Here is a 72,089-nt window from a genome sequence, read left to right as displayed (position 1 = left end):
ATAAATACTTACACAGTTTAAATCATTTAACACCTGTATAAAACTCCAATTTCCATGCCCATCTCAAATAGACAAATAACATATAAACACATAGCACATATTTCATAGCAAATACTTCATATTTATGTGTTAGAAGAAAGTAACTACACACCCACACATATAAACAACAATATACTTAATACACTCAAACCATACTTGTATTATTATCGTGTTTATGAAAGGTAGTATACACTCACTTGATCAGAAGATGATCGGACAGCACTACGACTTGCAAAAGTAGAAATCCTCAGCAGATCGGACAGCGTTCTTTATATGCACGGAAACCTTGTGACATATACTACAACTTGGTTAAGATTAATCCTTCTATATAATCTTCCATCAAAAAGTCATTTTTGACGCCTATCGTCTCTAAATTGACTAGCCCTGATGTACGGGCGTTACAATTATCTCCCCCTTAGGATGATTACGTCCTGGAATCATCAACGAAATAGGACTTGCATAATGATTCCACACTTTATCTCTTCATCCTAGGGAATAACCGTAAATTCTATGTTTCCTCGAAAGAGTATTTAACTCTATGGCTTTCTTGACCGCAGACGATGCCCAATCTTGCATCTGCTTATCGTACTATGTTGTACTTTCAATCGTAACCTTCAAGTTACCAAATAAGTCCTCATTGTGGACTCCTTCTTCTTCTCAGGATAAATACTTTCCTTTATCTATTGTAACAAACCGATGGGTCGTGCTCTATTGAGCTCTCATCGCACGATGCGACGCTTAGACTCGGTCTCTAATAAAGTTAAATTCCAGAATGGAATATACCTTCCTTCATATTCTAATGTGATTTAATCACATTTCAGCATGTAGCATTTCTACCTGCAAACTTCTTTTAACAACGAGCGCGACACTATCAATCGCATTAACTTCAACCTTCTAACTTAATTCAGATGTTACATCTAACTTGGTTCCATGAACCACGTAACAAACTCCTCGTAGTCGGACTCAATTTAAACATGACCACTAGGGTCGGAACAAGAACCATCTTACTAGTCATTACCGAAACAATGGTAATGACATACCAGAATAAAATGGAATCGATCACTAGCTTCTTGGTAACCTTGTGACTTTCCCTGATCCAAGTGTGAGTCTTGTGCTTCCGGTAGTATATGCATCTACTACCTTTCACACCTACTCATACTCGCCCCAAGTATTGTCCCGCAGTCGACCAAGTCACCATACAAGAAAATCACATAATCATTCAACACATCAGATAGCAAAACTAGGGTTTATATTAATTCTTGAAACTATTACACAAAAGTTCAAGTTCACCCTATACTATGCCTCTAACAGGCTATGCTTCCTGATACAGACTTTATATATTAATATGAAGTCTTCATCTTTTAATCCTCCCATCCTTTTTTGCTTCGTTGAGGAACATGTTGAATGCCCTTGGCTGTGGAGGTATGTTTTTCTGTGGGCAGTCTTTAGAAATATGACCTTTTCGTTACACCTATAGCACACTTTCTTGAGGGGTGCGCACTTATTGGCGTATTGCCCTGTCTTCCCACATTTGTAACAAGTCATCTCCTCGCTACATTTCCCGAAGTGTTTCTTCTTACACTTCTCACACCACTTAGCTTTATCTCTTCCCCCAGATTTCGAGAATTTACTTTCTTTGTCGATTATTGAAGATCCTTCACGCTTCCTTTTCTCTCCAACTTCAGCTCTTTCCAGACCCTTTTCTTTTATTTGGGTCTCAACATTCTTGGCTGCCCAGATGGCGGCTTTCAGAGTGGTTGCTTGTTTGAATATCGGACCAAAGTCCGCTGGTAATCCATTGGCAAACTTGTTGACCTTGGAAAGTTCAGTTGGAATTAGGTGTGGAATAAGCTTCATTTTCTCCGTAAAGCTCGTAGCGTATTCAGTAACGCTCAATTTTCCTTTCTTCAGATTCTGGAACTCATTGTTGATTTCCAGAAGATCTTGCTCAGAGCAGTATTGCAATTTCAGTTGCACCATGAATTCTTCCCAAGACATCTTGCTAGCTTCCCCCTTAGGCATCGAACCAGCCAGTAACTTCCACCAGCTCAATACTCCAGATTTTAACAGAGGGATTGCAAGAGCGGTCTTCTGTCTGTTGCTACACTCGCAACTTTCAAACATCGTCTCCATTTCGGAGATCCAGTCCATGACTTGCACCGGTGTCGGGCTCCCAGAAAGACATGGTGGTTTGGATGCCATGAAATCCTTGTACTTGCATCCACGTCCCTCATTTCCTCTATCCTGGTTGTTTTGGCGAACTATTGGTGGGTTGGCTTGACCAACGGTCCCACTTTAGTTTCCTCCTTCAGACTGACCTCCATTTACTTCGGGCTCTTCAACTTGAATTGACAATTCCTCGCGATTCTGCCTGATCAGACGTCTGGTTTCTTCCATCTGATTATTCAACATTGCCTGGATCATCACTTGAACTCCGGCCATTGTCATTGGTTCAGGCGCTGCTGCTACAACAGGTATTTGTTCAATTACTGGTATTTGATTCCTGTTTTCATCAGCATTTCCAACTCCACTCCTCGTTCTCACCATTTTTGATCTATACACCGAATAAGGTGAAATTAGATCCTTAGTCACGATAGATATTCAAATCATCCTTATCACTCCGAAACGTTTACATGTTAGTTCTAATATCGTAGACGCACGCTTAGAATCCTAAACACATAAGGTTTCCAGATCCGGTCGGCAACAGACCATAGATCCGAACAATTAACATCATATATGGCAAACATATAACAATTAGCACATAATAGCATTTTAGGCAATTTTCCTAAAATAAAATAGTGCCTGTGTCAATTTAGGTGTACTACCTAAAATATAATGGACACACTCAACTCACAATCATTGCTTTGCATTTTAAGTTTAAGTCTAGAAATAAATCCCTATTCCTAGTTCGCTTAAACTAATGCTCTGATACCAACTGTGACATCCCCAATTTCACGGCCAGAAAAGACCGATTTGTTTATGCTTTGTTTTATAAATCAGAGGGATCGTTTAAAGAAAACGGTTGCGGAATTTGTTCCCAAAATAAAATATGATAACCATTTATCAAAACATTTCTCGAAAAGAATGTATTTTCATTAAATAATAAAACCTCGGGATGTCATGTTCGTTACAGACCAAAAGCATAAACAATATAAAATAGATCTTACATTAGTTATTTATAACTACTGATCTATAATCCCAAAATCTCTCGTCAAGTCCACCAACTTATACCCTTGTGCCATTACCTGTAATGAAAAGAAAACTAAGTGGGTCAGGCTTGGGAGCCTGGTGAGCATATAGGGTTTTCAACCCACAATAATATAATCATTATATTTAATCAGCAAACAATCAACCCAATTACCCATCCCCATTATCTTCTTAAGGTTTTACCCTAAGAACCAACTATCCTTCATTCATTCATTCGTAAGAAATTTGGCATGAATTCCATTACTGCCAAAGCTTACTTATCAAGTACTAAATCCATAGTTATCTGGTGCTAACTCCATAGTCACCAAGGTTCACTTAACAAGCCCTAACTCCATAGTCGCCAAGGTTTACTCAACAAGCGCTAACTCCATAGTCGCCAAAGTTTACTCAACGTGCGCTAACTCCATAGTCGCCAAGGTTCATCAAATAGGCACGAAGTCACATCGTCGCCAAGGTTTATACAATAGGCGCTAACTCCATAGTCACCAACAATTTCCATCTACCTATGTTCTACCCAACAATTTTGTAGATATAAATACTTACACAGTTTAAATCATTTAACACCTGTATAAAACTCCAATTTCCATGCCCATCTCAAATAGACAAATAACATATAAACACATAGCACATATTTCATAGCAAATACTTCATATTTATGTGTTAGAAGAAAGTAACTACACACCCACACATATAAACAACAATATACTTAATACACTCAAACCATACTTGTATTATTATCGTGTTTATGAAAGGTAGTATACACTCACTTGATCAGAAGATGATCGGACAGCACTACGACTTGCAAAAGTAGAAATCCTCAGCAGATCGGACAGCGTTCTTTATATGCACGGAAACCTTGTGACATATACTACAACTTGGTTAAGATTAATCCTTCTATATAATCTTCCATCAAAAAGTCATTTTTGACGCCTATCGTCTCTAAATTGACTAGCCCTGATGTACGGGCGTTACAATTATCTCCCCCTTAGGATGATTACGTCCTGGAATCATCAACGAAATAGGACTTGCATAATGATTCCACACTTTATCTCTTCATCCTAGGTAATAACCGTAAATTCTATGTTTCCTCGAAAGAGTATTTAACTCTATGGCTTTCTTGACCGCAGACGATGCCCAATCTTGCATCTGCTTATCGTACTATGTTGTACTTTCAATCGTAACCTTCAAGTTACCAAATAAGTCCTCATTGTGGACTCCTTCTTCTCAGGATAAATACTTTCCTTTATCTATTGTAACAAACCGATGGGTCGTGCTCTATTGAGCTCTCATCGCACGATGCGACGCTTAGACTCGGTCTCTAATAAAGTTAAATTCCAGAATGGAATATACCTTCCTTCATATTCTAATGTGATTTAATCACATTTCAGCATGTAGCATTTCTACCTGCAAACTTCTTTTAACAACGAGCGCGACACTATCAATCGCATTAACTTCAACCTTCTAACTTAATTCAGATGTTACATCTAACTTGGTTCCATGAACCACGTAACAAACTCCTCGTAGTCGGACTCAATTTAAACATGACCACTAGGGTCGGAACAAGAACCATCTTACTAGTCATTACCGAAACAATGGTAATGACATACCAGAATAAAATGGAATCGATCACTAGCTTCTTGGTAACCTTGTGACTTTCCCTGATCCAAGTGTGAGTCTTGTGCTTCCGGTAGTATATGCATCTACTACCTTTCACACCTACTCATACTCGTCCCAAGTATTGTCCCGCAGTCGACCAAGTCACCATACAAGAAAATCACATAATCATTCAACACATCAGATAGCAAAACTAGGGTTTATATTAATTCTTGAAACTATTACACAAAAGTTCAAGTTCACCCTATACTATGCCTCTAACAGGCTATGCTTCCTGATACAGACTTTATATATTAATATGAAGTCTTCATCTTTTAATCCTCCCATCCTTTTTTGCTTCGTTGAGGAACATGTTGAATGCCCTTGGCTGTGGAGGTATGTTTTTCTGTGGGCAGTCTTTAGAAATATGACCTTTTCGTTACACCTATAGCACACTTTCTTGAGGGGTGCGCACTTATTGGCGTAGTGCCCTGTCTTCCCATATTTGTAACAAGTCATCTCCTCGCTACATTTCCCGAAGTGTTTCTTCTTACACTTCTCACACCACTTAGCTTTATCTCTTCCCCCAGATTTCGAGAATTTACTTTCTTTGTCGATTATTGAAGATCCTTCACGCTTCCTTTTCTCTCCAACTTCAGCTCTTTCCAGACCCTTTTCTTTTATTTGGGTCTCAACATTCTTGGCTGCCCAGATGGCGGCTTTCAGAGTGGTTGCTTGTTTGAATATCGGACCAAAGTCCGCTGGTAATCCATTGGCAAACTTGTTGACCTTGGAAAGTTCAGTTGGAATTAGGTGTGGAATAAGCTTCATTTTCTCCGTAAAGCTCGTAGCGTATTCAGTAACGCTCAATTTTCCTTTCTTCAGATTCTGGAACTCATTGTTGATTTCCAGAAGATCTTGCTCAGAGCAGTATTGCAATTTCAGTTGCACCATGAATTCTTCCCAAGACATCTTGCTAGCTTCCCCCTTAGGCATCGAACCAGCCAGTAACTTCCACCAGCTCAATACTCCAGATTTTAACAGAGGGATTGCAAGAGCGGTCTTCTGTCTGTTGCTACACTCGCAACTTTCAAACATCGTCTCCATTTCGGAGATCCAGTCCATGACTTGCACCGGTGTCGGGCTCCCAGAAAGACATGGTGGTTTGGATGCCATGAAATCCTTGTACTTGCATCCACGTCCCTCATTTCCTCTATCCTGGTTGTTTTGGCGAACTATTGGTGGGTTGGCTTGACCAACGGTCCCACTTTAGTTTCCTCCTTCAGACTGACCTCCATTTACTTCGGGCTCTTCAACTTGAATTGACAATTCCTCGCGATTCTGCCTGATCAGACGTCTGGTTTCTTCCATCTGATTATTCAACATTGCCTGGATCATCACTTGAACTCCGGCCATTGTCATTGGTTCAGGCGCTGCTGCTACAACAGGTATTTGTTCAATTACTGGTATTTGATTCCTGTTTTCATCAGCATTTCCAACTCCACTCCTCGTTCTCACCATTTTTGATCTATACACCGAATAAGGTGAAATTAGATCCTTAGTCACGATAGATATTCAAATCATCCTTATCACTCCGAAACGTTTACATGTTAGTTCTAATATCGTAGACGCACGCTTAGAATCCTAAACACATAAGGTTTCCAGATCCGGTCGGCAACAGACCATAGATCCGAACAATTAACATCATATATGGCAAACATATAACAATTAGCACATAATAGCATTTTAGGCAATTTTCCTAAAATAAAATAATGCCTGTGTCAATTTAGGTGTACTACCTAAAATATAATGGACACACTCAACTCACAATCATTGCTTTGCATTTTAAGTTTAAGTCTAGAAATAAATCCCTATTCCTAGTTCGCTTAAACTAATGCTCTGATACCAACTGTGACATCCCCAATTTCACGGCCAGAAAAGACCGATTTGTTTATGCTTTGTTTTATAAATCAGAGGGATCGTTTAAAGAAAACGGTTGCGGAATTTGTTCCCAAAATAAAATATGATAACCATTTATCAAAACATTTCTCGAAAAGAATGTATTTTCATTAAATAATAAAACCTCGGGATGTCATGTTCGTTACAGACCAAAAGCATAAACAATATAAAATTGATCTTACATTAGTTATTTATAACTACTGATCTATAATCCCAAAATCTCTCGTCAAGTCCACCAACTTATACCCTTGTGCCATTACCTGTAATGAAAAGAAAACTAAGTGGGTCAGGCTTGGGAGCCTGGTGAGCATATAGGGTTTTCAACCCACAATAATATAATCATTATATTTAATCAGCAAACAATCAACCCAATTACCCATCCCCATTATCTTCTTAAGGTTTTACCCTAAGAACCAACTATCCTTCATTCATTCATTCGTAAGAAATTTGGCATGAATTCCATTACTGCCAAAGCTTACTTATCAAGTACTAAATCCATAGTTATCTGGTGCTAACTCCATAGTCACCAAGGTTCACTTAACAAGCCCTAACTCCATAGTCGCCAAGGTTTACTCAACAAGCGCTAACTCCATAGTCGCCAAAGTTTACTCAACGTGCGCTAACTCCATAGTCGCCAAGGTTCATCAAATAGGCACGAAGTCACATCGTCGCCAAGGTTTATACAATAGGCGCTAACTCCATAGTCACCAACAATTTCCATCTACCTATGTTCTACCCAACAATTTTGTAGATATAAATACTTACACAGTTTAAATCATTTAACACCTGTATAAAACTCCAATTTCCATGCCCATCTCAAATAGACAAATAACATATAAACACATAGCACATATTTCATAGCAAATACTTCATATTTATGTGTTAGAAGAAAGTAACTACACACCCACACATATAAACAACAATATACTTAATACACTCAAACCATACTTGTATTATTATCGTGTTTATGAAAGGTAGTATACACTCACTTGATCAGAAGATGATCGGACAGCACTACGACTTGCAAAAGTAGAAATCCTCAGCAGATCGGACAGCGTTCTTTATATGCACGGAAACCTTGTGACATATACTACAACTTGGTTAAGATTAATCCTTCTATATAATCTTCCATCAAAAAGTCATTTTTGACGCCTATCGTCTCTAAATTGACTAGCCCTGATGTACGGGCGTTACAATTATCTCCCCCTTAGGATGATTACGTCCTGGAATCATCAACGAAATAGGACTTGCATAATGATTCCACACTTTATCTCTTCATCCTAGGTAATAACCGTAAATTCTATGTTTCCTCGAAAGAGTATTTAACTCTATGGCTTTCTTGACCGCAGACGATGCCCAATCTTGCATCTGCTTATCGTACTATGTTGTACTTTCAATCGTAACCTTCAAGTTACCAAATAAGTCCTCATTGTGGACTCCTTCTTCTTCTCAGGATAAATACTTTCCTTTATCTATTGTAACAAACCGATGGGTCGTGCTCTATTGAGCTCTCATCGCACGATGCGACGCTTAGACTCGGTCTCTAATAAAGTTAAATTCCAGAATGGAATATACCTTCCTTCATATTCTAATGTGATTTAATCACATTTCAGCATGTAGCATTTCTACCTGCAAACTTCTTTTAACAACGAGCGCGACACTATCAATCGCATTAACTTCAACCTTCTAACTTAATTCAGATGTTACATCTAACTTGGTTCCATGAACCACGTAACAAACTCCTCGTAGTCGGACTCAATTTAAACATGACCACTAGGGTCGGAACAAGAACCATCTTACTAGTCATTACCGAAACAATGGTAATGACATACCAGAATAAAATGGAATCGATCACTAGCTTCTTGGTAACCTTGTGACTTTCCCTGATCCAAGTGTGAGTCTTGTGCTTCCGGTAGTATATGCATCTACTACCTTTCACACCTACTCATACTCGTCCCAAGTATTGTCCCGCAGTCGACCAAGTCACCATACAAGAAAATCACATAATCATTCAACACATCAGATAGCAAAACTAGGGTTTATATTAATTCTTGAAACTATTACACAAAAGTTCAAGTTCACCCTATACTATGCCTCTAACAGGCTATGCTTCCTGATACAGACTTTATATATTAATATGAAGTCTTCATCTTTTAATCCTCCCATCCTTTTTTGCTTCGTTGAGGAACATGTTGAATGCCCTTGGCTGTGGAGGTATGTTTTTCTGTGGGCAGTCTTTAGAAATATGACCTTTTCGTTACACCTATAACACACTTTCTTGAGGGGTGCGCACTTATTGGCGTAGTGCCCTGTCTTCCCACATTTGTAACAAGTCATCTCCTCGCTACATTTCCCGAAGTGTTTCTTCTTACACTTCTCACACCACTTAGCTTTATCTCTTCCCCCAGATTTCGAGAATTTACTTTCTTTGTCGATTATTGAAGATCCTTCACGCTTCCTTTTCTCTCCAACTTCAGCTCTTTCCAGACCCTTTTCTTTTATTTGGGTCTCAACATTCTTGGCTGCCCAGATGGCGGCTTTCAGAGTGGTTGCTTGTTTGAATATCGGACCAAAGTCCGCTGGTAATCCATTGGCAAACTTGTTGACCTTGGAAAGTTCAGTTGGAATTAGGTGTGGAATAAGCTTCATTTTCTCCGTAAAGCTCGTAGCGTATTCAGTAACGCTCAATTTTCCTTTCTTCAGATTCTGGAACTCATTGTTGATTTCCAGAAGATCTTGCTCAGAGCAGTATTGCAATTTCAGTTGCACCATGAATTCTTCCCAAGACATCTTGCTAGCTTCCCCCTTAGGCATCGAACCAGCCAGTAACTTCCACCAGCTCAATACTCCAGATTTTAACAGAGGGATTGCAAGAGCGGTCTTCTGTCTGTTGCTACACTCGCAACTTTCAAACATCGTCTCCATTTCGGAGATCCAGTCCATGACTTGCACCGGTGTCGGGCTCCCAGAAAGACATGGTGGTTTGGATGCCATGAAATCCTTGTACTTGCATCCACGTCCCTCATTTCCTCTATCCTGGTTGTTTTGGCGAACTATTGGTGGGTTGGCTTGACCAACGGTCCCACTTTAGTTTCCTCCTTCAGACTGACCTCCATTTACTTCGGGCTCTTCAACTTGAATTGACAATTCCTCGCGATTCTGCCTGATCAGACGTCTGGTTTCTTCCATCTGATTATTCAACATTGCCTGGATCATCACTTGAACTCCGGCCATTGTCATTGGTTCAGGCGCTGCTGCTACAACAGGTATTTGTTCAATTACTGGTATTTGATTCCTGTTTTCATCAGCATTTCCAACTCCACTCCTCGTTCTCACCATTTTTGATCTATACACCGAATAAGGTGAAATTAGATCCTTAGTCACGATAGATATTCAAATCATCCTTATCACTCCGAAACGTTTACATGTTAGTTCTAATATCGTAGACGCACGCTTAGAATCCTAAACACATAAGGTTTCCAGATCCGGTCGGCAACAGACCATAGATCCGAACAATTAACATCATATATGGCAAACATATAACAATTAGCACATAATAGCATTTTAGGCAATTTTCCTAAAATAAAATAATGCCTGTGTCAATTTAGGTGTACTACCTAAAATATAATGGACACACTCAACTCACAATCATTGCTTTGCATTTTAAGTTTAAGTCTAGAAATAAATCCCTATTCCTAGTTCGCTTAAACTAATGCTCTGATACCAACTGTGACATCCCCAATTTCACGGCCAGAAAAGACCGATTTGTTTATGCTTTGTTTTATAAATCAGAGGGATCGTTTAAAGAAAACGGTTGCGGAATTTGTTCCCAAAATAAAATATGATAACCATTTATCAAAACATTTCTCGAAAAGAATGTATTTTCATTAAATAATAAAACCTCGGGATGTCATGTTCGTTACAGACCAAAAGCATAAACAATATAAAATTGATCTTACATTAGTTATTTATAACTACTGATCTATAATCCCAAAATCTCTCGTCAAGTCCACCAACTTATACCCTTGTGCCATTACCTGTAATGAAAAGAAAACTAAGTGGGTCAGGCTTGGGAGCCTGGTGAGCATATAGGGTTTTCAACCCACAATAATATAATCATTATATTTAATCAGCAAACAATCAACCCAATTACCCATCCCCATTATCTTCTTAAGGTTTTACCCTAAGAACCAACTATCCTTCATTCATTCATTCGTAAGAAATTTGGCATGAATTCCATTACTGCCAAAGCTTACTTATCAAGTACTAAATCCATAGTTATCTGGTGCTAACTCCATAGTCACCAAGGTTCACTTAACAAGCCCTAACTCCATAGTCGCCAAGGTTTACTCAACAAGCGCTAACTCCATAGTCGCCAAAGTTTACTCAACGTGCGCTAACTCCATAGTCGCCAAGGTTCATCAAATAGGCACGAAGTCACATCGTCGCCAAGGTTTATACAATAGGCGCTAACTCCATAGTCACCAACAATTTCCATCTACCTATGTTCTACCCAACAATTTTGTAGATATAAATACTTACACAGTTTAAATCATTTAACACCTGTATAAAACTCCAATTTCCATGCCCATCTCAAATAGACAAATAACATATAAACACATAGCACATATTTCATAGCAAATACTTCATATTTATGTGTTAGAAGAAAGTAACTACACACCCACACATATAAACAACAATATACTTAATACACTCAAACCATACTTGTATTATTATCGTGTTTATGAAAGGTAGTATACACTCACTTGATCAGAAGATGATCGGACAGCACTACGACTTGCAAAAGTAGAAATCCTCAGCAGATCTGGAAGATCTCTACAAAAATCGAACTTCTCGCGAGCAGAGCTTCGACTCGGGAACCGCACTTCTCGGGATCTTCGGGATCTCGGGACTTGCCTCGGGGCTCGAGAATAATACCGGGGCTTCGGGGTATTTCTGGCACGCAAAACGATGCAAAACGGGAGAGAGAAGAGAGGAAATTAGCAAAATAGCCGGCTGCCCTCGCATCCTATTTATAGGAGGCTGGAGCCTCGGAGTACGCGGGGCGTACTGGCCTCCGAAGTCGTCATTGCATGCGTCATCCGAAGTGTCGACACTCTTCGGAGTACGCGGGGCGTACGTCGGATCGGACCGGTGACTCGTCTTCGGATAATGCCGGATTAAAAGATTAAAAATAAATAAAATTTATTTAATAAACTTCGGAAATTCATATCTTCTTCATACGAACTCCGTTTTCGACGTTCTTTATATCCACGCGAAGGTGAGACTACGCTCTACAACTTTCGTTTAGACTCCGTCGTCTAATCTCGACTTTATTTTTATTATTTATTTTTAATAGGCCGCGACAGAAAAACTTCGTTATAAATTCATAACTTCTTCGTTTGACGTCCATTCTCGGCTAACTTTTCGTCGTTTCGCTACTAACAACAAGATCTCCGATTCTCGTTTAGATCGCTAAGGCTAAATATCGCTCCAACGTAAATTCACTTTTTACGTCGCGCTGTGTCGTGCCGGTTCTGTCGCGAAACTTCGACAGGTCATAACTTCTTCGTTATAACTCGGATTTTGGCGTTCTTTATATGCACGGAAACCTTGTGACATATACTACAACTTGGTTAAGATTAATCCTTCTAGATAATCTTCCATCAAAAAGTCATTTTTGACGCCTATCGTCTCTAAATTGACTAGCCCTGATGTACGGGCGTTACAGGCAGTGGCAGAGTTGATAGAGGCTTCATGAGCCTTAGTAAACGTATCAACAATCCCATGAATAGTAGCCTCTGAGATAGTAGATTTTGAGGAAGAAGAAGAGGAAGCAATAAGAGAATCGATTTTCTCATGAAGCTCCTTGAGATGCTTCTTGGTTACTGGAGCATCATCGTCATCATCACTTTGCATTTGATACGGACTGTAATAGACCGAGTCAAACGTCATGTTCACTCCTCCAAGAAAAGGTTCTTCATTATCTGCTGAGTGAGCAAGAGATGAGGGTGAGGGTGAGGGTGGAGGCTTGGTTGTGGAAGTGGGTTCGGGTACGGATGTATGTTCGGTAGTGGGAGTGGTTTCGGGTGCTGTAGTAGGAGCTCCCGTATCAGATATGTTGGTTCTAACTCCAGCGGTGGTTGTTGTGGTAGCTTCAGTGAAAATGGGAGGTGGTACAGGGATAGAAGTGGGTGGTATTTAAGTAGTGGAGGTTATGGGGGAATGGAAATAGAGATGGATATTGGGGGAGAAGAGACAGGTCTAGTGGAAACAGGTACCTCAGGGGTAGACGAACATGGAGGAGTATTACCTCGTAGGGACTCTTCTGAGTCTGAACTCTCTTCCTTAGATTCACTAGAGGAGGAGGCAAGAATAAGCTTTCGCCTGGGTTGAGTCTTCCTCTTCTTTGGTGGAGGAGACTGAGCTGCTTTGGAAGGTTTGCGTTTCTTCGGAGAAGGACCTTTCGCTCCTTTGACAACCTTCTTGTCTTTTCCCTTGTCATGTTTCTTTCCCCTGGGAGTAGGCCTATCAGCATCATGGATTGATTGAATCATGTCACGAGTGAACTCTCTGGGACCAGAGCAACGAAACTCCTTGTAACTTTTGATGATGCAGTTGTCGCTCGGAACACCCCCATACATGGACTCATGGATTGAGCCAACAAACTGAAATTTAGAGGAATCAGAGACGATTATCTTTGTAGTGTGGAAAGTTCCTATCGAGGAGAGTGGAGAATCAGCAACAATAGGAACGTGATACTTGTCCATCACCCACTTTGTGACCAGCGTCCAGAATCTGGCATAGGAGATCTCTGAATGGTGAGAAGTAGACGCTAGACTTTGAATCAGTTGTTGTCATAAAACCGACCCATAATCAAGATTGATGTCGTGGTACAACCCATAAAGAATGGTCATAAATAGACGACTCGCCCCGTCTGAACCTGCACTTCGTTCCGATAGCCCCTTGAACAAAACGGTAAAGAAGCCGTTCCACTGAGGAGGTAAGCAAGATTTCTTGAATTTTGTGACCGTAGTCAGAATTTCAGTGTAACCTATGTTATAAAACATGGAGAACAACTGTCCCACTTGGATGGATTCAGGGTTAATCCTAGACTCATCAGATTCAAACCCTAAAAGCGAACATAATCGCTGTTTGGAGATGGAGGCCTTGTGATCAAGAATGTCGAAGAAGATTCGATCGATAGACTTGTCATAGTGGGTTGTGGAGAAGATTTGCGATAGACACTCCATTGGAACAGGTTCGACTTTGGTGAGAGCTGGAACCAGTGGCGAATACTTGAGACATTCCACGATTGGAAACATGAATACATCGTAACCTTGTGGAGTGAGATCGATAATCAGGCTTTGTTGAGGACGGATTGACAGAATATGAGAAGTAGCATGAACTGAAGATGAGTTCGCCATTGAAGAGAAGAATTTGGGAAAGATGATGAACAGTAGGAGAAACAAATCTTTTCTTGCTCTCTTAATATTTGGTGCAGTAAAGAGGTAAATTACGGTAGAAGTTACCTTTTATACCGTGGTGAGAAGAGAGAGAAAAATTTGTTCCCAAATCTTCAAGGGAAATGCGAAGAGTTTCCTTAGGTTTTTGACGCATGACAGTTTAGAGCCCCGATGATTACGCAGGAGGGAGAAAGACTGTCCCGTTTCACACGCCTTCCCATCAGGCTCCGTTTGAAATGTTAAAAACGGTTCCGCTTCACACGCCTTCCCATCAAGCGCCGTTTGAAATATCAAAGCGATTAGACTTTCGACTGAGTCAGCAACTAGAGTGAGCTGTCGTCATAGAGCAAAATAATCATGTGTAACATTGTGAGCCACATCTCTTTTATAACCGCAAATCCCATAGCTAAAAATGGCTTGTAAGTAATGAAACCAGATTTATGGAAAATCAAAAAGATTTTCGTGCATAGAGTGTAAAAGAAAAAGAAATAAAGCAATACATATGTGGGAAATTGTGATGTCAATAAAGACACGAAACAATGGATCCCGGGCACGAATCTCTTCCTTCAAAGTCAAGAGAGACCTTAAAGTGTTTGTGTGGTTTCCCGTTGAATTACGATCAGACACTTATTAAGAAGTGTTGAAAGGCATCTTTTAATAAGGCTAATTTGGGAGGCTTTCGCTTCAGTGCAGAATTCCTGATCTTGACATAAGACAGAAATCGACTGAAGTACTTGTGAGACCAATGTAGTCTGTTGAACAAGTAGGTGTGAAGAGAATTTAAGTGGCATGTTTGAGAATACTTTTAGGTGAAATCTCAAAAAAAAAATGAAACTGGATTCCAAGGGAAGAAATGTTATGGGATTTAACAATTTCATAAGAATCACACAAAGAGAAAATACAGAGATTTCAAGGTACAGTCCCATGGGTGAATTCGTTAATTCAGTAGTGAAAACTAGAGCAAATTTAATTGTTCACCGTCAATGCATAGTAGGTATTGAATTGTGGGTTTCACTTAGTACGTAGTGGCACGAAGCTAAGATCACAAACACAGAAATTGTGTAACCATAAACCTCAGTGGTAATTTCTGAGAGTCTCAAGGGTTACGTGTATGAAGCGAATAGGGTGGAGAAAAGTATTGGAGATGGTGTAAAGAAACCAAAGTACCTATGCTGTTAAAATAAGGAACAAGCAGAAAACTCTTATATCATGTGAGAAGAGAGTAAGGTAGCTCATGATTAGAATAAATATAAAAGCCTAATTGGGAAGACAAGGTTTGTATATAACAAGTCAGTAAGGCTATTATTCAGAATCAGGTGAGGCTTTGGAAAACATACAGCAGCATGCTTCTAGGGACACTTAACTATTAAAAAATGTGAGAACAATAATTGCCCCATCGATTATCCACAAATAAAAATAAAAAAAAATAACGAACACAAACAAAAAAATGTTTTTGGAGTTTTTGATTTAAAGAGAAAAACAAACAAAAATATTTTTGGAGTTTTTGATTTAAAAAAAATAAAACAAACAAAAACAACAACAAAAAAATTTGGAACCGAACCCGAAATAGACCGAACGCTCGGTTCATTTCGGTTGCAAAACAAAAAAATTGAAAAACAAAAAGACTTGGAAAATAAGAGAGACATAATGTACAAATAAGAGTACAAAAAGTTTACAACCAAAGAAACTACCTTTAAGTGATAAGCGAAGACAAGAGAATAGGACTGAACCCGAGCGCTCGGTTCATTTCGGCACTCACGTGAACCGAACCCGAACGTTCGGTTCATTTCGCTTCCAACTTTTAGTTTTGAGAAGTAGTTTTTGGTACTGAATCCGATTCCATCATACCTAGCCCTTGTAGAATTTTATTTAAACTTGCTTCAGGAAGAGCTTTGGTGAAGATGTCAGCCAGTTGATCAGTAGTTCGAACAAAATGAATCTCTACGTTTCCGTCTTCTACGTGATCTTTAATGAAGTGATACCTCATTGCAATGTGTTTGGTTTTGGAATGTTGCACTGGGTTATGACAGATCCTAATTGCACTTTCTGAGTCACAATATAGTGGGATCTTTTTCATCTTGAGTCCATAATCCCGGAGTTAGCTTTGGATCCAAATCACTTGAGATGTGCAAGAAGCGGCTGCAATATATTCTGCTTCGGCTGTAGACAGTGAAACACATGTTTGTTTCTTAGATTGCCAGCTCACCAACTTTCCGTTGAGGAATTGACATCCTCCTGTAGTGCTTTTCCTGTCTAAGCCACATCCTCTAAGGTCTGCATATGAGTAGGCTTGAACAAAGAACCTGAGTTTGATGGATACCAGAGACCATGGGAGGTGGTTCGCTTCAGATACCGGAGTATGTTTTTCACTGCTAGCATGTGTGGTTCACGAGGATTCGCTTGAAATCTAGCACAATAACACACAGAAAACATTATATCAGGCCTGCTAGCTGTGAGGTACATCAGGGAACCAATCATTTGGCGGTATAGCGTTATATCGACTGCCGGTTTTTCCAAGGATAGTGTGAGTTTGGTGTCGAACGCCATTGGAACTTTGACCTTTAAATCTCCCATCATGCCGAATTTAGCAAGAAGAGTCTTGGTATATGCTTCCTGGTTGATAAAGATGCCTTAGGGTCCCTGTCTAATGTTTAAACCAAGGAAAAAGTTAATCGGACCCATTGAGCTCATTTCAAATTTAGTCTCCATCAGCTTTCTGAATTCAGCTGTTAAGCTAGGATTCGTTGAGCCAAAGATGATATCATCGACATAGATTTGAACTATCATTAGTTGGTTACCTTCCTTCTTTTGAAAGAAGGTGGGGTCAACTGAACCTTGTTTGAATTTAGACATCTTTAAGAACTTAGTTAGTGTTTCATACCATGCCCTAGGCGCTTGTTTCAGACCATAAACTGCCTTGTCTAGAATGTAACAGTGATTTGGATGCTTTTCATTCACAAAACCAGGAGGTTGCTCCACGTAAACCGTTTCTTCAAGTTCTCCATTCAGAAAGGCGCATTTCACATCCATTTGGTAGACCTCGAAGTTCTTGTGTGCAGCATAGGCAAGAAATATTCGAACATATTCCAGCCTTGCTACCAGAGCAAATGTTTCTTCATAATCAATTCCTTCTTCCTGGCAGTATCCTTTCACCACAAGACGAGCTTTATTTCGAATCACATTACCATCCTTATCCATTTTGTTTCTGAATACCCATTTGAGACCAACGACTGAGGCATCTTTTGGTGTTGGAATGACGCGTCAGACTTTATTTATTTCAAACTCATTGAGTTCATCTTGCATTGCCTGGACCCAATCAGAATGATCAAGAGCAATATTGACTGTCTTTGGCTCAACTTTGGATACGAAGGAATTATACATGCAAAACTCTACTCTGGAGAATAGGGAGGTTTGCTTTGCCTTCACTTGGGATCGGGTTAGGACTTTTTTAGATACATTACGCACTATATGAGATATAGGATGATCTCTAGTCCATTTAGTGAGCGGAGGAAAGTTTGGATCATAGGATGGATCCAATTCGGCGTTGACCATTTCTTCCAACTCAGATTGACTATCGTCATCATAGAACATATCGGAATTCTCCCCCTCGACAAATGATGAATCATTTGGATTTTCAGGTTGGTTTGGACCTTCGGGTGCAACAGAACTCTCAGGTGTAGCCGGGCTTTCGGGTGCTACAGGACTTTCGGGTGTAGTCGGGCTTTTGGGTGCTACAGGGATTGAATTCTCCCTCTGAAAATGTGAGTCCGGTTGATTTGAAGAAAATCGATTCTCCCCCTCAACTGAAGTGTCGTGCTGAGGAGTTTCGTTTCGAACTTGTTCTCCTTCTCCCATTTGTTTGGCTACATCTTCGACAATCTGCTTCAGACGATCGATTTTGTTGTCTGCCGCCTTGGCTTCCGAGAGAGTGGCTTTCTCAGGTTCATCGAATAGGTCTACGAACTGATCAAATAAATTAGCAATCGTGGCTGTGACTTGACCTGTTTGAGAGAAAATCTCTCCAATTGCTTCTTCAGTAGTCTTTAGTTTCTTGACGTAGCTGTCATCGAAAGTCACATAATAGGTTTCTTCAATCTTTCTATAACGCTTATTTAAAACCCGGTATGCCTTTGAAGCAAGAGAATATCCCAAAAAAATTCCTTCGTCAGCTTTAACATCAAACTTGTTACGATGTTCTTTGGAGTTGAAGATGAAGCACCTTGAACCGAATACATGGAAGAATTTTACATTCGGCTTCCTGTTATTGATGATCTCATAAGGAGTGAGAGAGAAACGCTTGTTGAGATAAGACCTATTCTGCGTAAAACATGATGCAGCAATAGCATCAGCCCAGAAATATAAGGGAAGTGACGCAAAACTTAGCATAGTTCGGGCCGCCTCACACAAGGATCGGTTTCGCCTTTCGACAATACCATTCTGTTGAGGCGAATAAGGGGCTGAGAAGTTATGACTGGTTCCTTTTTTTGCCAAGAAGTCTTCGAATTCTTTGTTCTTGAATTCTAGTCCATTGTCGCTCCTAATTTTTCGAACGACTTTTCTCAGTTGCACTTCAACCTGCTTGATAAACATCTTTAGCTTAGGAGTGGCCTCAGATTTGTGCTTCAGAAAGAACACCCATGTAAAACGTGAGAAATCATCAACAATAACAAGAATATACTTGCTACCGCCAATGCTCTCGATTGATGATGGACCACACAAGTCGATGTGAAGCAACTCAAGTGGTTCAATAAATATTGTGTTTATAATTGATGGGTGACTTTGGCGACTTTGTTTCCCCATTTTGCATGCAGCGCACAAGTGTTCTCGATCAAACTTGAGCAATGGAAGACCCTGAACATGACCTCCGGTGACAAGCTTGTTGATGTCTTTGAAGTTGAGATGTGAGAGCCTTCGGTGCCACAACCAGCTTTTATCAGAATGAGCTTTGGACACAAGACATATGGCTGGATTTCCTCTGACTGGTCTGAGATTCAGAGGAAACATTTCGCCTTTTCGATCTGTTTTGAGAACGACCTTGTTAGATTTCTTCTCTATAATCTTTGAACCTTCGTCGTCGAATGAAACTTTGAGACTGGTACCTCCCACCAGTTGAGATACACTGATGAGATTATGCTGCAACCCTTCTACGTACGCCACCTTTCTTATTGTGAAGTCTCCATTAGTTATCATCCCATAACCCTTTATAGTTCCATAGGAGTTGTTACCGAACTTGACATTGCCACCATTTTGAAGTGATCGAAACTCCCTTAGCTCTTCCTTCCTTCCTGTCATGTGACGTGAGCAGCTACTGTCAATGTACCATTCTTCGTCAAACTGCTCGTCACTAATAACCTGCAAAAATTAAGCAGATTTAGGAACCCAAAGTTTCTTGGGTTCACATGAGCCTTTCATAGGAACAGGAATTGTAAGAGAAACATCAACAAGATATGTTCGTTTTACTAAGGTTGTTTCATCTTTTCTTTTAATAGTAAACACTTTGATTTTGTTAGAATTAGCTGCAGGTGTTTTGGATTCAGATTCTGGTGTTTGGACATTAGTCTGCTTTCGGTCTTCCTTGGCTGAGGAAATCTTCCTTTTTCCTTTCAAGTTCGTTGATGATCTTGAATTTTGTGTAAGAACTGAATTGGGTTTAGAAGAGGATTGAGAATGAGAAGAATTAGAGAAAGAGAATTTAGAATGAGAGTTTTTCCTGACTTGAGGTTCGAAATGACCCTTTCGTTTATGGTCATTAGAGGGACCGAACCTGGACCTTCGGTAACCGCTTGATGATGAGCCGAAGTTGGATTTTTGAGTGTTGTTGGTTGGTGGTCCGAAACTTGGTCTTTTATTATAAAAACTTGATGGACTGAAATCAGGTCTTTGCCTGTTGTTGTTTGGCGGACCGAAATTAGCTCTTCGGTTGCTGTTGCTTTCGGGACCGAACCTATCCTTTCGGTTCTGTTCTTCGTGTGGCCCGAAAGTCTTTCTCTCTGACTTAGAATCTTTATCATGGTAAGAGAAGTGAGGATTTTGAGAGCGCCAAAACTGCTTTCGCTCTGAGAGATTTTTCTTGTATCTCAGATTTCTCTGCTGCTTTTGATTTTTCACCTGTTTTGGTTGTCTGTGGATATTAGCTTTTTGTTTCAGCTTCTTGACAGCCGGTTCACTCTTCATAGATGAGGTTTCGCTTGTGGAGGTGACTTCTTCTACAGGAATTTCTTTTGTGCCACTTATACTTGGTACATCAAAGTTGGTAGGCTTATTCAGCGGTTCTAGCACATATCTTCCTTTGGTCTTCCAGGATGTTCGCTCCGATAGACCAACCGATTCGTCTGCATTGTCTATAGGAGCTGACCAGAAAAACTCATCACAGCCATCTGCATTATCTTCGTTCACAATGGCAGTGAGTTCAGCTGTTTGATGTTCGGTTAATCCTGTGACCTTATACACCTGATTGGGAGTAGTTCTAACCTTCTGAAACACAACAACCTTTTCTTTAAGGACTGGGGACTTAGATTTGGACAAGCGAGCGAATTCAACAAAATTTTCAGAAATCAGATTTTTGTGGTTTTCGGGTTCGCTCTTGACAAACTCAGAACAGTCGACTTCATCCTCTACAGAAATTTCACTCATATCATCGTCCTCATTAAATTCAGATGCGTTTTCAACATCAATTTTGTTTTCTGAACTTAAATTGGTACTCAAGGAGTCGAATTTTTGTATGGTTTCGGTCTTGAGTTTCAGCTTATCATTTTCATTCAAAAGATTTTTAAACATGTCCTTATGGTCTTTGGACTTTATAAAAGATTCTATTTTTTCCAAACCATACATATAAGTAGGATTCACATCATCGGAAGATACAACACTTTCACAGTTGTATGCTTCAGCATCGATTTCATCCTCCTTAAATTCAAGGAAGGGTAGAATCATGCGATGTATCTTCTGCCCTATTTCACAATTCAGATGCAGTTGAGTAATGTTAGCATAAAGCCTTTTAGCGATTAAACAAAAAACATTCCTTTGTTTTAACAATTTCAGATTGTCTCTTTGCAAATAAATGTTTTCATCTCTAGACTTAATTAGCTCCAACTCCTTCTGCTCAATCCACATCCTTCGCTCCTCACTCTTGGATGACACCCTGCTTATTTGGTCAGTCAGATTAGAATTTGTGACCCGTGTTTGAGTTAAACAACTATCTAGATTTGAAATTCTTGAATTCAAGTTATTTAATTCCTTTTCATATGATTTTTGTGGAATTTTAAACGAAATAAAAACATATTGTACCTTCTTGATCAGTTCATCAAGTTCACTGATCTGCACACTGAGAGGTTTTGTTGTAAAGCATAAGTCCTCTCGCTCCTTGGCCTCTTCATTTCCACCATCAGTGTTATATCCCCTCATCTGAGATACATCGGTCACCATCAGACATCTTCCACCGGTTTCACCATCTTTTGCAACATAAGCCTTTCCATGAGAAGGCTTTCTCACCTCATCATCTTCTGAGTCGGGTGACCATACATGTACGCCACCGAACTCGTCATCCTCTGCCGAACCCTGCACAATAAGAGCATTCATAGAAGAATTAGTGGCAGCCTTCTTCCTTTTTATTTCTTCCAGTCTTTTCATAAGACTTGCTTCTTCATCTTTCTTTTCGTCTTTCTCTGCCATCTTCTTCAGCACACAATCCTTTGCGTAGTGATTCTTTCCCCCACAGTAGAAGCAACTGACACCAGAGTCAGCATCACCCTTTGCTTCCTTTTCCGACTCCTCAACCTTCGGTTCATATTTCACTCTTTCGGAACTATAGCTTCCTTGCCAATTACGATTTTTGTTGGAAGGAAACTTTTTCTTTATAAACCTTCTAGGATTTGACACCATTAAAGCATAGTCTTCGGCTGTCAGATCGTGATCTCCTAGATTAAGATCCTCTTCATCTTCTTCTACATTTTTACCCTTGGACAGAAGCGCCAGAGACCCTAGACTAGAAACCACACTTTTCTCTTGCAGCACTATCTTTTCTTGGGATTTCAGAATTCCCACCAGTTTCGCCAGCGAGTACGATTTGAACTGCTCGTGTGCTTTAACTGTTGACACAACAGCTCTCCATTCGGATCTTAGACCATTCAGAAAAGTGACCTTCTGTTCAATAAGCTTCCTTTCAATATCATGTTTGATCATCTTGATGAGAAGATGATTGAAGCGATCAAACGTCTGTGTAACAGACTCATCAGGATTTTGCTTGAACTCTCCAAATTCAGACAGAAGCAAGGTCTGAATTGAGTGCTCCAGATCTTCATCTGTGGAATACAGCTCTCGCAGCCGATCCCAGATTTCTTTAGCGGTTCTGCAGGAACTTACCAATCTAAACGTGTCAGATTGAAGAGCGAATCGAATTAGTCTCAATGCCTTGATGTTGCACTGAAACTTCTCCTTTTCGTCCTGAGCGACATCTTTCACGTCTTTCAACAAATCGATATACTCCTTTTGAGTTTTAATAATTCTGGATGTTCCTGAATGAGCAAATGGTCCAGACACAATGGCTTCCCATATTAGGGTTACAAAAGATAAAGATCCAATCCTTGAAAAATAACTTCCAAATCTTACATACTAAGATGCATGCAAGCACCTATAAATACAAAACCCTAGAAAATAACTCTCGGATGGACAGGCCCAATCCGGAGACTAAATGGACTAAATAGCAAGCCCAAGACACAACACCTTTCAGACCTAACAGATTGAGTGTTCTTATGGAAATTGTAGCCGGGGTGAAACTGGAGCCGCAACAGACAGATTCAAGAGCAGTTCATTCAGCAGCTAGACTACGAGGTGAGTCTTCCTTCCAGTAGGAACGGGTCTACGGCCACAATGTCGGCCCGTTTTGTTAGCAGTAGTTCCGGACCCCAGTCCGATGCAGTAGTTGGATTGCTTGATGTTTATGTGATTCAAGCATGTTTTGTGTTATGTGTTCCAGACTTTGGTCTGATGCAGTATGCAGTATATGTGTTTATGCTAGTTGATATGTTTATATTATGCTATGTTATGCTCAGTCAGTTTTCGGACTTCGGTCCGATGCCGGGGACAAGGTCCCAGTCAGTTCCGGACTTTGGTCCGATGCAGTCAGTTCCGGACTTTGGTCTGATGCAGGGGACAAGGTCCCAGTTAGTTCCGGACTTCGGTCCGATGTAGTTTCCGGGCTTCAGTCCGATGCATAGGGCAAGGCCCTGGTTAGTCCTGGACATCGGTCCGATGCAGTGGGCAAGGCCCAGTATGTGTTTATATGATATTGTTTGGTATGTGGTACTTTGGGGGAACTCACTAAGCTTTGTGCTTACAATTTCAGTTTTGGTTTCAGGTACTTCCGCAAGTAAAGTGAAGAGCTCGGGATGATGGCATCGCACACACCACAACTTCAGTTTTTGTCATGGGAGTTGATTAGCTTTTCATTGACATGATTTGATACAGTTTTGATACAGTTTTCTTGTGATACTTTGTTATGGCTTTGGATACATTGACGCATGGGTTTTAATTTATGATGATTTTAGTAATGATTAAACAAAATTTTTTTGGGTCGTATTTTGGGATGTTACAACGACCATTTAAAATCCATCCTATAAATAAAGGGCTTAGGCTCTCTCATTTCTTTCACCTTTCACTCTCAAAGCTTTATATCTACCACTCGAGATCTCAGTCCCTTGTGATTCAATTTCTCATTATATAGTATCATTAGCGAAGCGCTAGAAGTTTTGAAATGATCCTTAAGAGAAAAATCATGTGTCGAAGTTACGCTCGTCTTTTTCCGAGTTATTCGTCAATGGGGTAAGTCACACTTTCGCTTAAGTATAACTTAAACTAGAGTATAATCATTGCCGTTATTATGGACTTGTGTATTAGAATTATCATTAAGCCCATTTATTGTATTGATTGTGTAACATTCATTCTAGGTATGAGTTTATGCTTTGTAAGCTTAAGTACAAGAGTTGGGTATTAACGTTATGGCGGAGACCACGATGTGGTGATTACCTTGTCACCACATCATGGTGTCTATTGTAACCACCGAATGGCGCCATGGCGGGCTTGGATCTTGAACCCTACTTATGGAATGTTGGGGCTAGTGTTTCCTCCTAACCCCATCCATCATCTCTCCAAAACATTTCCTCCAAACCCTAACCTGCTTTCTTATGTTCTAAGCATTTTGTGTGTGTTGTGTCATTTTAAAGGAAGAAGCACTACCCCTTGGAGTTTGCGAGTGTCGTGTGGAGAACCCGAGGAAGATATGAGGGATCATTACCCCGAGTTCTTTGCAGCAGGAGATTTTGAGGTCGAAATTTGATTCAAGTAGGGGAGAATCATAACAATCATTCTAGGTATGAATTTATGATTTATAGGACTTAGTATTAAAGTTGGGTTTTGGAATTATGGCCCAAACCATGATGTGGTGATATGCTTACCACAACGTGGTGTCTATTGTGACTATGATATTGCACCATCATGGTCTCAAAGCCCTAGGGATCGGATCTTGAGCCCTATTTAAGGAATATTAGCCTAAGGTTTCCTCTTAACTCTAGCCTCCATCTTTCAAAAACATTTCCTCCAAACCCCAACATCCTTTCTTGTATTCTAAGCCTTTTGTGTGTGTGTGTGTGTGTGATTGTGTTGTGGCATTTTGAAGGAAGAATCACCGCCCCTTGGAGTTTGATAGTGTCTTGTGGAAGATTCATCACCTTTGTTACCTTCTGGACCTTGGTAAGTGCTCAAGTTCTCAACTTTAAGGTTTTAAATTCATAGTTTAAGTTCTTATTTTGGATTTGGTTGGTGTTTATGGAAGAAATCCATGTAAATCTTGCAACTTTAGCAATCTATAGTGTCCCTTGAGTGTTTTATATTTTAGATCTAGAACTAGGGAGTGATTTGGGACCATTTCATTTTTTTGACCTAGAATGGTATAAGACATGCATGAGGTGTGCATGTCCGTAAAGTTATGATTTTTATGACTCTTCTAGATGCTATGAGGCCTTGTAGAAAGTATGAGTAGTTGGCTTAATGGATCAAGGCCTTAATCCATTAATTTGTTTTGGTACAGTTTCCACGATGCAAAGTGTGGTTCGCGATGGTGCGGTGGCGGGTTTCATCCGTGATTTTTTGTCGAGTGGTTGCTACAGCGTAGGGGCTGACTATTGACTTTTTGACTAATTTGACGTTTGGTCAAACTTGGAGAGGTTTTGAGTTATAGCCTGAGGTATCGTGTAGCTTGTGATTGGTTTAGGAGGTTCATGTAGTTGATTATGTGGGATTTCAAGTAGTGTATTTCAACTCTTTGATCATGTGAGTTTTCTGATTATACTATGTAGAACACTAGGTGTCGTGGTATGCTAGATAGTCTATGTAACTTTTGCATGAAAGACTATGGTGAGATCACAAAACTTCTATGAAATATTGTGATGGGATCACAACATTTGTTTGGAAGACCATGTTGGGACCATGGTAGAAGAGACTCCAGCGGGGCTATAGCAATAGAAGTGACTATAAGACTATGATGGGATCATAGCATGCACAAGGGTTGAAATACACCCTAAGGCGGGGCCCATTGGGTTGAAACATACAATTTAGGGATGCCAAAAAGTCCCGTGGGACCCCGTTTCCATAGGGTCCCCATTCCTTTTGGGGGAATTTAAAAAAAACGGGGGCGGGGACGGGGGTGGGGTCAAGGTTAACCCCCGTTTTAATTTCGGGGGCGGTGGTGGGGGTAGGCAATCCCGTCCCGAAACCCCCATAGGGACCCCGTTAATAAATTACACATATATTTACATATATTAATTATATAAATATAATAAACAATAACAGGATTTTGAGCTTCAAAAATTTATCAAAAAACATGTTTTTAAGTTGTTAGTATAATGTTTTTAAGATGCCATAACTTTTTTATTTTTAACATGTAAAATTCTACTATAAATAATTATTTGTTGCTTAAAAAATAGTTTCTTTTAGCCTAAATAACAACTTATTTTAACCAAAAAAAAGGCAACCCAAAATCAATCGGGGGCAGGGGTAATAAAGGGGATACGGGGGCGGGGGCGGGGGTAGGAAGGCTGAACATTTCGGGGGCGGGGGCGGGGACGGGGGAATAGGGAAATTTCGGGGGCGGGGGCGGGGGATACACTCCCCATCCCGTTTGCCCCCGTTGACATCCCTAATACAATTACAAGTGTAACTTGTAATCAGACAACAATTTAGTCATCATATTAGACACCTTAATCCAACAGTCTCCCATTTGGATAAGTCTATAACTACAATTGTAAGTATAACTTCTAATCTGACAACAAAGTGTGCTTTCTGAAGCATCTGCTGAACTATGATCCAATCAGGCATTAGCCCTAAGATAAGTGATCAACTATTCCTTTATTCTTCAAGATATCATGGGGACATAAGACATGGATTATAATCAATCTGGTTGTCCAAGATTCAATTTTTCTGATTTCCCGATTTATGATGATGTCATCATACTACTAATTGAACACATTAATTCAGTCATGGTTGGGCCCATCACTATCATGTCAGCCCAAATCACTGAGGGGCCCAAAGATGTCGCTTTTTCACGTTAGGGCAAAAGGAACGAATAAACTCTGACTATATAACTGTGACCTACCAAATCATACAGGACACTATGTTTTATAACATCATGTTACTAATGCATTTTCACAACACCAATGAACAACCGATTTGTAAACCGCAACTTATATATCTCCATTTAAATAATAGAAGATATCATCATTTTATAATTACTCGTGATTGAATCCATGAAGTATTCTCTAAGCGTGGGTTTGTCCAATACTCAAAATCTCCATTTTCTAAGTACTCATGAATATTGTAGCAATCCTATTGCAATCTCTAATCTATATACGCAATCTACAATCTATTCATGACTGTCTTAATTCACTACTCACTTCCAAAAAATATAAGTGAATGTGGAATTTGAATAATCAAATCATTCAGGAAGTAAAACATGCAAAGTGAAACACAAGAATAAATAATTGAAGTATGAAGTACGATACTCATAAATAATCCTTTGTTAATCATTCACCAAAATCAATTATATTTATTTTGTTACAAGGATTCAAAACCGTCACCTAACTACTAAAACTAATATCATCTTTTAAGCCAATGCTCATAACACGTTGGTTGTGCTTGATCCTATTTAGAGCCATTGTCAAAGGATCTGATGGATTGTCTTCTGATGATTGTCGTTTCACCAGGAGTTGCCCTTCTTTAACCCTATGTCTTATGTGGTGCTACTTTCTGTAGATATGCTTGGATCTACCATGATCCTTTGGTTCTTTTGTCAAAGCAACAACACATTCATTATCAAAAAAGAGTTCCATTGGCTCTTGAATGGTCGGGACTACTCCGAGATCGTTGGTGAAGTTCTTCAATGAATTCTCTTCCTCTGATGCCTCACTCGTTGTGATGTACTCTGACTCACAAGTAGATTCAGCCACCATTGACTACTTGGAACTCATCCAAGTTAACACTCCACCATCCAGCAAGAAAACCCAACCATATTGAGAAAAAAGTTGTCATGATCTATTTGAAAGTTGGCGTCACTGTAACCACTCACTCTCAACATATCATTGCCTCCAAGAACTACGAATATGTCTTTTGTGCTATGCAAATCCTTGCAAATGTTCTTGACTACTATCCAATGGGCTCTGCCAGGATTTCCCTGAAAGCGACTAACCATGCTCAAAGAATAACCCACATCAGGGCGAGTATATGTCTAGCATACATGATCGATGTAACGCCCGTGTTTCGAGGCTAAGCATTGATACGACGATGTAATAGTCTAGGTCAACCGTTGTAACTTATTTTAAAGTAATAAAGATGAATTACTTGAATAGTAAGTGAATTATGTGATTTTATGCGATTATATACTTGTTTGTAAAGATATAATAAAAATAAGCGGCAAAAAAAATCTTAGATAAACCCGATATATATGAAGAAAATTTTAGTGGTCGTGACAAGGATTCTGGAGATATAAAAAAACGTCAAAATCTGAGTTATAATGAAGAAGTTATGACCCGTCGAAGTTTGACGACAGAACCGACATGACACTGCGTGACGTAAATAGTGAATTTACGATAAAATACTTTTTAGCCTTAGCAATCTAACTGAAAGTTTTAGCATATGTTAAACCGAGAGCGTGCATAAAAAGAACGCCCAAATCTGAGTTCGTATGAGGAAGTTATGGTTTTTTTTACGATTGAGCATATCAATGCGCAGTTCGGAATTCGAATTTTAGATCGATCAGTTTTTAGCCAACACAACCTAAATTAGAATTGGAGATCTCATTAATAGGAGATCAAAGATAAAAAGACACCACGTTGATATAAATAACGTGAAAAACGGAGCTCGTACGCAAAAGTTACGTAATTTAGAAGTTGGAAAAATCAGATTATGCCCCGCGTACCAGAGGATAGGAGCCTCGTCCCATCGGCCAACAGGCTCTACCATTGGACAGAATCCCTCCCATACGAAGTGCGTAAGCAATGACGTCCACTACGCCCCACGTAATCTCGTACGCCCAACGTACCAAGGCAATTCAGCCTCCTATAAAAGGGGTGCGAGGGTTTCGTGCATAATTTCTCATTTCTTCCCTTTCTCGTGCTTATGCTCCGCGTTTAACCCCTCGAAGCCATACCGAAGCCCCGGTTTTCATATCCAAGTTCTGAAGGATGTTTTACGCCCCCGAGAATCCCGAGAAATCGGCTTTCTCCAGTCGAAGTTATGCTCTATTTTTGTCTCACATTCTTCAAACTACCAAGTGAGTTCATACCCCCATTTCTACACTTTTAACTAATTTTAAATGCTTTTGAACACTTTACGAGGGGGGGGGGGGGAGAATACAAGTAAACACATGGTTAATCCCGTGTGAGAACATAAATCTTTTGTTATACATTTCATGTTGTCTTTATAACTACTACATGGATTTTGTTAACATACAAACATCTTACACCACTATACCCTCTCCAGATGAAACATAATTATGAATATTTGAAGTTTTATTGATATGTTTGTGTCATATCAAGGGTAACCATTTTTACTATAACATTCGCAAACATGCAAGAACATACAAATAATTATTATGCCTTGTCAAAACTGTAGAAAAGGGTAATTATTTCAGAGACAAACATATTCATTCTAATACGTGACGTAATTGAGAATTCGTGAGTCATTTATCTTCAATATACCTTTTAAGGTACCGCTAGAAGTACTGTTTATAACAATAATCTCCCGTCCGGAGAACGTGACAAGTGTGTATAGATCTATACGGGACTAATGATCCCGCGTCCTGACTGCTAGCTACAGTCCTCAGGGTGACAAGTGTCATCTCGTTTCGACGCTTGAAGAACGTCGCTACAGGCAAATTATGATAGTACGGTTATAAAAACTCACTGGATAGACAATTATTATGGTATTACGTTTTCACGGGAAAAGTAACAGATACAATTGTTTTCACATTCAAACACAATCTTTTTATATTTTTGTTTTACAATAAGACTATGCATCATCTTTTGATCATGTCATAGTTGCTTACAGGTTACGGTCTTGGACATTTGAGACTGCATTTCACTTTTAGGAAAATATAGGATTTTCCTGGTTCAAATACGTACAATTTATACAACAATCATTCATACTCATTTCATACACTCATAAGAAAATATCGGATTTTCTGGAAAACGAACGTGAACTTTCAAATGGCATACATTTTCTCAAAACACTACTTATGAACTCACCAACTTTATTGTTGAAACTTTTTCTTTGAAATAACTTGTATTCTCAGGAAAACGCTAAATCAGGTAGCAACTACTTTTGAAGACTAACGCGCTGGCGTTAGTAATATATTTTGGATCACCATATTGTATTTGATATTCAAACATGTAACACATACAATCACATAAACTTTTCAAATATATTTATATTATGGTGGTGTGTACTTTTTTTTTACTATTCAATTGTTATGATACTATACATGACGTCCTTCGCCCCCGAACGTTTCCGCCGTTCAGGTTTGGGGGTGTGACACAATGGACATAGATTGAAGCCATTTTACGAAGGATTCGAGGTGAAGGATGAAGAGATAGAAGTGGTTGGGAACCCCAAGTACCAAGACTGAAGCATATTCGGGGGAAATGTCGAGCCAACAACTTAAAACAAGGGCGACTAACCGGGAGGCAATCTGTGGGTATTTTTGTCTTTTTCTTCAAAAACATTTCCATTTCTTTGAAATTTTTGATTTTTAGTGTTCCAAATGCATTTAAGCATGATTTTAAATCATCAAATGGACCTCGGGATGCACAAACATTTCGTTTGAATGAGAGGGGATTCTTGGGTTCAAAAAGTGAGAAATGGCAAATAGAGCCGTACACGGCCCGTGTTCATTTTTGCCTTAAATTCAACACAGGTCGTGTTCAATCGAAAAGAAAATTTTGGCAAACAGAGGGGTACACGGCCCGTGTTCATTTTTGCCTTATACTGAACCCGGGTCATGTTTAGCATTTCCCAAGAATTTTAACCCCAACACGGGTCATGTTCACGCAACAGACCTGATGGATTTTAATGCATAAAATCGGGTTTTTTTTGCCTCATTCACCCGCAAACTCTTTCCAAAACAGCCCCTCTCTCCTAAGAAACCCCAAGGTCCGATTTTTCTTCAAATCCCTTGATTTCTCCATGATTTTGGCTTGAATCTTCACAGAGGTTTGATCTTTATCTTCTACACTTCATTTCCTACATCTAATACACCATTTTCTTGCACTTTCATGGTGGATTTGGGGGTTTTGAAAAACCCTAGGTGCGAAAATTTCTAATAATTTTGGAGTTTTTGTGCTTAAATCTTCATGTAGGCAATCTTAAGGAGGTTGAAGAAGGTCTTTCTCACCAACAACAACGCATTTCCACTAACGATTCGGTAAAATCTTTCCAACTTTTCACTTGTGGATTTTGTATTTGTAAGGTCAATTGCATGCGATTGTAGTCATATTGGACTTGAAAATCACTAAGAACCGAGTTTCCCGCAAAATTTTGGTGGTCAAATTCGTGTTGACTGGACCCATCAACAGTTGACTTTTTGACCTGTTGACCAATTGACTTTTTGACTTTGCCCCAAATTTTGCATATGGAAGGCAAACATTCTAAACGACCTAGACACACTAAGTCGCCGACCCATCGTCGTAGGTCTCCATCACGACCGCCTAGGTCCCCATCACCTCCACCCAATACGACACATGGTGGTGTAATTTGTTCCGGGCCAATTCAAGTTGCCAAACTTGAGGCCTTTCTCCAGCGCACTCATACCATTCAAAAATTTACGCATGTGCCATCTCTCTGTGAGTTGCACATCTATAATCAAGTCCACGAGCTCAGTTACAAAGTCCCGACAGCCGAGTTCTTATCTTCACTTGATTTGGGCCACGGTGTCCTACGTTTCCAGCTTATGAACCAAGATCATGCCTTGTCCCTAGACCAAATCAATGCCATAATTGGGCCCCCACAGAACACACCCTTGGCCCCAATGACCCAATCCCAGCATGCAGTGATCTTACATGGTGGACTGACCTTACGCATCAACATCCCTATGTCTCAAGTTCTACTAAGGTCTCATCTCTCATCCACCCTGTGATGAGTGGCCCACAGGATTATTGCTTCACTTGTCGTCCCTAAAGAAGAAAGAAGCACCATTAGCGCTCTTGAACTCAAAATACTCTATGCGATGAAATACCTGGACGATAACCTCATTCCTCACTATTGCTCATTCCTTTGCAACAAGCTCACTCGCCTTAGCACATCACGGTCCAGAAAAATCTATTGTGGCGAATTGTCAATTTGTTTGCTAAAAGTACTCCAGTCCGGGCCACATATCCCGGAATTCACCAACCTCTGCCTGGTGACCCCTACCTCACCACGACAGTACTCGAGAGCATGAGGATGTTCCGGACGGAGGACAGGAACCACAATTGGACCGTGGGCCAAAACCACAACCCAAGACTCCTCATCACTCCCGAAAACTAGAACATCCTTGCCCTCAGGCGGCCTACTAACTTCACTGACTGGAAAATCACGCCTTATCTTTGCCATGTCTCCTTCTCCGAGGAAGAAGATGAGGAATGTGGAGAAAGTGACGACGCTGATGAGAGTGACAGGGTGACACCACAAAACTCTCCTCCCATGGGTGGTGCCAGCTCATCCCATCATGTTGGACACCTATCATACCACCAACAATATACAGATTAATTCCAATCTATCCATACCCGCCTCGACACTTACCATCAAGATGTCTTGAACCTAACCCAAAGTTTTTCCGCCTTCACCACCCAATACACTCGAGATCAAGAGCGTTAGCGCAAATATGAGGAGGACTTTTGGGGTTGGACCTGAAATCCCAGCTACTATCCTCCTCCTCTTCCTCCATAATAGGTTGTTACGCCCTCTCCGAGAATCGGGGACAATGCTTCTCTTTTAGCTTGGGGAGGGGTAGATTAGGTGCATTTTCATGTTCATATTCATATTCATGCATGCATTTTCAAAAAAAAAATTACCTTTCTTATTTTCATTTTCCCTGCATTCTGCATTTATAAAACCCAAAAATAATTTTATTTCAAGTTTTTGCATTCCATCATTTTTATGCATCATCATCATCATAAAAAAAATGTATGAGATAATGACATGATTTACATACAATATCCCCATGAAGTGAGAAAACGAGAACTCAAATGAAAACAAAAATACCGAGGCGACCGGATAGTTACCGGAAGTGTAGAATCAGTTTTCATAACTAGGGGGCCCAAATACCGTAATTCGAGACCACGACCTTAGAAAATAAAAAAAATGCATATTGAAACGTTTTGTGGGCAGTAATAACAGCTTTAGGATGATTAGCTTCTTAAGGTTTAAAAAGAATCTTTATCGACAACTCTGGACCCACAGAACACGGACCTATTTGTTGACATGCGTTACCCTCGCGGTAACAAAGAGCTTCAGTATCAGATCCACACAGTCAAGAAAGAAGAAAGAGTACAACTGTCATATCCGGTACACAAATCAGAATTTCAACTGCCAAAACGAAGAAATCTATCAGAAATTCAAAAGTTGATTGAAAAACTTATGTAACACCCAGAATCCGAAAGACCAAGATGTTGGATAAGGTGTCTAAGTCCATAACTATTTCGGGCTTGTACTTGACCCGACCCGGCATGGTCCATTTGGGTTGCATGGCACCATGCAATTGGATAGACTAAATGAGAGAAATAACACTTGGAGATTATTAATATATTATAAGTTCTAATATATTAATAATATTATTTAATTAGTTGATCAAAGAATTAATTTGGAATTAATTAAGTGATCAAAGGATAACTAATTAAATATATGGGTTGGTTATGTAAATCATCCATATCTTGTATAGTGGGCTAAGAGGCTCCATGGATTATCAAGTTGGGTTCTACCCATAGGATGCTCCATGGATGCTCCATGGGAGTTACAAACCCATGGGTCATGGAAATGAAGAGTCATGACACATTAGGGTTTACATGGTGTAACCCTAGATGTGCCAACACTATATAAGAGTCCCATTCTCCACAAAATTGGCTACACAAGTTGCTAGACATAAGAAACTAGAGGGCTTGGCCGATTTTGAGAAGTGTGTGTTATCTCAAGAGTCTTTCCAAGAGCATTTGGTGTTGTGTGAAGCATTTGAGGCATCACACTTGGGGTGCTAGGCTCACAAGGTTTCAAGGAACACAAGCAACAACAAGGTAAGTTATTCTATCTATGATTCAAGTTAAATTGTTCCCCATGTATGCTAGATAGGAATATAGCCTTGGAATTCAACTTTGCATGATAATTAGACAAACATAGATCCAAGGTTATTAGGGTTGCATGTACACTTAGGAAGTGTTAGAATGCTCAAAACCCATCAGTGGTATCAGAGCCTAGGCTTGTTTGTTTGTTATTTGTGCTTAAAAGTTGAAGAAAGTCGAAAATCTTGCTGTCTGACTGATGGACTCGGCGAGTCCATGGGGAGGACTCGTCGAGTTCATGTGTATCTTCAACCTACTCGGCGAGTAGGTTTATGCACTCGGCGAGTAGGGTCGACAGAGTGCAGAATTTCGACTTGAGTTGCTGGAAATGGATTAGAATCATTACCCTAAAATGTTTTGGTACTTGAAAAACTTGTTTTAGAAGGTGTAATGTCTTTTCTAACTCATTTACAACAACTAGTTATCAAAATTACAAAGATTAAATGTGATTTTGATTCTTGAAAGTGTTCATATTCATATTCTTGTTCTTATGATGTTTAGATGATCATAGGAATTATTTGTAACCTATGTGGTAGATTAATTCATGATCATAATGTGTTTTAATGGAGTCCATAACTTGTCCTCAAGTTATGGAAAACCAAAAGTCTCTTGGGTTAAAAACCATTAAAAGAACACAAGAGTTAGGAAAAATGAAAAGTCCTCATTTTATTACTCTATTAAACTCATAAGTTACAAGAAATGAAAAGTTTTGAAAGTTTACAAAACTTGCCCTCAAGTTTTGGAACAAGTAAAGTTAAGTTAAAACTTTAGTTCCAACCCCTAGAATTTTAAAAGTTAAAATTCAACCCTTATACTTATATTATTATGATTTAATAATTATATATATGTGTATAAGAACAAAGTCGTCTTACCGCTAGTACGCCTCATTCACGAAGCCGGTCTATAAGGTGGGTATAAGGTTGTTGCCTATAAAATGGTGACTTAATGGGTGTCCACTCTCACCCACCGCTTGCTTGATCGGTGGAGGGTCGTTAGCCGAACGGGTAAGACAAGGACTTATTAATTCTCATTCAAAGTATGATGAATATTATAAAGTAACTAAATGTTTTATTAAATTCCCAATCTTAGTTACTTTAGGAAAAATGTGAATAAGGTGCTATTCCATGAAATTACACTTTACACTTTGATTAAGTCGTTGGTGGAGCGTGTGTGGTTAACCGGCACACTAACTTGGACTTAACAAGGTAGGTAAAGGGTGACTTAGGGTTTATTATAGTATCGATGGAGCGTGTGTGGTTAACCGGCACATCGATTGAGTGATAAACTTTAAGGGTACCAAGTGATTTGCATGGTTACTTCACACCTCGTTTTGTGATCCTCGGTATCCCAGTCACAAAACTTGGAGGGCACACTCGAGATTGAAACATGCCTTTGAAAAGTTCATTGAATCTCAAAGAATCTAGGAATTTCTAAGAACCATTCAAAAACCTAATACTAAAATATTGCGGTTTTCGTGGTGGAAATTGGTGAATTGTCATTCACCTACCTTTCAAATATGATATAGCTTAGATTACGGCATACCTCTTCTAAGTTATATTATATTGTGATTGGATCCTAGCCTTAATACTACATTTGGGTGTTTTATTAAGGACTCTCTTATATCTAAACTAATCTTGTCCTCTTTCCTTCAGATGTCTTTCAACAATGCTTCTGGCTCTAATCCTAATGGCTCCTTTACCCTTATGAACCTGTGTGGGAAAGTCACCTTTGATGGATCCAACTTCAATGAGTGGATCAGAAACATCAGGATGATTACCCGCTACGAGGACAAAGAATATGTCCTTGACAAGGAGCTTAAGGAGATTGATGAGTCCACTGCAACTCCTCAGGAGATCGCTGAATTTCGGGCACATGAAAGGGATGCTACGAAAGTGGCTTGCATCATGACGGCCACGATGACAGCGGAACTCCAAAAGTCTTATGAGGATTTCTACCCTTATGACATGCACCAAGATTTGATGGAAAGATACCATCAAAGTGCAAGACAAGAGAGGTATGAAATCATCTGCTCCATGATAACAACCATGATGAAGGACGGGGAATCCGTCACGACCCACATGCAGAAAATGCAAAGGTATGTGGATCGTTTGCTGAAGCTTAATGTGAACTTCCCGGAGGATCTTGCAATAGATATTATTTTGCATTCCTTACCATCGTGCTATGATCAATTCCGCATGACATATCACATGAACAAGGAAGAAGTCACCCTCAGCAAACTTCAGGGACTTCTCAAGCAGAATCAGGTCTTAAGGGGAAGTCGGTTGCTATCACTCCTACTCAAAACTCTACTCCGGTTTTGGCAATCGGGAAGAATCGAGGGAGGAAGAGAAAGAGATCTTCGAAGGGTACCAAGGCTCGGACCCTTGATGGCTCTTCTTCAAGTGGAACCAAGAAAGGTTTCATTACTCCTTCTTCTGACCCAAAAGAGGCTGAATGCTTCTATTGCCATTCTAATTCTTGGGTCCTTGATACCGGGTGTGGTATTCACATTTGTTGTGACTTGCAGGGACTAAGAAGAAGTGAGGATGTGGAGCAAGGAAGGATAAACTTGGTCATGGGGAATAGGAAAGCTATACATGTTACCAAGATTGGAGTTTATACTTTATCGCTAAGTAGTGGGTTTAGTTTAGATCTGAATAAGTGTTGTTATTCGCCAGGAATGGCAAGAAATATTACTTCCTTTCATGCTTTGTACAAACAAGGGTTTACCTTTTCATTTAATAATGAAGTTGGTTCTATTGATGCTTTCTTTAATAATATTCTTTATTTTAAAGCATTACCTTGTGATGGTGTGTATGAAGCTGTATCTGTTGTTGATAACTTAGGAAATAATGTTTTGTGTATTGATTCTACTAATAATAACTTGGATAAAGCATCATTATGGCATTGTCGTCTTGGACATATAAGCAAGAAGCGCATAGGCCAACTCCAAAAGGATGGAGTCTTGGAGTCGTTTGACCTAAAGTCAGATGATAGTTGCGAATCATGCTTACTTGGAAAAATGACAAAGTCACCTTTCACAGGTTCGTGTGAGAGGGGTGAAGGTTTGTTGGACCTTATACACACGGATGTGTGTGGACCATTCAAACATGCCACAAGGGATGCTAATCGTTATTATTTGACTTTTACTGATGATTATAGTAGATATGGATATGTCTACTTGATCAAGCATAAGTCAGAGACTTTCGAGAGGTTTTAGGAATTTAAACAGGAAGTCGAGAATCAATTGGCCAGGAACATTAAGATGCTTCGATCCGATCGTGGTGGTGAGTATCTTAGTTCAGAGTTCCTCGACTATCTAAGGGAATGTGGGATAGTCTCACAATTGACACCTCCCAGGACACCACAGTTGAATGGTGTGGCTGAGAGGCGTAATCGAACCTTGTTAGATATGGTTCGTTCCATGATGAGTCGAGCTACGCTACCAATCTCATTCTGGGGGTATGCCTTAGAGACTGCCGCCCATATTCTTAATCTAGTCCCTACAAAGAAAGTTGCCAAAACTCCTCACGAGATGTGGACTGGTAAAGTACCTAAACTAGACCACATCAAGATTTGGGGTTGCGAGGCTTTCGTGAGACGCGAGACTCATGATAAGCTCGAACCTCGAAGCGAGAGGTGTATTTTCATCGGTTACCCACAGCGATCCTTTGGTTACCTCTTCTACAGACCTAGTGACAATGTGGTCTTTGTAGCGAGAAGAGGAGTCTTTCGAGAGAGAGAATTTATAAGCCAAGGAGACAGTGGGAGGCAAATTGATCTTGAAGAAATTCAAGAATCAAGCGGTGAAGGAACTTCAAACTCTAGCCCTCAACTTGAGGAGGAAACTCCTGTTGAGCCAATTGACAAATCTGTACCTCTGAGACGTTCCACGAGAGTTAGGAGTGCACCTGAGCATTACTATGGATTCCATATTACTGCAGAAGGTGAGACACTTATTAATGATGAGACACTAGTAAGTCAAGATGACCCTAACAGCTACGAGGAAGCCATGGCAGGCCCCGAGTCTGCTAAATGGAAGGAGGCTATGGATAGCGAGATACAATCCATGTATGACAATCAAGTTTGGAACTTGGTTGAAAATGTACCAGGTCGTAAGACAGTAGGGTGCAAATGGGTCTTCAAGAAGAAGACCGACATGGATGGTAAAGTACACACTTATAAGGCTAGACTGGTTGCAAAGGGCTTCTCTCAAATTCCTGGAGTGGATTATGATGAGACCTTTTCTCCGGTAGCCAAGATTAAGTCTATTCGGGTTCTGTTAGCCATAGCTGCATTTCATGACTATGAAATATGGCAGATGGATGTCAAAACCACTTTCCTTAATGGAAAGTTGGCTGAAGATGTTTACATGAGTCAGCCAGAGGGTTTTGTCAGCAACGAGTACCCTAATAGAGTGTGTAAGCTTGAGAAATCCATTTATGGATTGAAGCAAGCACCTCGCAGATGGAATCTTTGCTTTGATGAAAAGGTCAAGGAATTTGGCTTTTCTAGGAGTGAAGATGAATCTTGTGTGTATGTCAAGGCTAGTGGGAGTATAGTTAGCTTTTTGGTATTGTATGTGGATGACATACTACTCATAGGAAACGACATTCCAACCCTGCAGGAAGTAAAGTCCTGGCTTGGGAAGTGTTTCGCTATGAAGGACCTTGGTGAAGCTGCCTATATTCTAGGGATAAGAATCTTGAGAGATCGGAGTAAAAGACTAATTGGACTTAGTCAGAGTACCTACTTGGATAAGGTGCTGAAGAGATTCAGCATGCAGGATTCCAAGAAAGGAGAGTTACCCATCCAGAGTAACACCAGATTGAGTAAGACACAAAGCCCTAGCACTGAGGCTGAGATAGCAGAAATGAGTCGAACACCTTACGCTTCGGCTGTAGGATCGATCATGTATGCTATGACGTGTACTCGACCCGATGTAGCTTTTGCCTTGAGCATGGTTAGCAGGTATCAGGCGAACCCTGGCAAGGCACACTGGACTGCGGTAAAGAATATCCTCAAGTACCTACGGAGGACTAAGGACTGGGTCCTTACCCTCGGTGGGAGTGATGACTTGAGAGTTGTTGGGTATAGTGACGCTAGCTTCCAGACTGATAGGGATAATTTCCGCTCTCAGTCGGGCTGGGTCTTTACCCTAAACAGAGGAGCAATTTCTTGGAAGAGTTCCAAGCGAGAGACAGTGGCAGATTCTACTTGTGAATCAGAGTATATTGCAGCTAGTGAAGCAGCAAAGGAGGCGATATGGCTGAAGAACTTCATTGGAGACCTTGGAGTTGTACCAGCTATTAAAGAGCCAATGGAAATTTTCTGTGATAGTGAAAGTGTTGTTGCCTTAGCCAAGGAACCAAGGGATCACGGGAGATCCAGACACATCGACAGAAAATACCATTTCATCAGACATCGGATCGAAGAAGGACTCCTCGTGGCAAATAGGGTATCATCGGATGAGAACCCAGCAGATCCCCTCACGAAGGGACTGAGTAGGGTTAAGCATCTTCAGCATGCTCGGAGCATAGGGCTGAAGGATGATATAAGTTTTAGTAGTTAGATAACCCGGAAATTTGTAAAGTGTAATTGACATTTGATGATGAATAAAAGGTGTTTTATTTATGAGTAAAGTGTTGCTATCTCTTGTCAATCGTTTACTATATTTCTTTTGCATGTTTTGACTTCCAGAATAATTTTGTTTGGTATAACATATTATTCAAATCTCCACAGTCGGTCATATGTTGGAAGTAGATATGAATCAAGACTGTCATGTTTGGTTGTAGAGGTCTTGGACAAGGCTACAACAATCATGAGTGCTCATAAGTTCTGAGCATTGGACACAACCCACGCTCACTGGAATCACTTCATGGAATTTTATCTCGAGTGATCGTGAGACGGTAATATCATATAAGTCTTCAAACCTAGAGATATGATTTGTTACTTACAAGTTGGTTATGCATTGACTGTACGAAACCGCATTGGTAACTCGATGTTATAAAACGTACTTTTGTGTGTAATTCAATAAGTGGTAGAACAAACATATGAGTCGAAGTTTATCTGTTCCTTCTTGGATTAGAAGCTGGTATCTGGGCCCCTCGATGATTTTGTTTTGACCCATGTACCGGGCCCGGTCAGAACTAAGTTGATGTGTTCAATTAAGTTCTATGTCAAACAAATCGGAAATCGGGAAACAAATGCTGGACAATAAGCAAGACATGTTCCATGTATTTGTACGGCTGATATCTAGAACAGAGGATTATATGATCACTTATCTTAAATGGCGTGTCATCATCTTCTCAGTTCCGAGAGACCTTGAAAGAGCTACGATTGCCGGTCGGTTCCTGAAGTACTAGAGATATAGTTATTAGACTTATCCAAGTGGGAGACTGTTGGATAAGGTGTCTAAGTCCATAACTATTTCGGGCTTGTACTTGACCCGACCCGGCATGGTCCATTTGGGTTGCATGGCACCATGCAATTGGATAGACTAAATGAGAGAAATAACACTTGGAGATTATTAATATATTATAAGTTCTAATATATTAATAATATTATTTAATTAGTTGATCAAAGAATTAATTTGGAATTAATTAAGTGATCAAAGGATAACTAATTAAATATATGGGTTGGTTATGTAAATCATCCATATCTTGTATAGTGGGCTAAGAGGCTCCATGGATTATCAAGTTGGGTTCTACCCATAGGATGCTCCATGGATGCTCCATGGGAGTTACAAACCCATGGGTCATGGAAATGAAGAGTCATGACACATTAGGGTTTACATGGTGTAACCCTAGATGTGCCAACACTATATAAGAGTCCCATTCTCCACAAAATTGGCTACACAAGTTGCTAGACATAAGAAACTAGAGGGCTTGGCCGATTTTGAGAAGTGTGTGTTATCTCAAGAGTCTTTCCAAGAGCATTTGGTGTTGTGTGAAGCATTTGAGGCATCACACTTGGGGTGCTAGGCTCACAAGGTTTCAAGGAACACAAGCAACAACAAGGTAAGTTATTCTATCTATGATTCAAGTTAAATTGTTCCCCATGTATGCTAGATAGGAATATAGCCTTGGAATTCAACTTTGCATGATAATTAGACAAACATAGATCCAAGGTTATTAGGGTTGCATGTACACTTAGGAAGTGTTAGAATGCTCAAAACCCATCACAAGAAAGGAAAGAAAAGCCCTTAGTCAAAGGAGTCAACTCGTCGAGTTCAAGGAAGAACTCGACCAGTCGGAGTGGGCTCCGTGTGGAAAAGTAAGTGACCGACTCGACGAGTCGGCAAGTGGACTCGGCGAGTCTGGTCTGGGTTGGGAAACCCTAATTCCGGGACTTGGTACCTTATTTAAGCGTGTTATTCTCTTCCCTAGCGTTCATTCAAAGCCTCTCTCGTCTAGAACCCAAAACCCTAGCCACCCAACTCTATTGTTTGTGCTTTTGAAGAAGATTAAGGTCCATTGGAGTGCATCTTGGATGCTTGGAGGGAAAAGGGCAAGGAAGGAAGAGCAGATCCAGCCTCTATATCGATTTGGCAACTGTTAGGAGGTAAAAGTCTGAATCTTGAGCTTTCAATTGATAGATCTCTTTCTAGCTTTGCCTTTTTGTCACAATTGGACCATTTCCATGTAGAATCTGGGTGATAAGCCTTTGAGGATGGATTGGACAGCAGATCTGGACACTTTTGAGCTTTGGAAGCTCAAAGTAGTTGGCTTTATCTAGTTAGGGTTCAATTTCTTGACCTTGACCTTCATAATTAGCTTGGATTTGGTGTTCTAGCCTCATAACACCTTGCATGCACGTAAAGTTAGCAACTTTACATGCAATGCTAGCATAAGGAGTCCAGATCTATGAATTGGAGGTGTTGGGATGGACTGAAATCGACAGAGTAGAGATGTCTCAAGGAGGACTCGGTGAGTCAGTTCATGGACTCGGCGAGTCGGGTCGCAAACCCAAATCCTTATGTTTATAAGTCGGATCAGTGAGTGGGGTTAAGGAGGATTCAGTCTGTCAGGACCCATAATGGTTATGAAGATCATATCACTCGACGAGTTCAATGAGGAACTCAGCGAGTCCAAGACAATCTTCTTAGTTATGAAGATGAACTCGATGAGTTGTTCATACAACTCAACGAGTTAAATCCTAGACTTTCATGCGATGATGATGAACTCGACGAGTTCGAAGAAGAACTCGGCGAGTCGGTTGAAGATGGTCCCGAAGGGTTAGTTGAAGGAGAACCCGTTGAGTTATTTCCAGACTCGATGAGTGGAGTCGGGGTTGTTTTGGAGTTAGAGGGGCATGGACTCGGCGAGTTGGTAGAACAACTCGGCAAGTCAGGTCAAATGGAAAGTTGACTTTGACCAGAACCTTGACCAGAGTTGACTTAGTTGACCTCTGGAGGACAGTTTAGGCGAAGTTTTATTATTTGGTGAGCTAGGAGAGCAGCGCTTCAGAGAATAGTCGATAAACAACCAAAGGATTATCAGCAGAGTTCAGCAGTACAGGTGAGTCTTCCTTCCAGTAGGAACGGGTCTACGGCCATAATGCCGGCCCGTTTAGTTAGTAGTAGTTCCGGACTTCGGTCCGATGCAGTAGTTTAGTGTGCTTAATGTATTTGTGATTCAAGCAAGTCCTTGTGTTATGTGTTCCAGACTTCGGTCTGATGCAGTATGCAGTATATGTGTTTATGCTAGTAGTTATGATTATGCTATGCTATGTTCAGTTAGTTTCCAGACTTCGGTCCGATGTAGTTTCCGGACTTTGGTTTGATGCAAATGGCAAGACCCTGGTTAGTTCCGGACTTTGGTCCGATGCAGAGGGCAAGGCCCTGGTTAGTTCCGGACTTCGGTCCGATGCAGTTTCTGGACTTCGGTCCGATGGAGAAGGAAAGGGCCTTGTTAGTTCCGTACTTCGGTCCGATGCAGTTTCCGGAATTCAGTCCGATGTAGTGGGCAAGGCCCAGTAGTTGCTTTATATGTTATCGTATGGTATGTGGTAGTTTGGGGGAGATCACTAAGCTTTGTGCTTACAGTTTCAGTTTTGGTTTCGGGTACTCAGTTTTCAAAAGAGGAGCTCGGGAAGATTGCAGTGCACACACCATTTGTTCAGTCTGGGATGTTTATACTCTGATATTTTGACGATTGTTACAATATTTTGAGATACACTGTTTATGATTTTTATATGATGTTCGATGACTCTGGTTTTATTATTAAATTAAAACGAAAATTTTAGACTGTATTTTTGGGATGCTACAAGTTGGTATCAGAGCCTTGGTTTGAGGGATCCGGGCACATTTTCGGGTGTGTCTGAACTCAAACTAAGGATGTGGTATAAATTTTTCAAAAGAAAAGAGTTTTAGAAAAGCGAAAATAATTTTTAGAAAGGAAAGAACTTTGAAAAGAGAAAAAAGGGTGTGGTGCACGTAATCAGCCTAGCTCAAGTAAGTACTCCCAAATTACCCATGCAAGTTTATGTTATGATTATCAGTTTCAGTTTCAGTAGGACAACATGCTAGAATAGGACTAAGGATCTAGGAGGATGCCTTATGTGTCTGCTATATGTGTTCCAGCTTTATGAGAATTGCATGCTAGTATTGAGTAAACAGTAGTAGGATAGCCTGTTTAGGTTATGCCTGATAGTATGAGCTTATCATTGTATGCTAGTACACTTTCTTGTTATGAGGATAGATTTGCCTGAGTAGTTTCCTGTGTCTGAATGTTGCTTGCTTTGTGCTTGGTGGGACTCTGAGTGATGGGAGTTAGCCATTAGGTGAATATGTCACGTCACATGTGATCAGGTTTGAATAATCTCAGAGTGTTGGATTTTGCCCTATTGTGCAGCTCTCGTCTGAGTCTAACCGTTGTAGGGACGAGTCTTTTACTCGAAGGATTATCTGAGCCTCGTCACATGTGATGGTATTCAGGTTATGGCTAATTGGCATTACAAGGAGGCCTTCAACAGTTGAGGACTGGTTTGGGTGGAGTCAGAGATTTTCCCTAGGGCAAGCCTAGGATGAGAGTAGCAGAGATCAGTAGCAGTAGAAGGGACTTGGTAGAGTCAAGGCAATTCTTGAGGAAAGTACGGATAGATGTGGAAGGTAGTATGGGCCCGTACTACTAAAAGCAGAGGATTTGTACTCGATTCAAGAAGGGCTAAGACAAAGCCAGGGAACTTGCAGCGTGTATGTGTAATCCCTCAGCAGTGAAGTGTATTTTGATAGTTATTGTGATATGCTTTCAGCATGGTGACGTTACGTGAAAGGCCAGTGGGCGGATTAGGCGCCGGAGAGGGATCAGGCTCGAGTTCAGGGACCGAGGAGCTCGAGGAGCGTATGAGAGAGTTTGTATCAGCTGAGATCACGTGCAGTATTTTAGACCAGACTCATGTGATCTTTGGCACGATCAAGGAGGGTATACTAGAGATTTTGGATGAGAGGCTTGGAGCCTTTCACACAGAGATGATGGCTTTGATAGGAGCGTGTACGTTGACATTTCGAGAGTTTAGAGCTTGTGAAGCACCAGATTATCATGGGGGTGGGGACCCCATTGCTAGCAGCAGATGGTTGGCAGATGTTTCCAACGCTTTCCGCGTGAGCCAATGTCCCGAGCTCCTGTCTTCTGAAGGGCAGAGCGCGGGATTGGTGGGAGGAGGTTGTCCATGCCTTGGGGGATGATGTCGTGTTGGATGCGATGTCATGGAGTGATTTCTCGGCTAGGTTCAGGGCTGAGTTGCACCAGTTATTGAGGTGCAGCAGTTGGGACGAGAGTTCCAGAATGTTCAACAGACTACTGAGACGGTGGCGAAGATCACCGCCAAGTTCAGGGAGAGGGCTCTCTTGGTTCCGTAGTATGTGGAGGACGAGGAGATGAAGAAATCTCGATATCATGAAATGCTGAAATATGACATCAGGCAGTTTGTGAGTAGGTCCAGTTGCAAAACGCTGGAGGATATGATTGCTCAGAGAGAGGGAGATTGATCTGGAGCAGATCAGGAAGAGGAAGCCGGATGAGGTTCAGGTAACCACGGGTTCGGGCAAAAGGCCCAATGGGTCAGATTCGAGATCTAGGGATTATCAGAGCCGCAGCCGATGCGGAAAGTGTGGCAGGACGCACGAGGGTGCATGTAAGAGTGGTAGTGCTGGTGATTCTGGCTGCTTCAGGTGCGGCCGGACTGGTCATTTTAGCAGAGATTGTACTGTTACCACCACTCGGGGGTCAGATCTGATATGTTTCCTTTGCAGTCAGTGGGGCCACAGGAAGGCCCAGTGTCCGAGTTTGCTTCCGGCAGTACAGATGATATCACCTGTCCCTGCCACTTTGAGGATCATCGACGGTCGTCAGGGCCGGGTAGAGGCGCCTGCGGTGGGAAGCAGGGCTTTTCAGTTGTCTACAGTGGAGTCGCGAGTAGTACGCGAAGAACTACCCGACAATATTGGGCTAGCAGCTAAGTTTCAGGGTCAGTTAGCGACTACTCAATCGATTAATGAGGTAGTCGGGGTAGCTCGGGAGAAGGAGATTGGTTTGGATGGGCAGCACGGTAAAAGGAAAACACTTATTTCAGGACAATTGGGAAAAAGTGAGGAGTCATACTCAACTGAATTGGGTGTTGGAAGTCGGTAGGACCTTGAGGTGTGTGGTAAGTGTGGAGTAACACATGGGTTTGCTTGTCACAAGTTCAAGTGTTTAAAGTGTGGGGAAAGGGGGCATGTGTATCGGGATTGTAAGAAGGATCATATATGTTTTCATTGCCACCAGCCTGGTCATTTCAAGTCATGTTGTCCTGTTTTGGTGGTGGAGAGAGTCCGGTTTCAAGCGTCCATTGTCCCGCAGGAAGTCAAGATCGAGCCGCACTAGATCGTAGGTATGTCGTTTGAATTCTCCCTTTTGTAATAATTCTATTGTTAAGGTTCTGCATTAGTAATGATAATGATACTTCGGAATTCTGTGGCCTGCTTGTGATTGAGTGATATGCCATTGGCATATCTTGGATTTTAGAATGATAGTTGGAGGACGTCCCTTGTAGAGTAGGTTACTTTGGATGTAGTAGCGGAAGCAAGTATGTGTGAGACTCGGTAGCATCTCACTACCTTTGGGAAGGTGTTGTTCGGGTATAGATTGGTTATATTCCAGCACGAGGAGCACCTGAAGGAGGTGCTAGATACTTTGAGGAGGGAGAGACTTTTTGCAAAATACTCCAAATGTGAGTTCTGGTTGTGCGAGGTGCAATTGCTTGGGTACCTCGTCAATCAGAAGGGCATTCTAGTCGTTATGGCTAAGATAAAAGTCGTGATAGATTGGGAGTTTCCGAGGTCTCTAATTGGGATTCAGAGCTTCCTGGGTCTAGCAGGTTATTGTCGGAGATGTATTCGGGTCCTTGGAGGTGGTGTGATCTTTTGTACTGGTTAGTATTGGCACACTAGCAATGGTAAGCGTGGTTTTCAGTAGATTGCACATAGAATGGTAAGAAGGATCGAGAATCCTTCCAGTATTGTGTGTTGTAAGACGTTAGTTAAATCTAAGTGGGGGAGATTCATCCAAGGATTTAGAAGTTGGAGTAGTTTTGAAACTGGGATAAGTTTCGCATCCTTGTCAGAAAGGAAGACAGCCCAGGCAGCTTTATGGTTTGAAGATAGTGTTAGAGTGTTGTAAGTCTTCGGGTGTAGCGGTAGCATTCACTAGCAGCCAGATAGTGTTAGAGTGTTGTAAGTCTGCGGGTGTAGCCGTAGCATTCACTAGCAGCCAGATAGTGTTAGAGTGTTGTAAGTCTGTGGGTGTAGTCGTAGCATTCACTAACACCCAGATAGTGTTAGAGTGTTGTAAGTCTGTGGGTGTAGCCGTAGCATTCACTAGCAGTCAGGTAGTGATAGAGTGTGGTAATTCTGCGGGTGTAGCTGCAACATTCACTAGGTTGGTAGATAGCGTGAGTGCTTAGGACGCGGGAATGACAATAGTACCCACCAGTTTGGGCGTAGCAGTAAGGATATGGAAATCCACGGATTGGATTTCAGAATTATCTGGATGGATTAGACCTAGTTGAACCAGTGATAAGACTGTAGGAATGCTACTACAGTTTTGAGATCGAGGAAGCAATGGATTGCTTCAGGTTACTTGTTAGATAAGGCTACAATTGGTCATGTAGCGGTCACGTTTAGCCGTGGTTTGGTAACATCGGGATTCGACGCACGGACCCGATCGGTTGGATCAGGAGGTTGTTAGAGCCTTAGTGACATGATAACTAGTGGCAACTAGTTCCAGAGAAGGATTTTGTTCAGAAGTCGTGTGATGTTGGAAAGAAGCCATGTAGTAGCATGGTGGTTCAAGCAGTTTAGTGTTTCAGGCAGTCAACGTTCCAGGTAGTTTAGTGTTTCTAGGCAGGTCAGTGTTCCAGACAGTTTTGGGTCTCCAACGGTAATGGTATTTGAGGATCTCATGTATGGTAAGCGTAACAGATTGCTGAGTAATGCTAAGTCACCCCCCCTGGGTTCATCTATAATGAGTTAGTATGAGTGGTATGTCAGGGATTCAGACCATCTCGAGACAACAGATTTCAGACGGAGTAGATGTGATCTTGTTGCAAGGAATTCATTCATATGCAAGAGTTAGGACCTTGTGAAGGATGGCCAGTTGAGTAAATTGATTTCTTAGGATTGTTGGGAGAATTAGAGTGCACTCGAGGATTGTTCTCTGCGATGATTAGTTTTAGTCTGAATGACCGGGTGAAAGGTCAATGGAAGTGGCCAGCGGGAGATAGATTCTTCCGGCAGGAGTGTTGAAAGAAAATTGCAAAACAGTTGGACGCAGCGGACTTCGAGGACGAAGTCTAGTTTAAGTGGGGGAAAGAAAAACCCTTAGTCAAAGGATTCAACTCGTCGAGTTCAAGGAAGAATTAGACGAGACGGACCGGCTCCGTGTGGAAAAGTAAGTGACTGACTCGACGAGTCGGCAAGTGGACTCAGTGATATGTGCATAATTAGCCATATGTTTAGTATAGATTTTTATTAATTTTTAGCTAATTATTTGCATAATATAGACAAAAGGTACTTAATAAGGTCTAAATTATATTTTCAGTCCAGAAGACATGCTTGGAAGCAAAAAGAAGAAGGAGAAGCAATTAGAAGCTGGAGAATGAAGAAAGAAGAGAAAACCTGGAGATACTTGGCGAGTCCACGAAGCTACTCGGCGAGTTCCGAAGAATGTTCGCGAAGTAATGTCCAGAATCCTTACCGCACACGGATTTAACGAAGCTACTCGGCAAGTTGGGGAGCTACTCGCGCGAGTTTCCCCTGTTTTGAGATAAGTATAAATAAAGGATCTTATTCCGAATTAGGGGACTTTTTGGCTTTTTGGGAGGATAACCTGCGATTGAAGAAACCTTTGGAGACCTGAAGAACCCTAATCTTTGATCTCTTGAAGACTCGAGGCGAATTAGGTTAAATTTTCCACTTAATCTTAGGATTGAATCATGTATAGCTTAGCTAAATTCGTTTCTGAGCTTGTTTCTATTGTAATCATGAGCTGAATTTTCGTAGTTTCTATTTAGGAAAACCCAAGTTACTCTGATGGTTTGATTATTACTTTTATTGATTGATTATTGGTGATTTTATTAAATTGAGTTTGTTAAAGAACCTTATGCATTAACCATAGCTATTTTCTGTTAATTGGAAGACAATTAAGCTGCATGAACATCTCTTAATTGTTAACCTCATATGCTTTATGTGAACACTTCATCATATGCCTAGGATTAGTGAATATGAAACTAGGATTAATTAGAGAATGGGTAAATTAATGTGTGAGCTTGTTTGAGAAATCAACAAACAAGAGGTTAGTTGAATTACCAATTTGATTAACCAATTACAAATCTTATTTAATCCAAATAATTGAACTAGGGAGTTAATTAGTTTAAACAATTGGCCACTGCTTGAATTGATTAAGTTTCTAAGGGTTAGTAATAGTGAATGCGAACCTAACCACTATAGTTGGTAACCAATATCAATTAATTTATAACTTTATCATAACATTAACCATAGGAGTGAATTGGTTGTACCTAAACAGAAACTCTTTATTAAATTTGGTGAATTTTTACTTGTTTTTAGTTGTTTAGTTAATTACTTGTTAGGTGGTGTGTTTAAGTTTCTAGTCTTGTAAAACTAGAGAAAAACCCTTTACTTTTATTACTTGTTTAGTTAAAATTAGTTATTAGTTTAATTCTCGTTCCCTGAGTTCGACACCCTACTTATCCAACTATACCACTAACAGACAGGTTCATTGCCTTTGTGTGCTAAATTTATATTTTTAAAGTAGGAATAAAACCAGTGCATTTTCCACACATCAAGTTTTTGGTGCCGTTGCCGGGGAACGGTTCAAAAATTAAATCTAATTCCTAATTTTATCGATCCTTTGTGTGAGTTTTTCTTGCACAAAGTTAATTTTTTTTTTTAGAAATTTAGTAAGCAGGTTAGGTTTTAGTATTTATTAGTTTTTAGTTGTTTTATTTAATTCTGTCTAAATTTTTTTTGTTTCATACAGTCAACTCGCCGAGTGCACTCGACCCTACTCGGCGAGTTCGCTGTTGTTTGACAGATTAGTTTTTATTTTTGTTCTATTTCATCTTTTGTTCTTTTTATGCGTTTTTCTTGTTTTGTTACAGGATTTTCATGACCAGAGGATCCAACACTCCACTGATTCCCCCTTTTGAAGACCCGAAATCCGCGTTGAGGAAAAACAAAGGCAAAGACGTTGAAAGCTCGAATACACCCAAGAAATCGCCTTTGTCTAGCTTAAAGACGGTTTTTTTGGGAAGAAGAAAAGAAGCAAATCAGGAGCATCCAACGCCTCTTTAGCAAGCGAAGACCCAATCAAAGAGGATACCGAGTACGAAACCGAAGGAGAAGAAGACCCTACATTCGGGCAAGTTTCCGATTCCGACGCCGAATTAGCTATTCTAATGGCTAACATCAATGAAGTCCCCATGGGGCAATGGAAGAAGAGGATACGCGATGATACCGGCCCGTGTCACACCCCCGAACCAGACGGCGGAAACGTCCGAGGGCTGTTGTGACTCAATTGAATACCATCACAGTGAATATACATGAAACATAACATCATTCATCACCATGCATTGAAATAGTACAACCGGTAGTGTTTACATTTAGTACATTGTTTCATAACATTACATTCCCAAAAAGTAGATTGTTCGATAATATTTAAACAAACAACAAGACATCACTGAGTACATTTTCCCTTCGATTTACCTGTTACCTGAGAATACAAGTATTTCGAAAAACGTCAACATATGAAATGTTGGTGAGTTCATAAGTAATGTTTGAAACATAATGTTTTGTATTGTTTTGAAAACCATCAGAAAATCCGATATTTTCTGAAAAGAGTATCGTGTAAAAAGTGTGAAGATCCGTAAGTATGCTTGTTTGTTTCTATAATTGTAAAAAAAAATTGTTAGACTTGGTATGCATCTTGTAGGTGTATGAATTGAACACCCTAGGAAAACCCGATGTTTTCCTAATACTTTGAATTACGCGTTTTGTATTTTATTATACCGTTGTGCCGTGTGTATTCGATAATTCCAGGTAACATTGGATTAATTATGGATTGTGAATTGTTATAAACACGCATTAATGAAAACGACTAGTTTACAACTATACAAACGATCCCTTAGGCGTCGTCCGCACTATTCACTTAATCCGACCACCCTGACTTCCCATAGCCCCACAACCGAGGAGAAAAGAGGGTGCGAAGCCCCCGCTATTTCCATAAGTCGTTCAAGGCTATCGTGAATGCGAAAGGCCGTTGGCCCGACTCGCATTGGTGAATTCTCGACTTTGCTAGCAGTACCAAAAGACCCATGGGGCCCAACAGCACAAAAGCCAGTGAAAGTCCTTTTACATGGAATTAGGTCATATAAGACCCAACAACATGTAAGCGAGTTTCCTTCGGGCCTAAAGATCATTTCATTGGGCTAGCTACACCCAACAAACACGATTTGAAACTTTCGGGCCCAAAGATGGTGTATCAACGTCTGGTGAATTCCCGCGTGTGTATTGATTTCCCGTAATTTCAGCGTGTGTATTGTGGTATCGTCGTGTATAGATTTTTGATTCATTATTGATTCGAGACCGAATCAATTCGTTTGGTAACGATTTTTGGTGTTGAAGGTGTATTATGTTTCGTCGGTAGTCGTGGTACTAGTATTTCATCATAACGGATTTATTGTTTAAAACATTAGAATTTTACTTTCTGCAGCCCCTTTCTTTTGGATAAATTTACACTTTTGACCCTTTGTATAAAAGAATTTCCATTTTAGTCCTTAAACCATTTTTCTTGACACTTTAGTATCAAAACTTGTTGAAAAGGTATTTTTCAGCTCAAATTTATTTGAAAAACAGTTTTAGTCCCTCAGAATGAAGTTTTCTCGGCTGAAACCTCTATTTTCGCAATTTTTACACTTTTGGCCCAAAATAGAAAATTTTTGCATCTCTGGTCCCTTTTAAATATGAAAAGTATTTTTAACCCCTGAAATGACTTGGAGCACTAGTAGTCCCCTGTTTTACAGAAAAGTACAGTTTCAGCCCCTCTAATTTGAAAATCTCGCAATTTGGGCTTTATTGGGCCGAAAAGTTCATTTTTGGCCCATTATGCTTAAAAATTTACATTTTAATTCTTCAAAAGAGTAAATTTCCAGAAAGTACATTCTTGAAACTGTTTTGACTCATCTCCACCATCAGAATTTGCATTTTTTTCATTTTGGGCCCCTTGAATTTATATTTTCAACATTTTGAGCCCAAAAATGGATTTTTAGCCCAAAAATGTTCATATTAACCAACTTGGTTACTTTTCTAGAAATAATTTGTGTGTAATAATATGATCTATACTTGTTTCATACAACCTAATGGAAATCTCGGTTTTAAGGACTTTTTGACTAGATCCAACACCACAATCACATAAGAACACATATATACACATAGAAATCACACAAGGCATACATATACTCATAGATCTACACATTTGCTTGTATTCCCCTCCCCCCCCCCCAAAAAAAAACTTATAAAAACCAAAAAATAGGGGGTATGAAGCTCACCTTTGCTTGTTGTTTTCGGTTTAGAAGGAAGAAATGAAGAAAACTTGATCCTAGCAAGCCTCCTTGGAAGATCTCGAACTTAAGGAGTTTTCTAGGAGTATGATCACCAAAAACTTGTTTAGGATAAGTGATCTTACATGAGAGAGGAGTTTTGTAACTTAGACATGTGAAAACTTACCAAAGGATGATGATTATCTTGTGAAATCCTCTTGAAACACAAGCAAAATTTCGAGATTTTTGGATGAAGAAGAAGGGATGAGTCTTGAGTGATTTAGAGAGAGTTTTGTTGTGAAGTGTGTGTGTTTGGGAGACTCTTGGCCAAAGGAAAAAGAGAGTGAGAGAAGAGAAGTGAGTGAAGTGATGTGTGCATGGGAACATGAGTTAGTGCATGGAGATCCAAGAGGTAATAAAGAGGTGGCAATTGAAAGTCAACCCTCTTCCATGTTGGGTTGTTGGGTCGAGAAGAGGAGAAAGGAAAGGAAGGATATTGGGCTTCTTGTGTTTAAGCCCATATTATGACTTAATTATGAAATTTTTGGCCCTAATAAATTAAGGAATGATTTTTATGATCCATTAGGGCTATATAAATTTGTTGTGACCCAATAAGGTCCATTAGGGTATTTTATTTCATTCTAGGCCCAATATGGCCCAAAATATTGAATTAAATGGAAATGGGTCCAATTAGAGCCCATTTAAGAGTTCTAAACCCAAGATGGTCAAATTGGAAGCTTATTGGTCCATTGGGCCCAATAAGGAAGTCCTAGTCCAAAATGGACCTAAGCAAGGACTTTTAGGGTTTCCAATTGCTTGTTGACCATTTGTAATGCTTGTATGGTGTATTTGATTGCAAATTTTGATGTCATAAAGTAAGCATCATACATGCTCTTAAGTCTTTGATTCAAAATTTTACTTATGTGTTGTAGTTACAGGGCACAAAATTTCTAGTTGTGACATCATCCCCCCGTTAGAGGGAATTTCGTCCCGAAATTCTGTTTGAAAGCTAGATTTGAGAATGCTAGAATAGGTGAGGGTACTTTTGCTTCATTTGATCTTCGCGTTCCCACGTGAATTCTGGCCCACGCTTCGCGTTCCATCGTACTTTCACGATCGGGATGCGACTTTGATTAGTACGCTTCACCTCCCTGTCCATGATTTCAACCGGTTCTTCAACGAACAGGAGATTCTCGTTGATTTCAATCTCGTCAAGGGGAATGACGAGGGTTTCATCTGACAGGCACTTCTTTAGATTAGAGACATGGAACACGGGGTGCACACTGTTTAGCTCTGCGGGTAGTTGCAGTTTATACGCCACTGGACCTATTCGGGCGACGATCTCGAAAGGTCCAATGTATCGTGGGTTCAGTTTTTCCCGTTTTCCGAAACGAACGACTCCTTTCCAAGGTGAGACTTTTAACAGTACTCGATCCCCGACCTGAAATTCTAAGGGCTTTCGCCGTTTATCGGCATAGCTCTTTTGTCGGTCGCGCGATGCTTGTAATCGAGCTCTGATTTGAACGATCTTTTCCGTGGTTTCACGAATGATCTCTGGTCCCGTCAGCGCCTTGTCCGATGTGAGTGCTTTTGCTAGCTGGGTGTCGCCCACCTCAGCCCAACATAACGGTGATCTACAATTACGCCCGTATAGTGCTTCAAAAGGAGCGACCTTGATGCTCGAATGGTAACTGTTGTTATACGAGAATTCAACTAAAGGTAAGTGGGTATCCCAAGACTTCCCAAAGTCTATCACACATGCGCGAAGCATGTCTTCGAGCGTTTAAATGGATCGTTCGCTTTGACCATCCGTTTGTGGATGATAAGCGATGCTCATGTCGAGATGAGTTCCTAGTGCTTTCTGGAGTGATTGCCAAAAACGTGAAGTGAACCTACTGTCTCTATCCGAGATAATAGACACTGGTACTCTGTGGAGTCTCACGATTTCTCGAATGCATAAACGTGTCAATCTCTCCATCTTGTAGGATTCTTTTATTGGCAGGAAATGGGCAGATTTCGTCAGTCGGTCGACTATTACCCATATGGTGTCTAGTCCATCCGACGTCTTGGGTAGCTTGGTCACGAAATCCATAGAAATCCCTTCCCATTTCCACTCAGGGATTACCGGTTGCTGTAATAACCCTGAGGGCTTCTGGTACTCCACCTTTACCTTGGCACAAGTAAGGCACTTACCGACATAGGTGGCAATCTCTGCCTTCATGTTAGGCCACCAATACTGTTGTTTAATATCCAAATACATCTTGTCTGAGCCGGGATGGATGGAGTATCGCGTCTTGTGGGCTTCCTTCATGACTACCTCCCTAAATCCTCCGAGTTTAGGGACCCAAATACGGTTCATGAAATAGTATACTCCGTCCTCTTTTGCCTCTAGATTCTTCTCTATTCCGCGTAATGCTTCGCTTGCTCTGTTTTCCGTCTTCATGGCCTCTGACTGGGCTACTCCAATCTGAGTGGTTAAGTGAGATTGAATGGTTATTGAGAGTGTTTTCGCACGACGATTAGAGTATTCCTTCCGGCTCAATGCGTCAGCTACCACGTTGGCCTTGCCCGGGTGGTACTTGATTTCACACTCGTAATCGTTTAATAATTCGACCCATCTTCGTTGCCTCATATTCAGCTCTTTTTGATTCAAGATATGCTGGAGACTTTTGTGGTCCGTGAAGATGGTGCACTTCGTACCATAAAGGTAATGCCTCCAAATCTTCAGAGCAAAGACCACGGCTCCCAATTCCAGATCATGGGTTGTATAATTCACTTCGTGCGTCTTTAGTTGGCGGGATGCGTAAGCTATCACCCTTCCACGCTGCATGAGAACGCAACCTAAGCCCTGATTCGACGCGTCACAGTAGACCACGAAATCTTCCGTTCCCTCTAGTAGAGATAGTACCAGGGCACCGTCCATTTGAATGATACGCCCTTTTGCGTAAGTGAGGTAAGTGGCTTGGCGATCTTAGAGAAGTTTTGAATAAACCTCCTATAGTAGCCTGCTAGACCTAAGAATTGATGAATTTTTGTGGGTGTTGTCGGGACTGCCCATCCTTCAATGGCTTTGACCTTGGAAGGATCCACATGAATTCCTTCTTGACTAACAACTTGACCTAGGAACTTCACACTACGGAGCCAGAACTCACACTTGGAGAGTTTTGCGTATAGCTTTTCCGATCGCAGAGTTTCTAGAATTTGTTGGAGATGTTGACCATGCTCTTCCTCGCTTCGTGAATAGATGAGAATGTCATCAATGAAGACAATGACAAAGTTGTCAAGGAATGGTCGACAGATTCGGTTCATCAGATCCATAAATGCGACAGGAGCATTCGTTAGACCGAAGGGCATTACGACAAATTCATAATGTCCGTAACAAGTTCGGAAAGCGGTTTTAGGAATATCCTCTTCCCGGACTTTGAGTTGATGATATCCGGACCGTATATCTATCTTAGAAAAGTAACTAGCTCCTTGGAGCTGGTCAAATAGATCGTCGATTCGTGGGAGTGGATAGCGATTTTTGATAGTGAGTTTGTTTAACTCTCTGTAATCGATGCACATCCTAAAAGATCTGTCCTTTTTGACAAAAAGGACCGGAGCTCCCCATGGCGAGTAACTAGGTCGGATGAATCCCTTGTCCAGGAGTTCGCTGAGTTGACTGGACAATTCCTGCATTTCAGCAGGAGCTAGCCGATAGGGCGATTTAGCGAGAGGGGTTGCTCCTGGAACGAGGTCAATTCGGAATTCAACTTGCCTTTCTGGGGGTACTCCAGGAAGATCTTCAGGAAATACGTCTGGAAATTCACGTGCTACTGGAATATCTTGAATGTTAGTCTCTTCCTTGGTTTTATCCACTACGTGAGCCAGGAATGTCAAATCTTTCTTTCGTAGATGCTTTTGTGCCTGGATGCACGAGATGAGGCGAAGGTTCGTGCTGGGTTTGTCTCCGTAAATAACTAGGGTTTCGTGATTAGGAAGGCGAAGACGAACGGCCTTCTCGTGACACATAATCTCAGCATGGTAGAGGCTTAACCAGTCCATGCCAATAATCACATCGAAACTCCTAATGGACACAGGCATTAAGTCTATTCGAAAGATGTGTTGGTTTAGGGTTAGGGTACATCCGATGTAGATTTCCCCCATGGATTCGGTTTTCCCATTGGCCATTTCCACCGTAAAGGTTTCATTGAGCTTCTGGGGTTGTTATTTTAATAAATGCTTAACTTATTGCTTACGAAACTTCGCTCCGCTCCGGTGTCAAATAGGATGCATGCATAAGTGTGGTTTAGGGGAAACGTACCGGTAACGACTGTGGGATCTTGAATTGCTTCCCCCTGACCCATGGCCAACACCCTTCTCGTTCCTCCATTCCCAGGATTGTTTTTGTTAGGGAAATCTCGGCGGAAATGCCCAGTCCTCCCACACCCATAGCAGGTGTGGCTAGGCCCTGCATTGTTGCCGCCGGTGTTGATGTTGTTGTTGTTGCGGGTGTTGTTGTTGTTGTTGTTGTTTCCCTGTTGTTGGTTTTGAGGAGGGTAAGTCCTGCAGTATCTCGCCGTGTGTCCCCTCCGATTGCAACTGGTGCACTGCAACTCCTTGCATTCTCTATTCTGATGGAAACCGCACTTGTTGCACTTGGGAAGATTACCGGAATAAGGTCTAGGAGCATTTGGGGCAGCTAAGGCTGGAGCATGTGGTGTAGCTGGAACTTGTGCGGTGGCAACATTAACCGCCACTGTCTGCTGCTTCTTGGAAGTCTCGGAGCCTTGGCGCCCCTTCCTTTTGTTGTTCTTCCCTTTCTTGCCATCACTTTCCTTCTTGGCCTCAGTCTCCGTTGGCTTCTCACCCTTCTTGTTGTTGTGGTCATATAGCTTCTTCGCCAATCTTTTAGCACTGTCGAAGGTTTCGGGATTTGCAGCTATCACATTTCCTTGGATCGGAGAGGTTAGTCCCCAGATGAATCGCTCAATCTTCTTTCCTTCCGAGGTGATCATACCCGGGCATAACAGAGATAGTTCACTAAATCTCGATATGTAGGCATCGATATCCGCATTCCGCACAGTGAGGTTCCACAGCTCTTACTCCATTTTCTGAATCTCACCTCGTGGGCAGTATTCAGCCATTAACATTTCTTTCATTTCCGACCACGACATTGAGTTGGCTACAGGGAGTGTCATGGCTTCCACGTGTCCGTTCCACCAAGTGAGCGCTTGATCAACCAAAGTGCATGCTGCGAACTTCACCTTCATCTCCTCAGGACAATCGCATATCTCGAATACTGATTCCACCTTCTCGATCCATCGCTTTAGAGTGATCACCCCTCCAGTGCTGTTAAAGGTTCGTGGTTTGGTGTTTGTGAAGTCCTTGTAGGTACATGTTTTGGTGGGTCCTTGATTCATTCCGTTGTTCGAACTCCCGGCCCCTTGCCCGTTGACTCCTCCATTGTTCCCTTGATGAATTTGTGCCATCGCTGCAGTGACCGCAGTAGACACCGCTGCCTGGAATGCGGCTGAGTCAACTTCGGGTGGGGTTGGTCCAGGGTTTCCGCGAGTAGGTCGGTGAGGCATCTTTCTGTCATGAAACGGAAAGATGTTGAGTGTACGTAGTTTCCATGTGGTTGTGATCCTACTGACTAGGTGTATGGCACGAACTTAGGTACTTCTATCATGTAACATACAATCATAGATTCGCAACACATAGCAATTTGTAATATCATAACAAAGCACGTAATAATTTCACTAATATTATCCGTATTTAATACATGAAAATTTTGCTCGTAAGAGCATACATAAGTGACACTAGTTTGACAGCATAACGGCTCTATGAGTAGTGTAGTCACTTAAACATAGAGTCGGGGTACATAGCATAGTTCCTAATGACCTAGTAAGGTAAGTCTATCTCTAGCCGCGATGAGCTGTGCCCGGGGGTGGTGCAGAGGATGAGGATGCTCCCTGAAGACGAGCCACCTGTCGTTCTGCGTCCTGGAGTTAAGACTCCCACCTCACCTGCCTCATATGGAACTCTTGAAGGACGTCTCGTGTCTCCTGCTCTGCACGCTCGACCCTAGTCCACAGTTGGCGTACCTGGTCGGCAGTGCTCTGAGCAAGGTCGCCCGTGTTCCGTAACCGTCTCACCATGACTGGAAGGGCTCGATCTGCCGGTCCTCCGTCCCGAAGGTCAAAGAACTCGCGTGACATGTCGTACTGGGGTCGTTGTCCCTGCTGTCTGCTCCATCTCCAGAGATCAATACCCCAGGGAGGTGTAGGACCAGTGGGGCCCACCCGGTAAGCAGGCACCCTGATCGGGTAAGGGGGGTTGATGACCTCAGACTCTGCGTCCGAATCACCCCCTTCACTGTCATCGGGTTCCTCCTCAAAGTCTCCTTCATCTTCTTCCTCCTCCTGTTCCTCTTCTAGTTCGGCGGGCTCGCCCTCGACTCCTGCCTCCGGTTCCCCGTCAGATTCCTCTTCGGGGTCTTCCTCAGGCTCCTCGTCTAACCATCCGTTATTTCCCTGGTTAGGGAAAGAAGGATCTCCGGGGTGATGAAAACCAGCCATGCTGTTTGCGAGTGTGTGTAAATATGCTAACATTATTCCTAGGATGCTACAACTATTGTATAGGCTATGCAGGTGCTCTTCGCTTTTTGGTGATAAAGGGGTATGTTTTTAGGTTCCCTAGCTATCGCGATCTCATCGGAACATGTGTTAGTTATACCTTGGAAGGAATGTAGTTGATCAGGCTACATCCGCTTCTTCATACTACTAAGAACAGTCCTGGATTAACCGAGATACTAGTATTTATCTTGTTTGATTCGGCGTTATGTTCTTATTCTTAATGCAAGCAAGGGTGTCTTATTGTTGTGTTTTACTTGTTTTATTCAGAGTTGTGTTAGTCCCTCTTTTGGTTTATAGTTGCATATCAATGTGTGGCTAGATATGCTAGTTCACTATAAACAGAGCTCTGATACCAACCTGTCACACCCCCGAACCAGACGGCGGAAACGTACGAGGGCTGTTGTAACTCAATTGAATACCATCACAGTGAATATACATGAAACATAACATCATTCATCACCATGAATTGAAATAGTACAACCAGTAGTGTTTACATTTAGTACATTGTTTCATAACAGTACATTCCCAAAAAGTAGATTGTTCGATACTAGTTAAACAAACAACAAGACATCACTGAGTACATTTTCCCTTTGATTTACCTGTTACCTGAGAATACAAGTATTTCGAAAAACGTCAACATATGAAATGTTGGTGAGTTCATAAGTAATGTTTGAAACATAATGTTTTGTATTGTTTTGAAAACCACCAGAAAATCCGATATTTTCTGAAAAGAGTATCGTGTAAAAAGTGTGAAGATCCGTAAGTATGCTTGTTTGTTTCTATAATTGTAAAAAAAAAATTGTTAGACTTGGTATGCATCTTGTAGGTGTATGAATTGAAAACCCTAGGAAAACCCGATGTTTTCCTAATACTTTGAATTACGCGTTTTGTATTTTATTATACCGTTGTGCCGTGTGTATTCGATAATTCCAGGTGACATTAGATTAATTATGGATTGTGAATTGTTATAAACACGCATTAATGAAAACGACTAGTTTACAACTATACAAACGATCCCTTAGGCATCGTCTATACTATTCACTTAATCCAACCACCCTGACTTCCCATAGCCCCACAACCGAGGAGAAAAGAGGGTGCGAAACCCCCGCTATTTCCATAAGTCGTTCAAGGCTATCGTGAATGCGAAAGGCCCTTGGCCCGACTCGCATTGGTGAATTCTCGACTTTGCTAGCAGTACCAAAAGACCCATGGGGCCCAACAGCACAAAAGCCAGTGAAAGTCCTTTTACATGGAATTAGGTCATATAAGACCCAACAACATGTAAGCGAGTTTCCTTCGGGCCTAAAGATCATTTCATTGGGCTAGCTACACCCAACAAACACGATTTGAAACTTTCGGGCCCAAAGATGGTGTATCGACGTCTGGTGAATTCCCGCATGTGTATTGACTTCCCGTAATTTCAGCGTGTGTATTGTGGTATCGTCGTGTATAGATTTTTGATTCATTATTGATTCGAAACCGAATCAATTCGTTTGGTAACGATTTTTGGTGTTGAAGGTGTATTATGTTTCGTCGGTAGTCGTGGTACTAGTATTTCATCATAACGGATTTATTGTTTAAAACATTAGAATTTTACTTTCTGCAGCCCCTTTCTTTTGGATAAATTTACACTTTTGACCCTTTGTATAAAAGAATTTCCATTTTAGTCCTTAAACCATTTTTCTTGACACTTTAGTATCAAAACTTGTTGAAAAGGTATTTTTCAGCTCAAATTTATTTGAAAAACAGTTTTAGGCCCTCAGAATGAAGTTTTCTCGGCTGAAACCTCTATTTTCGCAATTTTTACACTTTTGGCCCAAAATAGAAAATTTTTGCATCTCTGGTCCCTTTTAAATATGAAAAGTATTTTTAACCCCTGAAATGGACTTGGAGCACTAGTAGTCCCCTGTTTTACAGAAAAGTACAGTTTCAGCCCCTCTAATTTGAAAATCTCGCAATTTGGGCTTTATTGGGCCGAAAAGTTCATTTTTGGCCCATTATGCTTAAAAATTTACATTTTAATTCTTCAAAAGAGTAAATTTCCAGAAAGTACATTCTTGAAACTGTTTTGACTCATCTCCACCATCAGAATTTGCATTTTTTTCATTTTGGGCCCCTTGAATTTATATTTTCAACATTTTGAGCCCAAAAATGGATTTTTAGCCCAAAAATGTTCATATTAACCAACTTGGTTACTTTTCTAGAAATAATTTGTGTGTAATAATATGATCTATACTTGTTTCATACAACCTAATGGAAATCTCGGTTTTAAGGACTTTTTGACTAGATCCAACACCACAATCACATAAGAACACATATATACACATAGAAATCACACAAGGCATACATATACTCATAGATCTACACATTTGCTTGTATTCCCCTCCCCCCCCCCCCCAAAAAAAAAAAAACTTATAAAAACCGAAAAATAGGGGGTATGAAGCTCACCTTTGCTTGTTGTTTTCGGTTTAGAAGGAAGAAATGAAGAAAACTTGATCCTAGCAAGCCTCCTTGGAAGATCTCGAACTTAAGGAGTTTTCTAGGAGTATGATCACCAAAAACTTGTCTAAGATAAGTGATCTTACATGAGAGAGGAGTTTTGTAACTTAGACATGTGAAAAATTACCAAAGGATGATGATTATCTTGTGAAATCCTCTTGAAACACAAGCAAAATTTCGAGATTTTTGGATGAAGAAGAAGGGATGAGTCTTGAGTGATTTAGAGAGAGTTTGTTGTGAAGTGTGTGTGTTTGGGAGACTCTCGGCCAAAGGAAAAAGAGAGTGAGAGAAGAGAAGTAAGTGAAGTGATGTGTGCATGGGAACATGAGTTAGTGCATGGAGATCCAAGAGGTAATAAAGAGGTGGCAATTGAAAGTCAACCCTCTTCCATGTTGGGTTGTTGGGTCGAGAAGAGGAGAAAGGAAAGGAAGGATATTGGGCTTCTTGTGTTTAAGCCCATATTATGACTTAATTATGAAATTTTCGGCCCAAATAAATTAAGGAATGATTTTTATGATCCATTAGGGATATATAAATTTGGTGTGACCCAATAAGGTCCATTAGGGTATTTTATTTCATTTTAGGCCCAATATGGCCCAAAATATTGAATTAAATGGAATTGGGTCCAATTAGAGCCCATTTAAGAGTTCTAAACCCAAGATGGTCAAATTGGAAGCTTATTGGTCCATTGGGCCCAATAAGGAAGTCCTAGTCCAAAATGGACCTAAGCAAGGACTTTTAGGGTTTCCAATTGCTTGTTGACCATTTGTAATGCTTGTATGGTGTATTTGATTGCAAATTTTGATGTCATAAAGTAAGCATCATACATGCTCTTAAGTATTTGATTCAAAATTTTACTTATGTGTTGTAGTTACAGGGCACAAAATTTCTAGTTGTGACAGCCCGGGACTTGTGCAACCCGCAATTCCCGCAACTGCCACTTTTGAGCTTGAGGGTCACATTCTTGCTCTACTCAAGGAGATCCCCTTCCACGTAAAAGACCACGAAGATGCTTACAAACACTTGGATGAATTCACTGATGTAGTTGATTATTTTAATGTTCCAAACGTGCCCCGAGAAACTCAGCTACTTCGCATGCTTCCGGTTACATTGAAGGGTGCAGCAAAGGATTGGCTCAAGTCACTTCCCCCCGGATCCATCACTACATGGGCCAAGATGAAAGAAGAGTTTATGGATCAATTCTGCCCACCCTCCAAGATATCTAAGTTAAAGAAAGTCATAGCCAACTTTGAACAAAAAGCTGGAGAGTCACTTTATGAAGCTTGGGAGAGGTACAAGAGTTTACTAAGGAATTGCCCACATCATCACCTTAATAGTCAACAAGAAGTCTCCATTTTCAATGATGGAGTGAATGTTACAACACGACAATTACTTGACTCGCAGGGTCCACTCACTTAGAAAGCACCCCCGATGATAAAGCAGCTGATTGAAGAATTCTCTAAGCATTCTAGAGAATACCACAATCCAAGGAATGATGTGACAAAGGGATCAGCTTATGCAGCTTCAGAAGATTTGTCAGCAGTCATGGCTATGTTGAAAACCATGGATAGGAGGATGGATAAAATGGATCAAACAATACATGCTATTCGGGTGGGTTGTGAGAATTGCAATGGACCTCATATTACTAGAGATTGTGACTTGGACGAGAATGCGAATAAGAAGGTGCAAGTATGTTACTCAAGTGGTGACCGATATGATGAAGATTGGCGGAAACCCAAGAAAGAGTGGCTTCCTTATGAGGAGTACAAGAGGGCTAAGTCGGAGAAGTTTAAACAAAAAGGAAGAGGTTTTTACCAAAAGGAGGAGTCGTCACAAGAAAGAAAACCAAGTTTGGAAGAGATGCTTACCAAGTTTGTAGCTGCTTCAGAAAAAAGACACAATGACCATGATGCTGCAATACAAGAGACAAGAACAATGCTTAGGAATCAACAAGCATCTATCCACAACATTGAGACACAGTTAGGGCAACTTGCTCAACAAATTAATCAAAGATCACCGGGAGAACTTCCTAGTAAAACCGAAAACAACCCACGAGGTGCACATATAAATATTGTGACAACTAGAAGTGGGAAGATAATTACCCCTCTAGCACCTATTCAGAATCAAGAGCCCAAGCAGTCACAAAAGGAGGATGCAGAAAAACCGAACCAATGTCAAAATCTGCTGGACACAGACCCTACATGCCGAGTCCAGAATATGGACTCGACGAGTCCAATGCCTAATCAGAAAAGTCAGATTCCAGCAAAACCATTTCAGCCTCCAATGCCATATCCAGCCCGAGCTAAGCAAGAAAAGAAGGAAGAAGACTACCATAAGTTCCTAGATCACATAAAAGCTCTTCAAATCAACATACCATTCATAGAAGCGGTTGCCCAAATGCCAAAATACGCCAAGTTTCTCAAAGAGCTTCTAACTAATAGAAGGAAGATGGAGGAAGTGAAGGAAATAGTTCTTAATGAGAATTGCTCAGTTGCCATGTTAAACAAGCTACCGAAGAAGAAGGGTGACCCGAGAAGCTTAACTTTGCCTTGCTAATTTGGGAATTTGGCCACCATTCATGCTTTGGCTGATTCGGGAGCAAGTGTGAATCTCATGCCTTATTCATTTTTCAAGAAATTGGATCTCCCGGAACCAAGGCCAATTCGAATGGCAATACACTTAGCAAATAAAACAGTCACATTTCCAAGAGGGATATGTGAAGATCTATTGGTGAAGGTAGATAAATTCGTTATTCCCGCGGATTTTATAATTCTAGACATGGAAGCGGATCCTCAAGTCCTGACCATCCTTGGAAGACCTTTCCTTAACACCGCAAGCGCTATAGTTGACATGCGAGATTCAAAACTTACTGTACGGGTGGGGGATGATTCAGTCACTTTCGGGGTTGATCAAGCCATGAAGGATGCAAGGCATAGTGATGACACAACATTTTCAATTGATATGTTGGATGAATTGATGGAGGAATGGCATAATGAAGATCCAAACAAGTCCACCATCACCTTTACTGAAGAACTTGATGCTGAAAAAGACCTACTGGAAATAGAGAGACTGCTGGAAGAAACTGATTATGATGAGTTAATGAAGACCATGGAGCAACCTACTCGCCAAGTAGACTCGACCTACTCGCTGAGTTCATTTGAAGAATCCCAAGGAATCGCGATTTATGCACCGGACTCGACGAGTCCCTTACCTGTACTCGACGTGTTCAGCATGCAGAATGCAAAAACTGAGCTCAAGGCACTACCAGATCACTTGGAGTATGCATTCCTTGAAGATGGTCAACAAAAACCAGTTATAATAGCTTCTGACCTCTCTAAATCTGAAAAAGAAGAATTAGTTCAAGTCTTGAAGAAGAGGAAAAGTGCCATTGCATGGAGTATCACCGATATCAAGGGAATAAGCCGCTCTTATTTCTCTCACAAGATCAACCTGGAAGAAGCAGCAAAGTCGGTAGTGCAACACCAAAGAATATTGAATCTGTATATGCAAGAAGTGGTCAAAAAGGAAGTAGTCAAGCTTTTAGATGTGGGGATCATTTATTCTATTTATGATAGTCCATGGGTTAGTCCTGTCTAAGTGGTGCCCAAGAAAGGAGGGATGACGGTCATATCAAACGAGAAGAACGAGTTTATTCCGACATAAACGGTAACCGGTTGGTGAGTGTGCATCGATTATCGAAAGCTAAACGATGCCACTCGTAAAGACCATTTTCCTTTGCCTTTTATTGATCAAATGCTTAAAACATTGTCCGGCCATAGTTATTATTGTTTTTTAGACGGATTTTCGGGTTACTTCCAAATGCCCATAGACCCAATGGACCAAGAAAAGACCACTTTCACTTGCCCGAGTGGAACTTTTGCCTATCGTCGCATGCCCTTTGGGTTATGCAATGCACCTGCGACATTTCAAAGTTGTATAACAGCCATATTCCACGACATGGTGGAAAAGTTCATGGAAGTATTTATGGATTATTTTTCTGTTTTTGGATCTTCTTTCCATAATTGTCTTGCTAACCTTGATTTAATGCTTGCAAGGTGTGAAAAGACCGATTTGGTCCTTAATTGGGAGAAATGTCACTTTATGGTTAAATAGGGCATAGTTTTGGGCCACAAAGTTTCCAAATTGGGAATTGAGGTGGATCGGGAAAAAATAGATACAATTGCCAAATTACCTCCACCGACTAATGTGAAGGGCATTAGGAGTTTTTTAGGACACGCAGGTTTCTACCGGTGTTTCATAAAAGGTTTTTCCAAAATAGCTAGACCTCTAACACAATTGCTTTTAAAAGATGCACCATTTAATTTCATTAAAGAGTGTCTAGATGCCTTCAAATTTTTGAAAGAAAAATTAACTAATGCCCCGACATGATTGCCCCGAATTGGAATTTACCTTTTGAAATAATGTGTGATGCTAGTGACTTTGCATTAGGAGTTGTCCTTGGTCAAAGGGTTGATAAGCACTTTCGACCCATTTATTATGCAAGTAAGACTTTGAATCCGGCCCAAGAAAATTACACCACAACCGAAAAAGAATTACTAGCTGTGGTGTATACTTTTGACAAATTCCGCCCTTATCTAGTTTTATCTAAAACCACTCTTTTACTGACCACTTTGCTATTAAGTATTTAGTTGCCAAGCAGGATGCAAAACCAAGATTGATATGTTGGATTCTACTTCTACAAGAATTTGACATCGAGATACGCGATAAGAAAGGAATGGAGAATGTAGCAGCCGACCACTTATCAAGGCTAGAAAACCCGCAGTTGGAAGCATTGGAAGAAGATAAAATTGGAGACGATTTCCCGGACGAGTACATTTTGGTGACCACGGGGGAAGAGCCATGGTTTGCGGACATAGCTAATTACTTAGCTACCAAGTACATCCCAAAAAACTTTACCCGCCAACAAAAGAAGAAATTATTTTCAGAAATAAAATACTACTTTTGGGATGAGCCATATCTTTTCCGAAGTTGCGCGGATGGGATCATTAGGAGATGCGTATTCGGGAATGAAAGCCGAGAAATTTTGGAGCATTGCCATAGCGGGCCCACCGGTGGACATCATGGAGCACATTACACGGCCAAGAAGATATTTGATATTGGGTTTTATTGGCCCATAATTTTTAAAGATGCTAACCAATATGTCAAAGAGTGTGATGCATGTCAAAGAACGGGAAACATCTCCTCCAGAAACGAAATGCCACAACATAGTATTCAAGTGTGCGAAGTAATTGACGTATGGGGGATCGATTTCATGGGACCATTTCCAATCTCAAAGGGCAACAAATATATTTTGGTGGCGGTTGATTATGTATCCAAGTGGGCGGAGGCACAAGCTTTACCAACTAATGATGCTCGGGTGCTGGTGCGTTTTTTGAAGAAGTTATTCTCAAGATTTGGAGTTCCTAAAGCCCTTATAAGTGACCGAGGCACTCATTTTGCCAATGATCAATTAGAAAAGGTGTTAAGGAGATATGGGGTAACCCATAAATTCTCTACATCTTACCATCCACAAACTAGTGGGCAAACTGAAGTGACAAATAGAGCATTAAAGAGAATTTTGGAGAGATCGGTGGGTAGTAATCGAAAGGAATGGTCAGATAGACTAAATGATGCACTTTAGGCCTCCTGTACAGGTTTCAAAACACATATTGGTACTACACCATATAGGCTAGTTTATGGGAAGCAATGTCACTTACCGGTGGAAATAGAGCATAAAGCTTTTTGGGCTTTAAAAATGTGCAACTTTGATATGGATGAGATTAGAAACAACCGGTTGATGCAAATGAATGCTCTTGAAGAACTTAGAAATGAGGTTTATACTAGCTCCTTGATTTATAAAGAAAAAAACAAGAGTTGGCATGACAAAAGAATCAAGGGTAATAAAGACTTTCATGAAGGGAAAAAAGTGTTGCTTTTTAATTCAAGGCTCAAACTCTTTCCGGGGAAACTAAAGTCAAGATGGGATGGTCCATTTCTAGTGAAGAAGGTGTTTCCACATGGAGCTATCGAGTTATTATCAAGAGATGGCACTCCTTTCAAAGTTAATGGACATAGAGTGAAAAAATATGAAGAAGGAACCCAAAGGAATGAAGACATAGAAGAAGGGCTGCTGCTGGAGGGCATGGCAGAAACGTAGAACAGAAGGAGTCCAGCTAACGACTCCTTAAAAAGAAGCGCTTCCAGGAGGCAACCCGAGTTTAGAGTTTGCATTTCTTTTCCCTTTGTTTTTCTTTTTCACTTGTAGGATCTGTTTTCTTTTCATTCGTCTTCTGAAATTCTGTTTAAAATGATTGCTTGAGGGCAAGCAATGCTCAAAGTGTGGGATGGTGGTTTAAAAAATCGAGTTTTTTTTTCAAACTGACTAATGAACTCGCCGAGTTCATAAGATTACTCGGCGAGTACTTTCTGAAATCCACGACAAATCGCGAACACGCGTTTCTACTCGGCGAGTAGATATTTCTACTCGACGAGTAAAAGTATTTAAACGAGTTTTTACAATCTTTAAATAAGGGTTTCTTTTTACCTTACTCATTTCACCAGCCGCCTCTATCATACTCGCCGAGCATTCTCTTCCTCTCAAGCCATTCCTTTAATTTTTGTTGAATCTCCATCCACAAGGCAAAAACGTATGATTTTTCCTTTGTATTCTTGTTAAAGGTTATAACTTTATCAATTCTTGGTTCTTATTTTGCTTAAATCCGGATTTGGTGGTTTACTCCAATTCTAGGGTTTCGATTTTACCATGAATTAGGGAGATTTGGACAAAATTTCTTGTGGATTTGTGTTTAAGGGACTTAGAACAGCAAACCCCTTTGCAAATTTATGTGTTTTGATTGACCTAATATGGTCCGATTGAAATCTGTTCTCGCAGTTCATCCTACTCGCCGAGTAGTTCATGAACTCGGCGAGTAGATGCCAAGATAGACCTGTTTTGATTAACTTTAATTGCTGGGTTTTGTTTGTTGTTGTTTTCTTGATGTTATTCTGTAGAAATTATGTCTATAAGAGGTCAGAGTTCAAGGGGAGGAGGTCAAGGAGATATTCCATGGCTTTCTTTTCAATAAATAACTTCAAGATCTTCACAAGCCCGTGCAAAGAACAGATTGGAGGCTCTCAAGCAGAAAGAAATTCACCTTCCCAATGCAATTAATTGGGATTGGTTAGGTAAAATTGGTTTGGAAGAAGAATTGACACCTTATTTGGTGAAATCTTTTGACGTGGGTGAATCCACAATAATTTGTGATGGATGGTTGCATCTATTCAAGATTCAAGAACCTATGTTTGTAGAGTTATGTTGGGAATTCTTTGCTACTATCTCATTCCGGGGTGGTAGTGAATATTATAACCCAAATAGCATTTCTTTTTCACTTGGAGGGGAGCTACGACAGTGCAGCGTCGCAGAACTCGCCTGGAGGGTTGGTCTCTATGACCAAAATGTCATCATGACGGAGGATTTTGAAGCATTTCTAGAGCAATGCCACAAGGATCTTCCCGAGGAGGTTGTTGCCTCCACTTGGTGGAACACTACTGCAAACCGGGTCTATATTCCCTCTTCTGCTCAAGAGGGTCATATTCGTTCTCCGATCCACCGTCTCATCCACCGCTTTATCGCTAGTACCATAAACATGAGGAAGGATGATGACAAAGTTCCAACTCTTGACATTTTCTATCTATGGAGAATCATCACCCCAGAAGTCTTCTGCAACTTGCCTTATTGCTTGGCCAAATATCTTGCAAATGGAGCGGTAAAGGAAAATATTACCTCCAAAATTAATGGGGGTATGTTTGTCACAAGAATCGCAAGATCATTTGGGATTTTGGATTTACAAGAGGCAAGGGCATTAACCGTCATTTCTCCTCCTCCATTTAGCACTACATTATATCAGAGGGCGAGAATTATGGAAAAATTTGGGGATTCATATGCAATTCCACATGTAGATGAAGTGGTTGCTCCCGAGATGCCGGGAAGGAGGGTTAGGCAAAGGAACGAACGGGCCCGAGAAGACCCACTGGTTATTCCGGTGGAAGATGAGAATGAGGGGTGGAATCAAGTGGAATATAGGAGATATTTGGATGACATTGCTCAAGGTGTTAACTACAACAATGAGTCATTCAACTATCTTTTTCTGCAAATGAACATCGCCCCAAGGCCCGGGCCCGGTTATCCTTACATTATGAGTTGGGAAGAGAGGATGCAAAGAAGAAATAATCAAGCAGGAGGAAGTGGAGCTGGAGGGGCAGATATGGAAGAAGTTTGAAGTTTGATTTTATTTGGATGTTTTTCTTTTTATGTTTTTATTGTGTTTGATGATAAACTTTGTTGAACTTGGATATTTTTAATTAGGACCTTGGTGTGGTTTGCTTTCACTTGTGTTTACATGTTTTTTAGGTTTGAAGATTAGGATGCATTTAGGAGTCACATTGGTCGAGGTTCAAGAGAGGATTGGTTTAGATGAGAGTGCGAATTGTTTCATTTAAGGTTGAGTCCGTTAGGATTGGGAGTGACCAAATGTGTTATTACTGAAGGAATTAGCAGTAGAGTCACTGAAGTATTTTGATTTAGCACCTCAGTCAAGAACCAACAGCAGGGAAATTTATTTTTGACTCAACGACCTACTCGCCGAGTGCATGTGTAAATCCGCGATTATCTGCTAAATGCCGATCTACTCACCGAGTTCACGCCTGACTCGCCGAGTCCATCAACATTTCACACTCAAGATTCACTTTGGGCATATTCACTACAGTTCTTATCCATATTTTTCATGGAGATTCATTCCTGGCAGAATTCTAAGAGCTTTGTCCTAAACATTTGGAGTTAGATGATTACCACACGCGACATGACACCCAAGGCATGGATGAGTTGTTCCCATGTCTAAAGTCATTCAAAGTAGGAGCTTAATTGAAGAAAATTAGCCTCGCGAGTGCTACCCCAGGGGAGTTTGTTCCAATTCTCTTTACATTTCATTTTTTACTTTTCATGCATAACATGCAATGGGGACATTGCATGAATTAAGTGTGGGGTAGGGGTTGGTTATATTTTAGTAAATTTAGAATCCTAATTTAGGTTTATTTTAAAAAAATTTAAAAATCTTGCATACCAAAAATGTTGCTTAGGGCTTAACTTACAAAATTTTGGTAAAAGTGATTAGGATTCTATGTTAGAATTATGTTGATGATTGCATGAAGACCCAAATATTTAGTTGAGCCTATATATGTTCTAGTGCATTTGTGGCCTCCTTATTCCAGTGAAATCATGGGACAAAAACACGACCTTGCTTAGTCCGAAGGATGCAATATGTTTAGCATCGTGTACCAGAAATGTATCTAGGAAAATTATTATTTCCAACCAATAAAGGTTGAAGTTGAGCGCCCCTGCTTAAACATGTAGGGTTTTGGAAGAAAAAAGAAAAAAAAAGATATAAGTGAGTTACATGTGAAAAAAAAAGGAATTACAAGAAAAAGTTTGAAGAATTTTTGGAGCATCAAAGTCAAAGTATGAAGATCAAAATTCTGAAGATTCAAAAATTGAAGATACCCAAAAATCAAAGATCAAATTGTCAAAGAAGCGAGGATCCAAAAGAGCTCCATAGTGGTATCATAAATTGTAATTTTCTAGTTTATGTGTGCTTGGGTTGCTCAACCAAAAATACCTTGAGGTTATGAGGTTTTCTGCTGATGGATTCGGAGGGATGCATAAAATGAGCATTGTTCGGGATAAGTGGGCGAATGTTTATGAGGATTGTAAGTATTTGGAATATTGGAGGGTTTTTAGGAAAATTTTAGACACAAACGCACGCGTTGCGGTTTTGGCATAATGGCTGGGTTCAATTGGAGTTGTCTTATGTGATTCTAATGTGCTAAAATTAAGTTTTGCTTGGGGGCAAGCAAAAGTCAAGTGTGGGGTATTTTGATATGTGCATAATTAGCCATATGTTTAGTATAGATTTTTATTAATTTCTAGCTAATTATTTGCATAATATGGACAAAAGGTACTTAATAAGGTCTAAATTATATTTTTAGTCCAGAAGACATGCTTGGAAGCAAAAAGAAGAAGGAGAAGCAATTAGAAGCTGGAGAACGAAGAAAGAAGAGAAAACATAGAGATACTCGGCGAGTCCACGAAGCTACTACGCGAGTTCCGAAGAATGTTCGCGAAGTAATGTCCAGAATCCTTACCGCACATGGATTTAACGAAGCTACTCGGCGAGTTGGGGAGCTACTCGCCGATTTGCCCCTGTTTTGAGATAAGTATAAATAAAGGATCTTATTCCTAATTGGGGGACTTTTCTGGCTTTTTGGGAGGATAACCTGCTATTGAAGAAACCTTTGGAGACCTGAAGAACCCTAATCTTTGACCTCTTGAAGACTCAAGGCGAATTAGGTTAAATTTTCCACTTAATCTTATGATTGAATCATGTCTAGCTTAGCTAAATTCGTTCTTGAGCTTGTTTCTATTGTAATCATGAGCTGAATTTTCGTAGTTTCTGTTTAGGAAAAACCAAGTTACTCCTATGGTTTGATTATTAATTTTATTGATTGATTATTGGTGATTTTATTAAATTAAGTTTGTTAAAGAACCTTATGCATTAACCATAGCTATTTTCTGTTAATTGGAAGACAATTAAGATGCATGAACATCTCTTAATTGTTAACCTCATATGCTTTATGTGAACACTTCATCATATGCCTAGGATTAGTGAATATGAAACTAGGATTAATTAGAGAATGGGTAAATTAATGTG

General features: G+C 40.6%; 1 protein-coding gene and 1 non-coding gene across 2 annotated transcripts; one reads left to right on the top strand and one right to left on the bottom strand.

The window, feature by feature from the left end:
* Positions 1-62,550: 62,550 nt before the first annotated feature.
* Positions 62,551-62,657, bottom strand: LOC145103455 (small nucleolar RNA R71). The gene has a single exon (XR_013706547.1). It is a non-coding gene; the product is annotated as a small nucleolar RNA R71 (small nucleolar RNA).
* A 1,336-nt stretch (positions 62,658-63,993) lies between these two features.
* LOC145098098 (uncharacterized) lies at positions 63,994-66,967 on the top strand. The gene is made up of 2 exons (XM_079035774.1): positions 63,994-64,908; positions 65,987-66,967. The coding sequence occupies exons 1-2, from the start codon at positions 63,994-63,996 to the stop codon at positions 66,965-66,967; spliced, it is 1,896 nt and encodes a 631-aa protein (XP_078891900.1).
* Positions 66,968-72,089: the final 5,122 nt, after the last annotated feature.

The sequence above is a fragment of the Lactuca serriola genome, chromosome 4, assembly GCF_051521515.1.
Source record: "Lactuca serriola cultivar US96UC23 chromosome 4, Lser_US96UC23_V15, whole genome shotgun sequence".
NCBI classification, from domain to species: domain Eukaryota; kingdom Viridiplantae; phylum Streptophyta; class Magnoliopsida; order Asterales; family Asteraceae; genus Lactuca; species Lactuca serriola.
This window is presented reverse-complemented; position numbering and strand designations above follow the sequence as displayed.

Bases quoted from the DNA above. Each gene is read 5' to 3' on its own strand.
- LOC145098098 (XM_079035774.1), top strand. From the start codon at position 63,994: ATGGCAATACACTTAGCAAATAAAACAGTCACATTTCCAAGAGGGATA. The intron at 64,909-65,986 runs GTTAGTCCTGTC...GTTGCCAAGCAG, and splicing joins CTATTTATGATAGTCCATGG to GATGCAAAACCAAGATTGAT.